Source organism: Ostrea edulis, chromosome 5 (genome assembly GCF_947568905.1).
Source record: "Ostrea edulis chromosome 5, xbOstEdul1.1, whole genome shotgun sequence".
NCBI classification, from domain to species: domain Eukaryota; kingdom Metazoa; phylum Mollusca; class Bivalvia; order Ostreida; family Ostreidae; genus Ostrea; species Ostrea edulis.
Genome location: NC_079168.1, coordinates 50979835 through 51051027, shown reverse-complemented (window position 1 = coordinate 51051027; position 71193 = coordinate 50979835). Strand labels below are relative to the sequence as shown.

Sequence of the window (71193 nt, the reverse complement as noted above, 5' to 3'; positions counted from 1 at the left end):
GTGCAAATATTTGTAGGAAAAAGTAGGTAATGGTATGTTAAATTCTGATTGTGATTTGTTTACAGTTGATGTTTATAGATTTCCCAGGTGTCCCGGGTTTTTTTTATCCCCCGTTTATCCTACATATCTCACTCTCCAATACATGTCGGGATTACGTGAACGATTGACTCTGTAAACCTAAATTAGATGCTTGGATAGTAAGAGAAATGCAAATTGAGCTTCTGCTTTAAACAACCCAATTTCTTATTGCACAAAAACAACTCCGTGAGAAAAACGAAATGGCGTTCTGCATCCTATTTGGTAAAACTATCTCTTCTATTGTATCACTCTGTCAAATGTAACATAAGAGTTAGCAAATTCTCATTATCTGTATATGAATTATAACAACATTCTTTTTACACAACCGCAGGTGCTACGAAACTTGAAAAACCGATAAAAAGCAAATAAAATTACTCTAATGCTGACACTAAAGGAAATATGCGAAAAGTTTACATAGTATAGCAATCATTTGAGCATATTTACACTCGTCCACAGCACGTTCAAAGAACACATTTGGTGTTAAGTTGAAATCGCTCCGATCCACTGGAAAAAAAAGACCAGCGTTCTAAATATATAGTTCCGGTTTACCAAAGAGATCTGTGTGGCGTCTTCCAGGATCTTTGATGCCTCTTTTTTTTACCACAAGGTGACTAGCGCCTAATGATCTCTGTAATACAGTGTAAAAGGCTTAATTGTGTTGGTGGGAGTTTAGAAGTACGCTTTAATATGTACTTGTATCTAATCGAGCGAAATAAATCCATGCACATAAGCCAAATCTTAAAGGGGTTCCCTGTATGACGCCATTCAGACGTTAGTAAGTTTGGTCGTAATTGATCTTTATAAATTAGTGTTTAAATAATAATGAAGTGAAAGAAGGGTCTTAATTTTGTCCGCTTCTTGAATAAGGTCTATCCGCTTATCATGCCAAAATGACCATGGACCTATCAAATCAATGTGGCCAGAGTTTGTAACGTTCTAATGTGGTAATTGTTCACGTCTTCTGTCTTTTGTAGTGGAATTTTTCAGCAATCGAGGACAAAGATTCAAAGTTTAAAATTTGACACGTCTTCTTTTCATGTTGAAGATGACACCAATTTTGCCGTCTGGGATGGTATTAACCTCGCTATCAACTCAAAATGATGACCTGAGACCCAGTAGTTACGAAAGAAGCCACTCTTGCTAATTTTTGTTCATAACGTTACTAAGAATGTTTTTGTAACGTATAGGATACAATGACAAATCATGAAACATTACCTGTCTATTTTGATCGCAGTGTTCAAAACACATGTTCAGGAAAAATTGATTAATGATATTAATTATAGTGGGTGTGATTTACGTCATAAATGATTTGTGTCCAAACTTTCTTTGATGAAAGATGAGGGATGCCACTAGGTTTCTCCCCGGTTGACCACATTTCAATGCAATTACTAATACAGAAAATAAAAAGGGGGAAAATGTCTCCCCATCGAGGTCTTTACTTTGCTGTATGATGAATATAGATGTGAGTATCGTAGCAACATGGAATTTGCTATTGCTTTTCAAATTTAAAGCAATAACTATATTTCTTTGGAATAAATACATGCACTTCAAAGGCGATGTACTTTAATCTACTTTCTGTCCTGCACATCTTTTAAAAATGGATTTGTAATTTTATATTTCATAAACTTGATATAAGTAAAAAGACTTCCACATACGGTATATATAATTTTTTATATAACCTTATGTACTAGATCTGGAACAATGTCTACTCTCAGAGACAGCTTTCAAATTAATCGGAAAGAAATTACATTTTCTCCAATATGATATGATAATTTGTACCTCACAAAAAATACCCGGGTTCTATATACATGTAGAAAGTATAGAAAGGATGAACGAAGCTGCTGCCAACTTTGCCTGTTTATGGAATGGAGTTTCGTGACGTCATAAATAACAGGTGTCTGATCTCCGCCTTTTACATTCTTGTCAACGAAGCTAGTGACCATGAACCAGAGCTACACCATGGAATGTAAACCGCCATGATTAAAGATGTCGTCCCAATACCGTATTATTATTTCGTCTCTTTGACATCTGTTATTTCACGCCTTTTCTCTGATTTTCTAATCTAAATGAACACACAAATACTAATTTCTATCAAAAGAAGGCAAAGCCCTAATTTGTCTACCACTCTTCTCGGGTTGCCTTTTCGAGCATTAACCGTGTATATTGCGGTCTTTGATGAGGGGTTTAGGGTAGTCAAAACCATTTAGCTCATCTAAACAATTCGGTTCGTCAAAACGTCGGGTTTGTCATCCTAAATACCGACACAGGTGTGAGGATTATGCACGAAATCTTAAATCCGGCATTTTCAAAATAAATAATGCAGTAGTAATTACATACTACAAATTTTGACCTTTTTCAGAACAAGGTACGAAATTTCCCTATCAAAATCGGTCCAAAATACACTTATTCAAACGTTTATGCATTCATAAAACAGTTATAAGTATCACGAAAGGAATTATAAGGACCGTGGTTGCTAGAAACATGCAATGATCCAGTGAATTTTTGTAAAGAAAATATTCATATTGATTTTTGGGAGGTTTATTTTATGACTTACAAATGCATGATAACCATGTCATATTTATATTTTGCAATGTCTGCAGAATAAAAAGATATATTAATGCCTACTTCTTTTTTTTTTTTTTTTTTTTTTTATCTTTTAAGGAATCTGAAACTTTTAAGTTGTCATAGTAACAGGACGAAATAATCAACTGTTTGACATAAAAGTCTATCATTGAAAAGGTCATCATATTCACTTAAAGAATTAGTAATATTCATTTTCTTTTGATCATTCATTTATATTTAAATCATTCTTACAGACCTCGGAATACCGAATTAAATTCATGCTTAATTGTATTACAATTAATTACAAAACATTTGTACAAATTTGGAATCTAATAAATGTTACTGTGTTATGAGGACTAAATATAAAAAATGTAATTGAAGCTCACCCCATAGATAGATATTGACTGTCTCATAAAACAAATTCTGATATAGTCGCATAGATATGAATGTATTCAAGGTTCAATTTTGTTATATAAGAATATGGAGTCTGACGAAAATAAGAATGGAGTACATCATGTTCAAGGTATGTTTCAGAAAATCTGGATAAAAAATTAATTAGGTTCAACCATATATAGTCATATCGATTCGCAAAGATGTAAGTAGCCATCTATTTTGTAAATTGCAAGCACGCATACAACACGTAATGAATGAAAGGGTGTATGGTTTTTTTTTTCTATACTATATAGCTATTAAATTCTCTACACCAACACTGGGTCCTATTTTGGAAGATGACGTTAACAAAACACTTGAGACTGATATGTTGTGCAGTGCTGAGTGCAGCAATTTAACTTTGCTCTTAGTTGTGTTTGCAAGCGTCAGATCATATTAAACTTAGTAAATCAAGAGAATATTCGGTTATAAAATATATACACCAATAACCCTAACTATTTAGGGAGTAAACCAAGATAATATTTGGTAAAAATAAAATATACACCAATTACCCTTACTATTTAGGGAGTCAGCCAAGATAATACTCGGTAAAAATAAAATATACACCAATTACCCTTACTATTTAGGGAACGTGAAGTTCGACAAAAGAATGTGTGTGCTTTTCTCACTACCATGATCCAGAAAATTACCCAACACTGACTCAAAACAGAAAACCTACACTGGTATGACATATTTCATTGTATACCATTCATTCGCTGCTGTATTCTCAGTTTTATCACACCTCTGCATTTTATAACAAAACTTCAATGTTTTTGGTCATGCTTCAAATTCAAAAAATCTAAAGAAGAATTAAAATTTTTCGGAAGGCTCGTTGATATGATGAGTACGTGAATGTTATCTTAACATCTCAAAGAACAAGTTAGCGTTTCTACTTCCTATTCAGAAAGTCGGAGTTGTGAAACGTAACCTCTTACAGATGTCTGCCAAATACAGACATAGACAACCTGCTGTAAATAACATCCTCTTTTGGAGATCTTTCAAGATAGCATGTACATGGGAATCCAAAACTTTGTTATATGTGTACCTACTTTATCTATAGCAACGCGAAATGTACTAACGACGCAACGTGTAATAAATGTAATAACGACGCAACATGTAAATAAATATAATAACGACGCAACATGTAATAATTTAATAACGACACAACATATAATAAATGTACTAACGACGCAACGTGTAATAAATGTAATAACGACGCAACATGTAATAAATGTAATAACGACGCAACATGTAAATAAATATAATAACGACGCAACATGTAATAATTTAATAACGACACAACATATAATAAATGTAATAACGACGCAACATATAATAAATGTAATAACGACGCAACGTGTAATAAATGTAATAACGATGTAACGTGTAATAACGACGCAACGTGTAATAAATGTAATAACGACGCAACATATAATAAATGTACTAACGACGCAACGTGTAATAAATGTAATAACGACGCAACGTGTAATAAATGTAATAACTACGTAACGTGTAATAAATGTAATAACGACGTAACGTGTAATAAATGTAATAACGACGTAACGTGTAATAAATGTAATAACGACGCAACGTGTAATAAATGTAATAACTACGTAACGTGTAATAAATGTAATAACGACGTAACGTGTAATAAATGTAATAACGACGCAACGTGTAATAAATGTAATAACGATGTAACGTGTAATAAATGTAATAACGACGCAACATGTAATAAATTTTGTGTTGTTATTACATTTCTCGTTTCTCCAATGCTTTACATTGTTATCTACTGATGCACTGCAGCAGTAAAAATCTACCATCATTATGCTATTGCGCTGCGACGTGGTTGTTCAGGGCATAGACAAAAACGGTCCGATAGACATCTATAAAAGTAGTATAAATGTTTTTATATAGCCATTTATATGTCTTAAATCACGTTTCATTGAAATATAAAGAGTCGGTTTGTATGCTCATATATTATATCTGTATTATTATACCTGTAAATAAATAAGTTAGCATAAAGTCATCACACATCTAAATAAAGTGTATATGTTGCACCATTTAACGTGCCATGTTGTATCATCTATATGTTTTACTCAGCACACAAATCCGTATTTATAATGCATGTCTGTCATACTGCGTTGTGTAACGAGTGTTAACACTTTGAAATGATTGTTCATAGACAATAAAAGACGTGAACAAGATCCCAACCTCTAAATTTTGATGTTGATTTGGAAATTCTGAAAGAAAAGGTTGCTAAAATACACATGTCGTGTACATTTGATTCTTTGATATCTACACAACACAGTTTTAACTGGGGACCATCTCGCTTACTGGCTATACACCTTCTGAAAACCAACATACCGGAAGCCATTAGATTGGTCAATGTCTAAATTCAGATGGAAGAACCAAACCATATGATAAAAAATTTGGAAGAACATGAGAAATGCAAGTGCGTTTACTATAAGGGCAAAATGTGAGAAGTGGAACTCAATCTCATACTGTTTGAGCCATACCAGGCTTTATAGTATTTTACGGTTCTTAATACAATGTTGATGTCGTATACGTAAGCATTTTATCGTTTAGTGGTTGTTTTATCCACTCTTTAACATGTCGTTCCTGAAGTTTTATGGTGATTTAATATTTGATTAATTTGCAATTCATTGTTGTTTTATTGTCGAACGGAAATATAAAATTCTTCAGGAAATATACAAGGAATTTAGTTTTTACCTTATGACAAGTTGAATAAAAAAAAAAGACCCGGAATGGAATACAATAAATTTTATTCTCTAGTGAATGGCATTAGAATAATGAATTTTACAGATGGTCAGTGTGTCCTTGTCAATTTTTCCACCATTTGCCTGAATATAAAACATGAAGTGACATATTCATCGTAGCAAAGCATCAGCTTCTATATTTCATTAAAACAAGACACATGTCATATCTGATCCAAATCTTACAAGAAATGTATAGATTGTATCTTAACTAGCGATACAGTGATTAGTTGAATTGTAAACAGGAGTGTATCCAAGGGAAATCGTCCGAAAAGCTACAAACAAAAGACGAAAACTGAGAACTACATCACTGGGAGTTATACAACTCGACAACGTACATTTCAATGCAGCAATTGTTAGAGTTGATCAGAATTTTGACAAACATTTATGATATTCAGGTCATATTTCAATATCCAAAGAACGAGGCACAAAGATGTTTTCCACAGGTGGCGATGAAAGGAGTTAAATGACAAACAAGGTATTCTTGGGCCGTAATTGAATTTTCCATCGCCCGACATTGTTCCTCGAGATTCGACGAACCTCACGAAGTAGCACAATTCCATCCTTTGGTCCTGCATTCCTAACGCTTGTAAGCGGCTGCCTCGTCACTCTGACTCTTCACTTTGGGGTGCAAGAAAAAAGATAAGCGATGGTCCTTTCCTATCAGCACAACATCACAAACACAATCAGATGACCATCTCTGGATAATCGACCAAAGATTAAGGATACACAGAAATTCATTATCGACTTAAGAGATTAGGAGTATTAATCGACCAAAGATTATAAAGTTGTTATCAAAAGAGATTATGAACATGTGTCAATCAAAAATGCGGTCGTAAAACGTGTGTGATGTTCAGAAAGAGGGACATAGTTATCTTTTAAACCCCCGACAATCAATACTAAAGTACATGACGTGACTCAGAAGTATTGAGTATTAGCACTTTAAACTGTTATTGTTTCAGACATACGACAAATAACAACAATATTTTTGGTGTAAAGGTACGAGGCACTTCTTGTATTAGCAGAATTATTTCCTTGTTGAACATACAAAAGATAGTTTCATTGAAGAAAAGACCACAAACGACTGTTTAAGATAAGGAAATATGAGGTATTTCCAAAAGCAAACGAGTTACCAGAGATAAACTCAGTTGGAATTTTTTTCTTTCTTCATGAAAAGCATTGAGGATAATATGTGTGCCTATTTGAAGTTACAATTCTAAATGAAAAACATTTAACAGGAATTCCGAGTTCCTGTGTGTTTGCTACTTATTGCTTTAAATACCTAAAAGTACTTAATTCATTAATTTCTATAGGAAATTAATCTTTTATTTAAATGAAATTGTTGCCTCTAGGAATTTTGATGTAATTTTCAGCTGCAGCTAGCAGTGACTGACAAACGATCCTTGGCAGAAAGTACAATAAAAACACAAAATAGACAGGTAGTACACGTGTGATTTTTACCTTGTGTTTTATGAATGTAGAAAACAATACGTCTCATACATGTATCTCCCATTTACACAAAATGGAGATCATTGTAATTTTTACAGCAGTATGATCATTAGTTGTTTTATTCCCAATATTGATATATACCTTTGATTATACGAACCGGGAAATCATGTTCATTTCCTAAATCTATTCCAAAGATTATCCAAAGTCATGATTAAGTTAAAAACTGATCCCACCTTATCCATTTCTATCCTACAAGACCATGATTCACTGGCTACCGCCAACCCATCCCAAGAAATAGTCATGTTTCGATCCGCAAAGCATCATCAAATATTTTAGGGTGTAAAATAAGATACCATGTCATTCTTAAGATCTGAAGTGATTGGGCATAAAATAAAGAAGAAACTAGCTTTAGAACATCGAATGGAATATTCATGTTACACAAACTACACGGAAAATCTAACTTTTCAAATATCGTTCTGGAAAATGATATACACCAGCAGATACCTCTGGTGAAAATTCTCTTTCTGAGAATTAACGAATTTAGTATTTTGCCTTTTAGTACGACTGATCAAAATTCTAGATAAAAATTTACAAAAATGGTGCATGTTTCATTTTACTGAGCAAAAAGGAATTTAACCTGGATAACCGCAGTTTTAAAAACGTTCATTGTTCAAGTAAATTTCTGTGTGCGATGATAATTTTGTAACAAGTGTGTATAAGATTATCTGTGGTCTATCTAGTTAGTTTTGCTTGATAAAATAAAATGCTTTAAGATTTAAACATATTTTTGAAATGATACTCCGTTGTGCATATACGGTTTTTCGCCATTGAACACTTGTGAAAAGACGGGGATAAATATAATAGAAGCAATTTAAGGTTTATTGTCAATTTATAAAGCCTGGTTTTATTTCTGTGGCTATTCGCATACTGGAGTCAAATAGGCATGTCGGGTATAAGAGGGGGCTGGGAATTAAACATCTAGAATTCACGAGGAGTTGGTTGGGATTTCTTTGTGCTTCAGAAAGCTTTTAAATATAAATATGCCTGATATTATCAAAATCATTTATCACTACAAAAAGACTTAGAGTCCATTAAACCAACAAGAAAACATATTTGCAAATTGTTGTTTGCAATTCAACGCTTTTGATGATACGGATTAAAAGACATAATTTAAAAATTAACTCGTTCGCAGTTGGACTTTGATCTAATCGGAATGTGCATGAATTGAGGTCCAAACTCATGTATGAATGAAACTTTGATGTTTTGTGGGATTAAAGCGCATTAGAGATGCTAGTCTCGCTTGAACGAGACTTTGATTAACTACTTTTCAGTCAAGTAGCATTTGACCACGGTTTATAAAACATACAGTCGTTTGCGTGTATTTTTTACCCTTCCGGTTTAGCTCATTCTCATAGTAAACATATTTATGTGCTTGTCTGTGTTGTTTCGTATCATGCACTAGGTATTTAATTCGCCTTAGAAAGTCTTCAATTAGCTATAATCTACTCCATGGCTCTCAGAAAGTTCTTGAGCCTCCGTACCGCCCTTTTTCCTTCTTATTCTTCAACTTGTCATTTTAATGGTTTTTAAAAAGACTCTGTAGTTCCTGTAATCGTCACAAATGACGGTACTTCAGCGCACACTTCAGCATTCAGCAGCGCTAACCATTTCTCTCCAGGTATAAATTACCATCTCAACTTTTCCAGTGACATACTTTCAAATATTCCAAATTTTTGAAGTGTTCAATAACCGCGCCAAGTTGGCGATCTAAAGATAAGTGAGGGACACCTGATTTTAAATGTACCAACAGCCAAATGTTTAACAAATGGAAGGTCGGCCCTCTCTTCTCTGCTGTAGGTTGGGATTATGTTTGACCAGTTGGAACGATTTTTTTTTCATATTCCTTAATAACAACTTTCCACATCGCATATTCTTTATACATAACGAGGACCCACTCAGGAGTTCAACGAAGGGATCAACCTTCTGTAACAGCGCCACTCGATTTGGAAGAATAGTATGATTTATATATCTTAAGAAACACGAGTACTAATAAATTTACAGGTAGCCATAAAATATTTTATAGTGGAGGAATGTTCTGCGCCCTCTACCGTGCCCCCCGTGTGACGATCGACAGCTATAATGGCCGCAGGGCAAGCCGCTCAGGTAGAGAAGACAACACCTGCAAAAGACGAAATCTTTCAAGTCATCCCCACTGAGGCTACCGTCCTACTTCCCCATGTTCTGCTTATGTTGTCAAAGGGAAAAGTGTCTTCATGAACAAATTTATGGCATGTTAGATCTCCGAAAAATGAGATTTAACGTCCTAAATCCTTTTACTATACAAATGGCGTTTTTTGTCAATTCTCACTGATGAATATTAAAACGTGATTTACTTTCCCAGCTGTTCATCAGAAGGAAATGAATCGACATTGAACTTGTATGGACTCTCTGTGTTTGTCTGGTAGTCGTTACGACTTCATTTACTGACATTTTTATTGCACTCCGAATTCAAAAACTAATATTGAACGTATTAGAAGGACCGTGTTACATTTTTTGTCAAATAAATGCAAACAGATTCAGACTACGTAAGGGACATCCAATCCCTATCTTCTCAAGTCTAAGATTTATAACCACTCTAAACAAACGAAAGACCCGAGTTCCTTTTTATTTGTCCTGTCCTGATTTTCCTCAATGGAGATATCAATTTAGTAACAAGTGTATAAAAATACCACTTCCATTCTTCAAGCTGCCGCAAAATCCCTGCTCAGAATTACGGTACATATTCACCTGTATATATATACATACATATTGCCTAGATGCTACTTTTGGTGTGGTTTGACATTTAAAGATAGTTCAGTAAAGTACATCTTTAATTTTCTCCTAAATGATTATTACTTCAGTCATAATCATACATTGATTTGAAACATGATAGACTGAAGGAATGTCTGCTTTACAAAATTAATAAGAGATCTGACGTAAAAACCAGTTTACAGCTCTCCTATGGTCGTCTAATTACATGTTCTCATTTGCATGCCAGAAGAAAAACAATTTGTAACCTTTAGTCCGTCTGCTAGTCTCCCAACATAAGCGTTAAATTAAAAGTTAACCAAATGAACCAGTTTTAAGGGAGGATCATAACAGTTCTTGATAAGAAAGAATACTTTTAAAATTTTCACATTAACCTTATGGAGACTAAATTTTTTTTCTCACTTTGTTATCAAATTGTCTCTTCATTGCCGAGTGTCCTTTAAATGCTGTCAAAGAAAAACAGAAAGAAGAAATGGTTGTTTCATCATTTTGTACTTAAACCATGAATTACAATAATACAAAAGAGAACATAAATAATTTGAAATTATAACAATAATTTTTTATTTTATAATGCAATTTATGCAAAATGAAAATAATGATATGATTGTCAATGAATGGGAGATTGGAGATGAGCAAATATGAAGCTGACTTCCGAACAGCCATATTTCGGAACACACACACTTTTTCATCCATTTTCGCAAATAAATAATATCACAACAAATAACAATAACAATTTAAAGAGTTATCATGGCTACCGGCACCCGCATCCTTCTACAACCATGTCTTGATAGACTTTCAGCACAACTGTGCCATGTTCGTCCGTATATAATAAGGAGAGCGAACTGAGTTCTGTGGGTACACAACAGGGCTTCGGGGCCGCCCTGGGGTCTATGGAGTTCACTAAGTCTTGGACTATCGCATGGTTTGTCACATTCATGTGGTCATCATACGGCCAGTGACATGAACCATCACAGTAATACGCATTATAGCCGGGTGGCGCGAATATCCAATCGTTCCACCCAACGGCTTTAAAATCTACATTTAACTCCTTCCTTCGACACTGGTCGTTATACTTTTTCCTCTTTGTTTTATTCTTTCTATTGTTTTTCTTTCTATTTCTCCTTCGCTTTTTATTTTTTCTATTTTTCCTATTTTTTCTAACTTTTTTTGTTTTATCACTGGTGGCTCGCTTAGTCCGTGACCCACGGTTATCGTCCGTGAAAGTCACCAACAGAGGTCTTTTGTGCCTCTCTTCCTCCACACTTTCTACGTCACGTCGTAAACGCACGTGTTTAATGGAGTCTGTGGACGGTTTGTTTTTAAATTGTAATACACGAACTTTTAATCCATGATTTGAATGAGGATTCTTTTTCCATTTTAATACTGCTGGGTGAATGTCAAAAGATTCCCAAGATGCATTTCTTCCTCCCACGTGACGCACATCCAGCAGCCTAGTTATGGCTTCAGAATTTTGGGTTTCCGGTTGAAGAACCTCGTGAATTTCTATTTTATGTCTGAACTGTTTCCTGTTTCCGACTGGATTTTTTGTGTCGTTATTTTGATCAACAAAGAGTCTTAGCTCAGCACCAGTTAATGATTCCTCCATAGGAATGGATGATACGTTGAAGTAGAAATGGGCACAGTTGTGCTCCCCGCATCCTGCCATACTGATGACGTCAGTGGTCAATTCTGTGATAAGAAGAAGAAATTGATCATAATCTTCGTATTAAGGCTCTGATTTCGTATATACAACAGTTGATAAAGGTTAATAAGATATGCACTAGGTCTGATGCCACATTATGAATCTACATGCATTTGTGGTTTCAATTAAAAATATATCTTTCCAGACTAGTGATGTTCGTCTGTATGTTTTTAATTACTTAAAAACAACTACAAAAGCCATATGTCTTTCTATTGATTCCATGTCTATTATTCATAATTCATTTAATCCTCGTAAATTTCACACAAAAGTATGTAAATCAGGTTAAATATATTTAGTAAATTATAATTGATATATTTTTAACTTTTTCGGAATTGAAAAATAGTTCTTTGTCACATTTTAAATAATAAAAGTAGTGTTGGTGTAATATTGGTATCATCTATAAGCAGAATTTTATTTCATTTTCATCTATACATGGAATGGAATGTCATGGTTGATATAGTCAAGTTTATTTAACCAACCGTCTTTTTTATGAAAGTTAAGGAACCGTTTTGTAAGAGTTTCCAAGAAAGGAGGTAAAATTCTTTTATTTTTACCTTTATGAAGAAAACTTCTAACAGTGTTGGCGGAACCCGCGCCTCGTCTTTTGACATTGACGCTATCTCCAAGAGAATCTGGGTCCTCGCTGTGTTTTTCATATAACTCTAACAAATACTGTGGAATAAAAGTATCTTTCTTTGGCTTTGGTCGTTCCTTCAATCCAAACAGATGTAAGAAGGTTTTCTCAAAAGCCTGAATTATTTCTCTTCTTCGATTTTCGTCGTAGTGAGAAGGAAAAGCCGATTCCAGAAGAGAAGGCGACGACGATCCAGCCAGCACGGTGCACGCTAGCAACAGTAGAAAACCAAATTGACAGAAACTCATTGTGAAAATGCCTGTAAAACAAAGGAAAATCATATTGAAAATGTCTGTAAATCAGACAGATGTCTATTCTATAATCTTCTTACCCAGCATGATCCTACTTTTACTTTCTAAAATATATACATTGATTAAACAAAATTTTAAAAACCTGCACAAAGGCACTTTTAATAAACAATGCTTTGCGTCACTATGCCTTTATTTACTTATTTACTTTTTTATCGATGAATGGTTATTCCTATTATTACTCTTGTCTTGTTTCAATACCGAGATCCTATCTGAATTTGAGTTATGTGATGGATTTGGTTTGTATTTATAAAACATCGGTGAATCAGCCAGTGTTGGTGGGTGGACAATTTAGCCACGGTCAATAATCTGGTCTGAATTAGCTGCAGAATTTGTTTTATGACGCGCTAGAGATATCGGATTAACAAAACAATCACTACAAACGCCTATAAGTATCAAGTTTTTACTCTGTAATCGGCAGTTTATCAAGATGGGGAGTGCTTTGTAGAACTTTCGCTTCTATTTAAATTTGAGATGAGTCTGACGTAATTTTTAATTAATTGGTAGCATCCAACACATTCCTGATTCCACTTTATTTATTCTTGGTTTTTATGTTGCTAATTATAAAAAATCTTCCTTATAAAACCTCATATATATTTTGGAAGGTCGGTACCTTCTTCAATAAAAAAGCTAAAAAAATTCGTGATATGCCTGTGAAGAAAATAAGATAAGAAGATGAAAACAAATGTAAAAATGCTTGTTAGGATCCATGTTGGTAAACGAGGACAAGTTGCAAACCATGGTGATCAAACAAACCTGTGTGTTGTTTAAATTAGGCGGGGCGTAGGAAAGAGTTATAAAGCGCTCTCTCCAAGTAATCTTTGTTGGCGATGTGATAAAAGAAAGATCAACTAATCTTAGTGTATAGCCTTTGCTTTATCAAGCAGAACTCAAAAGGAGGCAGGGTACATCCTCATTATTAAGAAAGTATTTCACTGCTTGCGAGAATCCATCCAGAGTTGTATTCCTAATGTACAATTACCCTAAGTAAATTCCAGGGCAACATAGGGGGATTGTTCAATGTGTGGAAAGATCATTATGTTAAACACTGACAAAGAATGCATGTACACACAAAGATATTGTGAATGCTTAGGTACGGAACAGCGAGGAAGCCAGTATCTGAGGGTGGTTAGAAGATAAAGTGACGGAAATCTGAGACTGGTTTGTACTCGGGGTCGATTCTCAGGGGTTACCGCTCCAACACTCGTCACGCGACGTTCAAAGCCGCTCATCAATAAACTGCTACTCTAGGAATGCTCGCGAATATTTGATTTCAGAGATTTGTTTCTTTATTCTAACAATCTATAAAATTCCTCAGTTTTTGTTAAAACCAAAAGTATACACAAAACGTCGGCCTGTAGGTGACTGTCTGCACGTCATGGGCATTAGAACATGTTAGGTGTAAGTCAGTCTCGTGGTTACTTCATTAATACGAAAAAAACAGTTGATGTCACTTAAATTAGTTTTTGCTATTAGATAGTATCGGAGGGACTTTTTGGTCTTTATGTAGCTTAGTGGATTAAACACAGCCATGCCTTTATCTAACCGCTTTCACTGATACAATAGTGAATGCCAACCAACGGTGCTATGCTGGAATCAGTGCTTTTGTGGGGATAGGACGTTCCGTTAGATAATACCCAAAGACCCGCGACCGTTTTTTCTTCTTCCACAAAATGACAAGCGATTTGCTGTAGGCAGTTTTTCAAAAAAATTCATTAATATCATTCTACGTTACACCAGTAGTTTATTCTCCCTACATTAAAAAGAAGATGATTTCAGAAGACAGATGGTTGTCATCTATGTAGCATGATTGATAAGTTCTGCATCATAGTTTTTTTCTCCGGATGTTTGGTTTCATGAAATCCCCTCAATCAAGGCCATATTTTAACATTGTCAACATTCTAGAATGAACTCCGTTTTCCCTTTTAAAAATATAAGGTGCAACTTTCACACCACACTGTACCAGATTCTGCCGCAATTTGTTTGATTTTGGCAGACTGTCTGCTTTTAAGTACAAATTACTCCTTTACTCGACTTCTCCAAGTTAAAACTTGTGTGCAATTTTAATTTAAAAAATTGATCTTATAAAGTCGTGTTTTTTCCGCGATGGATAATGTTTAAATTGTGTTTGAATTGAAAACAGTTATTTAAACCATCTTGTGTCAATAAAACGCCTGATCGAGGTCCCAAAAGTCAACGAAAGATTTTCTTAGCAGTATTGTGTTATTGAAAAATCGAATGTTGATTTAACACTGTTTAAAGCTTTTGTAAACCCAACAGGTGTTTTATATTTGAATTTACAGATTGAAATAATTCCTAGCGCCATTTTTCGTAAATTGTGTGCCTTTTCTGAATAGAATATTTCATTTTAAACATAATAATATTCAAGCTTTGATATACAGATCCTAAGCAGAAACCTATTAAAAATGAGCATAACGAGGTTTTGTAAACCTTCTTATAACACGCACATGGCAAAGCACAAGGGCACTTAGTTATTTCACAAAATGTTGATGGAGATCTTTTGTCATGATCTATCAATGGCGTATCATTGGCCCTGAGGACCCCAAACAGATATAATTTTAATTAGTACGTTTGACAAGGTTATAATATGGTAATTGATGTTTATCATAGGTAAACATGCCGTTTGACAGCACAATATTTGTGCGAGCGCCCGTACCCCAGGGGTATTTTCCAATACCGCTACTTACACGAATATAGAGCTTGGTTCCTGCACGGTCTTCCATTAGTTTGTTAATTCCCCTATTTAATGTCATAGCACATTCTTCTATAAATTCCAAATATACTGAAAGTAAATGATCCTTGTATGCAAGAGATTGTTTTCTCAAACGCTTGTTCAGTCAGTAAATCCCGAGTCTAAATTTGCTCCTCAACGAAAATAGCTCTGATTGCACACACATTCTCAACCGGATAAGGTTTAAATAACCGTATTAATAAATCATGTTTATGGTGGAACAGGTGGTTTATACTGAGAAGAGAGTACGTGTGTATTAATAAGTTCCAACTTCTATAGTACGCTCTCCTCGTCTACCTGCACTCCGAATCCTTTAAACTTTCTGGTGAAAATAACAACACTTTAAATACATGGTCTTGAAAACTTCATTATATGTTCCGGTCAAAGAGATAATCGTTTACTTATTAATGAAAAACTCGTTGCACGTATAATCCCTTAATGTCAATTTCTATAATATGTCTAAGATTGTAGTGTGTGTTCTCATATATATATAAAGCATGAATAATAATGAGGGGGCGGACTGCGCACGCGTTTAAAACGTCTGTCAATTATCGAGTATCGTACATTTTTATTTATTGCTATTTCTTCTACGCGCTTAAACCACAAATACTGGTCATTGTAATACTTTAAGGAAAAGGGAATTGTTTTTCACCAATAGGTAACTTTCATAAGATATTGCATGAAAATCAACAATAAGCACATTACGCATCACAGACATTAAATATAAAAAATAAATAAATAAATAAAAGAATACCAAGCATTTTGATAGTTTGTTATTGATACACTATACACACACACATAATAATTACAATAATAAAATAAATGTAGAAATATAATTAAGTAGACTTATATCTTCAAGTAAAATGCGTTTTAGAGTACATATTAGTAAATTATTTATGAAATTTATTCGTAATTAAAAAGAAAGAAGAACAGACCTTGCGATAATTTGAGGACATCCCATTAAATGATGTGTCATTCAACAAAACAGTTGTTGAAGCAAGCTGGATATGACGACGAATACTTAACTAAAGGACGCGCGCAAATGCTAAATTTCATTAATTAATAGTTTACTCGTATTTGCCATCCAAAATAATGTGATCAATTGGTTTACATAAACAATCAATTTAGCGTGTTATCCAATCAGAACGCCAGCTGGGGAGGCTTTTCAGGTCTACTGTTTGCATAGTACGCGCGTGGCGTTAAAAGGGGTGTATGGTCGTAATTTAAAGTCGGCATTTTAGAAGAATTAATTACCATTAATTACTTCAGTTATATAGAAGATATACTTCTAGCCCAAAGAATATTTACTAACTTACTCAAAACAGTACAACCTGTTGGAAAAGTCTGTTAGATAGATACTTCCATGTCAATATTATTCAGACTAGTTGATAATTTATAATAAGCAGCAACTTTTTTTTAATTGAGGAGACTTATGAAAGTACTGCTTCAGAAATTGAAGTATTTGAAAAACTCAGGAAATAAATATTTTGAATTCCTACCCTTGCTATATTTATGTATCTACGTACGCTTTCATAAAAACGGTGTCAAAGACAAAAGAGTATATTAAAACTGAAATTTTACAAATAACTAGCTAACAAGATACAGACATGAAAGTGATTCCCTCTGTGCAATAAAATTTAATTGTTTCTTTTTAACGTTCTAAAATTAGCTTAAACGTAGCGCCCGGGAATTTTGAGGTTCGGATTTTTTCCCCCTACAACAGAGCCATTGACGTTTTTCAGAATGGAGAAACATTCCTTACACTGTCGGAAATTTTTGCGAGTTAAATAAATGTATGCAGAAAAGAGCGCATGTAAACAAAAATTTCAGTCTCTCTATACTATGAAGTTTAAAAGTTTACCATTATGACTGCTCTCCTCAACAATCCAAATTAATAAAATCAGGCAATGTCCATAGAAAAAAAAAACCAATGGTCAAATGACCGATTCCTGAAATTTTCCACGCATATTGAAAAAGTGTTCAGTGTTCCAGGTGTTAGAAACACGCATCTGAATTTCAGAGAGCGACACAACACAACGGTCACGTTTGATTACACAAAGAGAAATAGAGATAAAATCGAAACAGATGTTCCCCAGAGGTTAAAATCGGTAGTGTACATTTTCAATTAAATTCTATTACACGTCAGGTTTACAATCATCAAGGTACTCTGTTTTATCGACAGGGCAAGACAGACGGTTAAAATTATGGAGAAACGGGTAGAAATGGGAAACAATTCACAATACTTGCTAATCCCAACAGCAAGTGTAAAACTCTGTATAAAATTCAATCTTTAAGTTTATATAGGATATATATATATATATATATATATATATATATATATATAAGAGCAACCAAATAGAGCTCAAGAATGAATTATGAAAGGGATTTGCTTGTTTTGTTTTCATCAGAAACGAGATAAATGGCTTTTATCTAAAAGAAAAAGTTAATATTGCTATAAAAGCTGAATAGTAAAGTACTATCACAGTTCCTATTGCTTGGGGCCGGGAACACACAAGAGAACCTTTTTCACCTTGACATTTTCCGTTGGAATTCATACAGGAGACTAATTCTAATCAGGTATTCCTACCATATAAGATATACGCATTATGAATCCAGTTGTGAAAAATTGTAAATGTAAGAGCAGTTTCCTGGACAGTATTCGCTTTGATCCTCGCCTCAACATTTACCTTTGTTTGTCACCTATAGTGAAATATCGAAGACAACTGGAAAAAACGCATACACTGTATTTTATGAGTCTTTTCAAAAACCTTAATATACATACCATAAAGTAAAGATTTTATTCAGAGAAATTTGCATGAGGACGACAACTGAAACATCAACCCGGAAACAGAATCTGGTGTCTGTGAATGAAACAAGTGATCATTTGACAACGCATCTGATCTTGTATGACACTTTCTGTTATTGTTGTCTTAATTCATCATTTCGTAAAATATTCAGTTACACATGTAATAGAACAGAATTCGGTAACTATCGATCAAAATCCGTCACATAAGTTGCATCACATGAACTCTTTGATTCTTTAATAAGCATGAACACGTGCACGATAATTCAAAATTTGAAGACCTTTTGGGAATTTAATTGCATCTTGAAAAATCGGTCAATAAAACTACTCCAAAAATAACGATTAATTATAATCAATTTAATATGATAATGAAAGGTTTGTGTAAAAGTTTTACTTGTCAACGGCTGTAGTCATGGAAACGTCCATCAGAATGTAAATCTTGCGAAGTTTGCAAAGGATAAAAAGCAGGTTTTTAGGTTCTTGCAGCGAAAGAAAACTAAAGACGAGGATATTCAAAAGTGCATCAACAATTGTTAAAATCATTACATCGACCATTAATTGATGTATCTCGGTAGTAAAACAAATCCTCGTGGGCGATGTTTTCTGGGAATATAAATCGCTTTAATAATTTTATGATCCGCAATGAAATCTACTGGCTTGAAAATATTTTTATCACAATGATTATAAAACCTACACGGAAAGTTAGTACAAAAATGTCAAATCTGGCTAGTAATCAACACAACCAAAATACTTTAAATATCATGGCTTTTTTGACAATCGTAATGGAAAAATATGTATACTATAACGAATTATGTCAAAATAAATGTCAAGACACAATGCTTCCTAAATTCCAAATCGCTTTTATGGATAAAAAGGGGGACAATCAGGGAACTCATTAAGATTTATGGGTTTCTGGTGTATAATACTAATGAAACAGACGACTAAACAGGGGAGGGTGTTACATTTGTTAATACGATTTGAAAAACAGAAAAATTAATCACACATTAAATTAGACCTATAGAGGCACTTATGTTACGTCGATACAAAACTCCTCGGGATGCTGAGGTATATGAACTAAAACAATTTTCAAATGCAATCTTATGTTCAAAAATTATCTACGTGACGAAAAACTGTTGCCCAATAAATTGATGAAGGACTCAGCGATTTTAAGGTGATAATTAGAGATTAGGAAATACTTCCTACTCGCACAAACAATTCTATTTCGATAGGTTTTCCTACCTGACTACGCATTACTTCAGGAACTCACATTGAATGTCAAGTCTCCCACGGACAAATGGGGGATGGGGATAAAGTCAAAATTATCAAGTAACATTATTTCGGTCAAAGACAAAGTTCGAATTATTTCCGTTAATTTGAAAGTAGTAGGGGCGATGACTCCCACTGGTTATTTGTTTTTCGGTAAAGTATTATAGGTCTTTATAAGTTAATGAATTAATCATTGAATACATGTGTTTTGTAAAAACAAACAAACAAGTAGCTATGTTGAAGAAACTTCTTCCCGTAGTTTTAGCATATAAACTATAAATAAGCGTGCTTTGTTAAAAACAAAAAACCCATAGATATGTGCACCTAGTATTAGTATATAAACAATATGAATAAATGTATTTTGTTATAAAGAAAAGATATGATTATGTGTTTTGTCAAAAACAGATGCTTCCTGTGGTTTTAGCATATAGCTATAGCGGACCACACCGGAACTACATTCCTGTGCTACGTTTCCCTTCTTGCAAGAACGATTAGTGGTTAAGAGAAGGAAATTATATCATTACTTAATAAATATAGAAAGCACAGAGTGTTTATCGTTATTGAAAAAATATTGTTCTTATCATGAAGATAAAATAAACGTTGGCTGAATATCAACCCATCAAACAATCGACTGAAGACCATTAACACCGGATACATGTAATTTTTGGCGGTCATTTAGACGTTTGTTATGCATTAACAATTTCCCGTAGATTTACAGACTGGGTATTTCAGATTGCCCGTAGGTCGCAGTGCTAATCAAACCACATAAAAGAGTGGGGTTATATATATATATATATATATATATATATATATATAAAAGGCGAGATACTCGCATGTAGAAGATTCGTCTTTTTGCCCATTCATTCTTCAGAAAGACAACATAACCAATAGGAAACCGTTGGGATAATGAAAGCAATAACATCTTTTAATTAGTGTATGCAACATCCGTGAATCAGATTTCTTCAATTTGATCAAATCAGTGATGAAATAAAACTTTTAAAAAAAAGTATAACATATTAATCTAAATGACAAATGTTGTACATACAAACACGCTTTTTATAAAGTTTTCAAAAGTTCAGCGCCATCATTACTCGCAACAGAACAAATTTTAAGAAACCAAGACTTTTCCGTTGTACTGACCTTTTATATTTAACCTTGAACAAGATATTAATCGTATCCCTGCGAGTGCATTTGAAACAAATCACACATAAAAAACTAGTTTATTGGGAAATTAAGACAATCACTGTTTAAATGTGCACAGACATTTAGTTTGGGTGACTTTGACTTTTCACCAATAACACTGAAAATTAAGTGGAAATATGGTTTTCTAATTAAGATGCTATTCTTGCTAGTTTGACAGAATATGGATGAAAAATCAATATATGCACCCAGGGGTGCATAAGCCGAGTTGCATGGGATACATTGTAAAGTCAGGAATGATGTGGCATATTCATAATTGTGAAGAACTAATTTCAGTTTTAAACTTTTCAAGTTACTGTCCAGAAACCATATTTGTCTGAAGTTTTCAATCTATTTTTGGTCACTGTGACCTTGACCTTTGACCTTTTTTCCCCTTCAAAATCAATAGGGGTCTTCCTTACCTGGTACCCAACAATATATCAAAGTTTCATTTGATTCGGACTTAAACTTTCTGAGTTATCATCCGGAAACCAAATTTTTCTGAAATTTTCATTCTATTTTCGGTCACTGTGACCTTGACCTTTGACAATTTTTCTCCAAAATCAATAGAGGTCTTTTTACCTGGTACCCAACAATATATCAAAGTTTCATTTAATTAGATTGTAAACTTTTCGAGTTATCATCCGGAAACCAATTGTTGACGCCCAACCGCCGGCCGCCCACATCACCAAACCAATAGCCGAGTTCAACTTCGTTGCAACTCGGCTAAAAATTAAGCTCAAATTCATCACCTAAAATTTCCCTTCCATTGTCTCTTATAATCAATACGTATCAATATGCTTTATTCAAAGTATCATTCAATCTATAAAAAGACAGGTAAAGGATGTGACCTAAATCCTGTACATTTGAGGTGGAACCAAAAAGACGATCGGGCAATACACTGTCTTCATCCGCAACTACATTGCGAGGGGATATTCTATAACAAGTTTGAAGACAAGGAAACAGTTGCACAAAAGCTGTATAAAAATAACATTTAACTGCAAGTTAACTAAAAAAAACTTTTGTGCAACTGGGTCATGAATTTAAGGTCAATAGTACTAAAAGATCAAATGAAATAAGCAATGAACATCATTTCTTAAAAGAAGCTTGAACAGATGCACCGACAAGTCACGATTCTCGTCATTTTGCTATGAAACAGACCATCCAAGTATTTGAATATGCTACGGATTTTCAATGCAAATGTTAATCAAACGTACTTTATATGACGTATTTCTGAATGGTTACAATGACTGCACAATCACTACCTAGGTGACATTAAAAGACAAAATTCTACACAGCTATGGACCCTTAGACTTACAACCCAAGGTAAACAACTATGTACAGTCAATAACACCATTATATACTATTTTACTGGTTTTTACTTTGAAATCAGTAATCACATTCGGTTAATCATTCATGATTTGTTAAAGAGGAATATCACATCAGAGAAATCTGCTATAAATAAAAAAGAAAATGGAGGATATGTACAATGTTTTGAAATTGAAGTTTCAAATTTACCTTATTTAGTTTAAATGCAGTTTTAGAAGAAAGTAATCTAAAAAAGAAAAAGAGGAAACCCATTCAAGACTCGAACATACAAGTTGATACGTAAACTTACTGGGCTACTCACCTAAGTCATTAGATTTAAAAGGAATATACATGTATTGCTAATATGTATATTTTCATTCAAATTTCAAATGGAAGTCAGCCATTGTAACGATGTATCATTCCTCCTTAAATAATACCCTGGATATCAACTCTGATAAGTGGAAAAGAAAAACCTAAGTAGTATAAACTTCTCAGTTCAAGATCTTTGCCTTTCCGTTGACCTTAATGGAGAGAGATACATGTGCATATCCTGAGAGTGACCTTGTCCAAAGTTGAAGTCAATGTTCTACTGTTCTATTATAGACAACTCTGACACCCATTCCAAACACACTGTGATCTATTGATAGACCCATTGCTTACATTTTCCATTCAACTACATGCTGCAGATAAACAAAGGCTGTGACAGCCATCGAGGCAGATGAGGAATACGCATATTAAAAAAATCGAGTATAAAATCATTTCACATTTCACCTTAAAGTTCATGAAAGTGAGCAAACAAAAAATATCTCCCAAAATAGGAAACTAGTAATCTGTGAAAACAATAGTAAAATAAATTGGTGCATCGCCTTGTCACTATCATACTAAAACATCATTCCCCCATTATGCATGCATACGCTACAGTTAGTTCGAACTGCTTAACGAATTATCCACGGTTCCCTAATAGACAGGGACCCCTGGGGGTATTATATCATTTGCTCACATCAAATCGTGACACGACCTTTTGAACTAATGCTTTTGTTTTGTTTTACATCCCGTCACTAAATATTATATTGAGACGTAACCAGCTATAGGTGAAGTACCACAAATTTAGACCGCTCAGGGCCTTATCAGTGAGGGTTCTTTAACATGCCAATGTCTGCCGCGACACGAGACCTCCGTTTTTAAGGTCATATCCGAAAGACCCGTGATTCCCACATATAAATACCGAGTATGTGGCGAAGGCAATCACTACCTATGTTTACGTCTTAGGTTTGACTCCGCCATGGTACGAGCGGGGCTCGAACTTACGTCCTTCCGGTTACGAAGCGAACGCTCAACCACAGAGCTACCCCGACCGGTAATAAAACACATTATGTACAAGTCTTTAATAGCAATAACTAGTATAGTTATGTAAAAGTACAATACAAACATCTGCACAATCTTCTTAAGAGCTGATGATCAAGCCACGATGATAGCGTCCTTTAACCTCATTCCCTATATCTACAGGTCAAGGTCACGTTGGAGGAGTGCAGTCAGGTTACAATAACGACTGCCAAAGGACTTCATTTGATCACTTAGTCAAACAGCTGATCAAATGTCAAGATCACAGAGAAGGGATGTATATATAGACTTTAACATTGAACAGTTGTTTTACTCAGAGACGTCATTTGCGCCCGAGGGTTCTTTTATCGTGGTACCACCAACCATGACCTCCGTTTTTGAGGTCACATCCGAAAGATCCGCAATTCTCACTTCTAAATGCCGAAGGTTTTGGCAAAGGAACAGTCACTACCTATGTTAAACGTTCTGTTTGATTGCGGTGCCTGGATAAAAAACAGAACCCAGGACCCCCCGGTTCCCAAGGAAGTGACCTTACCACCAAGCTACCACGACCGGTACGGCTTTATAAAGTGGTATTAAATGATGGATTTGTGAAGTTTAAACTCTTGTATTTTACACTCAATCTATGTATTTTACACTCAATCTATGTATTCTACACTCGATCTATGTATTCAAATATTAAGTTTCCTTTCATTATATTAGCACGTTGCAATTCATCGCTGGTATCACCCCACTAGGTCTCTAACGAACACCTGCGCTAATGTAATCGAGAAATGACGTGCGATGGATCTTTGAAAAATGACAAGCATTAACACATTGAAAAATACCGAAAATGAAGCAGCTTATCCTTATATTGTTGAAATACTACAGTTTATATGAAAAATAATATTTGAAAGGTTGCTCGATGCACAAAACGTTGAGGTTTCACACAAATAAGTTTAAACTAGGTTCATGACTCATTTGCCTGTTTGTTGCTTTGATTTTCTTTTGTTACTAAATGTTTCCAAATTTACCAGCGGATATTCCATCAGCAGGCCATTGACTATGAGGATTCAAAATACTTCATAGGGAACGCCAGACGATACCAAATGGCCATAACGATCACCAAGTCAAACATAATTTGATTTACGATAGGGAAGTCATTGCATACAAAAGAAAACAAGCTTCGTATATTGAAAAACGTGTAATTGAATATTTTATCGAAAACGAACATATTGTCAAACTCGTGCATCGAATTTAGCACGTTATCAAATCATTCATTATCCGCATTGCATGTTTGTGATAAGAAGCCACTGACTGCAAAGTCGTGTACTAGTAAATATCAAAGGAACATTTACGAGACAATTTTCATATATATCTGTTACCTTTTGACTTGTAAAATCTTACTTTAATAATTTCATCAAATAAATTCTGCACTATGACTACAATGGACAATTTTTGAAGGGCCGCAAAATTTAGGCCTATGCTCGGCGTTTACGGCCTTTGAGCAGGGAGGGAGCTTTATCGTGCCACACCTGATGTGACACGGGGCCTCGGTTTTTGCGGCTTCATCCAGAGGAACGCCCCATTTAGTTGCCTCTTACGACAAGCAAGGGGTACTGAGGACCTACTCTAACCCGGATCCCCACGTCAATAAAAATAATGGAAATGTGCACGCGAGAAGCGGCACAGTTCATACCTTCATGTATTTTCAAAAATGAAATGTATTTCTTATATTTACATTCCATATCCATTTCTGTTGGGATTCCCAGCCATTAAAATAGACGTACTATATTTTATCTGTATTTAAACGCGCATTGTTCAAAACTGCAGCGCATTCATGAAGAAGTGGCTACCGTATACATCTATAGAGATATCAAAGGCACCAAAAAAATGTTTACTTGACGTCCCTTCGAGAAATTTTCACTCATATTGAAACGTCACCAGTCGAGGGGAAGGCCGCCGGAATGACTTAGGCCGAGCTGACGAGGATCAGCCAGAACAGTGTGCGTTAGAGGTGTGTTACTGCAGCCCTATGTTCCTCAAGGACTCAAAAGGCATAAGTCAAAGTCAAGTCTATTGATGGGTGCGGTTGTATTGATATTTCCCTAGATTATCACAAAACTTGAGGAACCCAACTATTGATGTTAGGGATACCCTTAATGAACTCTGGGTTGTTGTTTTTTTTTTTTTTTTTTTTTTTTTTTAAAAAGCACAAAACAGTGCAAGTCCGGAAAACACTTAGAGGAAATGGCGTATAGGAATTTAAAAAGGATTTATGACATAATTTATCGATAAGTGATATACTAGTACTGTTTTTGTTTGGTTAATAGTATTAGTCTACTAACAAATTTACGTCACATTTAACGTCCCCCACCTGCCGCAACATTGGTTTCAATGGAAACCCTCTACATTCGACTGATGATAATCGTATTGCAACATTTGTATAACCGAGCGTTACGTAATCATTAAAGATAATTGTTTGTAAATATGAGGAATTTCTGACAAAAATTGAACAGTTATTAACAAAGTGCACAAACTTTGGATCAACCTAGTATTATATTCTAACATCTTTGGGTCTTCAGCTCACGTGAGCTTTCCTGATTGAAGTTTCTACGTCGTCTTTCTGTAAAACTGTCTTGTCACAAAGCATCATAGAGTGTAAGGGAACTGAAGTTTGCACAAATGAAGGTTCACATCCCTTCCAAAGAGAAATCATTTTTTGAAAGAGAGTGATAATAGGGATGGTGTTGAAAAATCATTCTTCTTAAAACCCATGGCACCATGATAATCAATACTTCCATGGAAGCTACGATGCATGTATTTATTCAAAATTGTTTAACCACAGGCTCCCGAGAGGCAGCTAAGGTAGGATAACAATGCGGGTAAAGTTGTACATAGGCATATAAAGGACACTTCTTTAATAAAATTCAAGGACAAGGGTATACAAGTCGTCAATTGCTTGTTTGGTGTTGATTAAACGTTGTTCAAGAATGACCCGTAAATGAAGGGTGGGGCTACAATAGAGGTTTGATATTTTGTCCAGGAATACTAGATTAATATAATTCTAGAAAAATCTTCAGCTCAAAAGGTTCGAAGTTTTGCATTGGTATATTCTTTAAAAGTCTTATTAAAAGCTAAAAGTATCCTATTTAAGCCTCCTTATTTAGTGAAGATTCAAATGTTTACACCAGGTAGGGCCACACTAGTGATTTAAAGTTGTTACATTGGAATATATAGGAAAGTTCCTCTACAGAGGGATCAGGAGTGAAATATGTCAAATTAATATGCATGCATTCATGTGCAGTGTAGAATAAGTTAATTCAAACCATGACCCCAGGCTACAATGGGGTTTAAATTTACGTGGGAGGATGTATTAATGTGAACTATGTGGCCTATGGGCCTCTTATTCTGATAAACAACTGTGCTCATTGTATTCTGATGAAAAAACACCATTCTGTTCATCTTGCATCTGTTTGTACAAAAGGCAGGAAAAAGGTTATTTTTGTCAATTATCTTAGTTCTAGTTCAACGGGAAAAGCAGTATAAGATGAGAGAGACGGGATAAGATATCGAACTCGGCAAGTCATTTGTAAAATTACAATGGATAATGGACATCGATCATAGTATACCTGTATAATTAGAACTAGAATACATATTTTTAACATACCCGGTATCATAAACAGAATAAAAATGTATTTAAGTACGTATGTTTTTGCACTCACAGGCGAATTGAATTTCATACATCGTATAGACGACACAATAAGAGCGCTACAAGACGCTCTGGGTATCTGGGCGAGATTTTCATCTTAATAAACATTTTAGCAATAGTAAATTACACAAGTTCTTACGGGATTGAATTAGAATGAAAGTTTTTAATTACACCTGTCTCAACAAATTGCATTGACTTGACAAGAAACAATACGTATAGTTATTACAGTCTGTTGCGTTCAGGTGTTGGTGATTGATGCATACATGTTTCAGTCCCAAACCTCTCCTTTTTGGCTTATTTATTACTATCCCAGGTGGTTTCTTTAATCCATTACCTTAATACGTTAGGGTTAGAATTATTGAGCAATGGTAAGGTTGGTTTCGATTTTTTTCTTAATGTCCGCCCTCGTGCCTTGGCATGCGTTGTTATATAGATCGTTCTTACATTTTGCATTTTTACATACTGGTCGGGATTGGTCAGTATTCAGAAATGTATATGTTTACATTGCAGCCCTAAAATAGCTTCTTCAGAAACATCTGCTTCCAGTTCTTATCCATACGATCATTCACGCAGCAACTTGGCTTTCTCAATGGAATGTAGTGTCATCCAACTGTCTTATTTATAAACCATTATACAAACGAGAGAAGAAATGTTCATTTTTCATATAGATATATATTTGGCACCACCACACTGCAAGCGCTTATGTGATTATGTAAATCTGTAGATAATGCCCTGTTTAAATTCTGGTCGAGATAAAACAGACTTCTGACCATGATATTCACAAGTACTCCCGGATCGCTTTTTTGGGTCACGCACCTGGCCAAGCCTTGATCGTTTAATATACAGTCAAATATTCACCGACACTTTTGTTTAAGTCTACACTTCACACCTGACATAATTGGCGTGAACTAGGATTTAATGGACACTTAATTAATTACCGGCTGAAACGCCGGGAGAGTGCAGGAAATCCTCAGTAAGCAAAGGAAGGGGATACAACTGCGTAGGTCTACCTTTTGAACAGCTGGCGAAAGGTCATCACCTGCATGTTGAGTGTCACCTTTGAATGAAGATTTAAGATGTAGAACATCTTTATAAATATAAAGCACAGGAGATATAAAAGGATTTACTACTGCTTTTAACACGACTGTATCATTTTTCAGTCACCTACACATTGCTCCACAAGGTTAATCCAGTTCCTCTCTAATTTCTGAAAAATTTTGATTCCTCTATCCCCGAACATACACTGAATGGTTATCATGACAGTTTGAACCCCTTGTGCAACAATATCTGTTGCTCTAGAGAACTTATTAAATCGGATACCAAACAAGACAAGTGATTTATTTTATTTATGTTAAAGTGAAGAAAATGTGACCAATTTTATTCTAATTAGGGTGAACTATTGCGAACGTTTATATAACATCTGCATGTCCCTCACAACAGTACAAAACTATTCTTCTCTATGAAAATCCATGTCCTTAATTTTCTAAAACCTGATATGATAATTTCAATTAAAACGCATGATCCTTGCTGCGTTTGGCTCGTACCATGCATAGTACACTAGTATTAGTATATTAACCTTCTAGAATGACTTTCAGATCAAAAGCACCAACTAGATCTAAATGTACGGAAAATGGGGTAGGCAGCTGTGGCGGAGTAAAATGTTTTTAGAAAATTATCTGTCAACCACATAAGAAAATATAATTATTCTTGCCAGAGAGAGAGCTTACAACAACAAAAAATCACACATTTGATTTTCATTTTGAGATAGATGTTAAACAATCTTTTCTCAGAAATGTTATTTTGACTTGTAAAATATAAAAAGTGTACAGACTGTCACCCTTGTCAAAGATATGCATATCGGAACTGTCTATGGAGCAAATCTACGACAGTGTGTATAGTGCAAAGGATATGAAGTCACCGGATATCTGAACATAATCATAGAACAGCAAAATAAATTCATGAAAAATGTCTTAGTTGAGAAAACTAATATTGTCAAGAAACTATGTGTACACTCCCCGTGTCAGTTTCGTTAAGATCATTCACGATTCGCTGTCAAGAAGTTGTATATTAATTTACTATGTCTACAGCTTGTAATTATTTTATATGATTTAATTTTAAAAAATTAAACAAAACAATTACTTTCTGCCTGGCAAGTAAACAATGAGCTACAGGTCAATCACATGGGACCTGTAAACAACGACTGTCTGTCAAATCGGACTTCAAAGTTTTGCTTCATGAAAAGAAAATGTAAATGACTGGGTTTTTTAAAATTTGTTTTGGATTTGGATATAACTTAATTTTATATATTTGGTTTGTTTGTATGTTGTTTTTCACTGATATAAAGACGTCACACTGATATAAAGACGTCACACTGATATAAAGACGTCACACTGATATAAAGACGTCACACTGATATAAAGACGTCACACTGATATAAAGACGTCACCAGCTATAGGTGAAGTGCCGCGCAAATTTTGATCCATGGATGCAAGCAGTGAGCATTCTTTATCATGCCCACGTGTACTTTAACACGGGACCTTCGTTTCGAAAGACCCGTAACTTCCACTTCCTAATACTGGAAACTTAGCGAAGGAAAGTAACAATCTCCGTTAAACGTCTTAGGTTTGATGCTGCACCAGGTAGGTTTGATGCGGCGCCGAGGATCGAACCCAGACTCGCATGGTTGCGAAGCAAGCGCCCCAACTTATACTAGTCTACGTGCTGCAATATATCATAGAACGATAATAAGGTACAGAAATCAATGTAAAGGTTTTAATTAAAGACGTAATGAATGTCTATTTACTTAACAAGAGTTGTCAGATGACAACATAGCTCGCCGGGAAGCATGACTCTACTTAACCTATCATTCAAAAGGTTAAAGTTTTTGAAAAATAGGTCATAGCCCAAGGATACTAGGTCAAAAGTTTTGATACCATATCAAAGGCCTGGTCATGAGGCATCTAAATATGAAATATCAAATCCCTATCTCCTTGGTTCAAAATATATAGCCAAGGTTAATGTTTTTGAAAATCAGGTCAAAGTCCAAGGTCAACAGTTCTGGTAACAAAAGAAATTTCTTCTAATGAGGCATCTAAATTTGAAACATCGAAGTCCTATCAATCTTGATTTAAAAGATATAACCAGGTTGAAGTTTGTGAACAGTAGGTCAAAATTGAAGGCAAAGGTTATTAGGTCACATGTCTTCTACCAAAACAAAGCTCTCTCCGTGAGGCATCTATATGTAAAATATCAAAGCCCTATTCCTATTGGTTAAAAAAAATATAGCCCAGTTTAAAGGTTTTTAAAAGTAGGTCAAAGTCCAAGGTCAAAATTCTTGGTACCAAAACAAAGGTCTCTTCATGAGGCATCTATATGTGAAATATGAAAACCCTATTACCCTTGGTTCAAAAGATATAGCCCAGGTTAAAGTTTTTGAATAGTAATCTCAGGTGAAGGTCACTAGGTCAAAAGTCTTTGTGCCAAAACAAAGGTCTCTGTATGAGACATCTATATGTAAAATATCTAAAACCTATCCCCCTCTTTGGTTCAAAATCTATAGCCCAGGTTAAGGTATTTAAAAAGTAGGTCAAGTCCAAGGTCTAGGTCAAAAGTCTTGGTACCACAACAAATGTCTCTTCATGAGGAATCAATATGTGAAATATCAAAACCCTATCCCCTTTGATTTAAAAAAAATATAGCCCATGATGTGGTGTATTTTTTTAAAAATAGGTCAAAGTTCACAGTAATGGTCACTATGTCAAAAGTCTTGGTACCAAAACAAAAGTCTCTTCATGGGGCATCTATATGTGAAATATCAAAACCCTATCTTGTTTGGTTAAAAAAATATAGGCCAGGTTTTTTCCTTAAAGTGTGACGCCGAAACCAGGGTCATGCCAATAGTTCTCCGGACAGTCGTCCCGGCGAGCTAAAAATGAAATTAACAGCGAGCCAGTGCGTAGCACTGGCCTGTACTACGAGCTCTAATGAAAGGTGAAGATAACGAAGAGTGATCAATCTCATAACTCCTATAAGGAATACAAAATAGAGCTGGACAGACTCGGACCCCTGGGTATACCAGAGGTGGGATCAGGTGCCTAGGCGAAGTAAGCATCTCCTGCCGATCGGTCACATCCGCCATGAGCCCTATATCTTATCAGGATTTAGGCGCGCGTAAAAGTCCGAGCTGCAACTGCTCATTCGTTTGTCAGAATCTCAGAAGCCGCTTATCAAAAATGGTGGATATCTCGCAAAGGCACATTTCCTTGATCTCTGATTACGAACTAGCGTAAATTATCTCAATTTATCTTAGTCTTGTGGTCCCCAAAACAATGCAGTGCGCCGCATTAACGAAAAGTAATGCCGTGACAGGGCCGTAACTGCCGATGAGGCAGACGAGGCAACTGCCTCGTCTGATTTTTTGGCAAAAAAGAAAATAAAATTATATAAATGTTATATTATAGGATATATGTTTAAAATGAAGACAAGCACCTTTGTCTTTGACACCATATTACGATTCTTTACATAGTACAAATGAAACACAAACATGATAAATTGGGATTTAAAAAGTGTCATTTTCAGTCGTAAAGTCAATCGGCGGCCCCCAATCCCCTGCCTCCCCTGATTTAGAACCCTACTTACGGCCCTGCCGTGACAAGACGATATATGCTTGACGCTACGAGCTACATATACTATACGTTTAGACGTCATAATGCAACTGAAGCTGTGGCGGATCTAAATTAGGAGTTGAAAGGTGAGTTTAGCACACACACACACACACACACACACACACACACACAGGACGATGAAAAATCAACCTTGCCACATACATACTATGGAGAAAAAATTATTATAATTTTACACATGTAGATCTTTGAAAATAATCGAGATCAACTGATCGTGATCCTCTAGCTTGATAACGAAAATAAAGGGAGGATATTTAATTATTGTGTTAAATTAAAATGTGTCACTGCTATATGGGGGTTATTGATTAAATTTTCAGGATAATCACCGCCTTGAATAACTTAATTCCATAGTTAGAGGCTTATACATGGGGGGAGGGGAACGAACCCACAACTCCCGTGTTAGATAGGAAATAATAGCATCTAATTTCACATAAGATAGATGCTTTTATTTTACGAGGAGTACTTAAAAGGACATATCGCATGTTTCTTAACTTTTTAATTAACGTAGTTCCACCCTCCTGTGACGTCATAAGATTTCGCAAAGTCAATGATTTATTAAGATTTATGCATGACAGGAACATAAATTTTGTTGGAGTCTTTTTCAATAGTTATTGTAAAAAAAAATCTCGTTAACCATAAAATATTTCTAAAGTGAATAATCAATTATATGTTTCAAAACATTGAATCCAAGGGCAATAACTCCTGTTTTCATTAAATTATTTTTCAAGTCCATTATTCGATAGATTTCCTTTATTTTTTCACAAAAATTTTGTATATTTTTTAAATAAACAGTTCCATTAAATTTTTATGAATACTATCATATCGTTTTAACAATTTTTTATGAAATGTTGATAATGCTGTTTAAGGAAAATTCTAATTTTCTAACGTTGATAACAGGTAAATATGTGTGCTAATTGATAAAAAATTCATTATTACCGCAACATACTTATTTTGTCATTTTTATTTGTTACTAAGATATATTATTTGAAGAATCAACAATCAAACATAAGATTGAACCTATAACTCTAGAGGAGTGGAATTACCTTAAATGTACATGTATTTTAAATGAAATATTTTGCGTAGTTTTCTAGTTTGAAAACGACGAAATTCAAATCTTGCGATATGTTGGGAGAGGGCTAAAATATGCTATGTCTGCCGCCCAATACCTTTCCCTATTTGTGAATATAATTATTATAAATCGAAATCTTGCGATACGCATATATACTTTCGATATTTTACGCGCCATTATGTGTGACGTCATATGCGACCTCAAGCGAGAGGGTTTGAAAACAGCTGTTAGCCATTTTATAAACGGATTAGATTTTGTCGACAAACAAGCCAATTATCACGTTAACGGCTGGTAGATAACATTGCGTTAGGGTGTTTTGTGTCGCTTGCGGGTGTACTAGCTGTCAGAAGAAGGGATGTGAACTGAGGTTTTTTCTTCTTCATTTTTTTAAGGAAGGTGTGAGGAAAAAGACTTGAGTAATTTTTTGTCGACGCAAGGAATTTGCCATAAAAAAAACCACCAGTCACCTGTCCATGCACTTCTCCAAAAAAGAGGTTGAACAGAGACCTGCTAAACTGCGAGACAATGGTTATGTAGAAGCTAAGCACATCTACAGCATATGCATTATGTTCTGGTCTTCAAATTCAATACACTCTCGCTTCTTGTTAATAAAAACTGACCTTGTAACAGCATATGCTGTGCCCCCAGTTCCTACCAACTGGTAGATTTACAAAAAACCATTAAGATAGAAAATAATTGAACTTGCATTTATAAATAATAGTATTGATAGAACATTGTAATTCCTAACTTTAAATTCAATAACAATTTCATTTTTTAAAAAAAAATGAACTATCAAATACAGTATAATGCCGTACTCCCACTTGCTAACGACGTGTATATCACAATTTACAAAAGAAAGAAAATAATACTGCTAGCGATAAGATAAAGTATTGTGATTTCTACTTTAAATTTGATTTTTTTTCTATCTCTCTAGAAATACACCCGTGACAGTAGTCATTGATGCAACAGGTATAATCATTTTTCTAATCCAAAAAATAAATATTAATTGCAGTTTATTAATAAAACAGCGCCAATTACAGATGTTTAGAGGAAAAACCTTACCAAGTAGTGTTTAGACAGCGATCCATGTAAACATTTACTTGCATATTGCAACTGCCGATTTACGCTAGCTTTTCTCGCTACATTCTTAGGTATTTATATCGCTATTTGTATGCACTGGTGGCTAAAATATACACGGTTTGAATATTAAGACTCGGGGAAATCAATATCGAAATAAATGTCCATGGTGAATAAAAGTTTTTAAAATCATCTAACACTACTTTCACAATCAGCTGATCGAAGAGGGTCGCATGTGACGTCACTGTAACACGTCACTACCTATAACTAATTAACACGAGTTGGCTGAGAGTTAAATCCGTATTATGACTAATCATCGCAATATTTCGGCGAACGAACATTTAGAATTAATTATTATATGCATAAGAAAGACAAATTGCATATAATTTTGTGTACTTTTGAAACTTTAAAAACAAAATTGGGGTCCTTAAGTATAAATGTTAATCGCCTCGGGATCAGTCTCCTTTCTGATGCTGCCAGTCGAATAAATAATTTGAGAAGTGTCTTTTTGTGAATAGCCACTGTATTATGCCATATGTCGAAATTCCCACCCACCCATCCCATATCATGCGTGTAAACATTTTAAGATTAGGTCAGTGGCTGTTGTTTTTGTGTTAATCGTCCCTTCTACTCATTAAGTCAGCTGATTCCATATGTATTGTTGTGTTGTCAGTGAATTTGAAACTCTAACTTGTGATGTAACTCATGGAATAATTAGCTAAATAATGGATTAATCTAACAAACTCTATATGAGTAACCATCCGCGTTTAACCCAGGGTGGTCAATTTTGAACTTGTTAATGTTGCATTTTGTTAGTTAATTGGTGTTGCATTTGTGTTGGTTTTCCCAGATGTGTTACGATTGGTATCCCACAAATTCTTGTTGTTTACCACGGTCAGTACTCGCCAAATAAAGTATAAACTTGTTTCGCTTGTTTTATCCCCTCTGTATATTGATTGATTGATTATATATTGTTTAACGTCCCTCTCGAGAATATTTCACTCATATGGAGACGTCACCACTGCCGGTGAAGGGCTGCAAAATTTAGGCGTGTGCTCGGCGCTTATGGCTATTGAGCAGGGAGGGATCTTTTTCGTGCCACACCTGCTGTGACACGGGACCTCAGTTTTTGCGGTCTCATCCGAAGGACCGCCCCATTTAGTCGCCTCTTACGACAAGCAAGGGGTTACTGAGGACCTATTCTAACCCGGATCCCCACGGGATAAATATATATGTTAGCTTATAGTTTCAACTGGGCCCCTGCATGGGGTGCAACTCACTACTCTTGGGAAAATTTCTGGTTCCTTTCATGAATAAGTAGCTGCACTTGCTCTAACGGTAGTTCCATCAAAATATTAATAATCCTAGCTGAATTTTCTTGGGTGTATGTGACCTTTTCTTTTCTAGACCTGCATGCAAAAAACCTCAAACCTAGACTTTTGTATTTTCCATTTCTGATGATTGTGCATTTCCTGTGAATGATAAATTGTGACAGTATTATCTTGTTCTACATTAAAACTGTCTTTGATGCCATTGGAAGACGGAAAACATATTGAAGAAGTTTAATGGATGCTACCGTTTTATTTTAAACATAGGCTTTACAAAAGAGGAACACCTTAACACCTGTACAACGAGAAGCACGTGTTCGGGGAAGGGCTTTATCTATTTACCGGCAAAACTCGCAAGCTTTTACCTTTTTACATAACCAGACTGTTACTGACTACTTTGTAATTACAATTCTATTATGATAAAGTATATTTGGGTTGCTATGATATGTATATTAAGCGCTAATTATACGCTGATTCGTAATCCTTGCTGTCCGACGCTTGCATTCCAAAATTGATAGATGGCGCAAATATCTTCAGAGCACACCTGTTTTTCTTCATTATTTACTTATATACCTTAACCTGCTTTTAAAATACCATGAGAACTTTCATAAATAAAAGCAAGATCTAATATCTTGTTATTTTTCACACATCGATCATGATAGAGTTTTCCATGATGAGTTGGAAGAGCGATGCTATCAGCAACTGACAGACATCGCCTTTTGTTCAAGCCTGGTTTGCTTTTGTTATTTGACATTTCTTTATTTGATATTAGCATCTTAATAACTGTCTGGGCCAATATAAACTGTGTGTCTTACCGGCGGCCGAACTAATTTGAATGCACAAGAAATTAATTAAAACTGTCCTTCCATTTCACGACCAATATTTTAGAAGTCAATTTTAACATTATTGTTTGATGATGCCGTTATATGTTAGGGTCAAGAATAGGAAGGTGGAGTTCTAAACTTATGAATGAAATATGGAAAATTCCAATCAACATCCTTATTACGCACGTTGTACAGGTGCGCGGTGGTAGGGAACATATCAGAAATGTTGCAATGCTAGGCGTGTTTTTGATCACCAAGACAGCTGCGGTGATGCGATGTGTAGCAGATTAACGTAGATTACCAACGCAAGATTATTGTACATCAACATTCATCTGTTTTATGTTCCCCGCGCAACTGAAACATTCGTGGTTTCTTTGTCGCTTTTAAAACAATTTCATTCATCACAGCTTGAACCAATGTTAGAGAGTAAATATATTTTTTACAACAAAAGTATTAATTTAGAGCTACACTGTATAGATTCCATGAAATGTTTGTGTTTCATCTCCTGGCTGTTGTATATGTCACGTGCAGGTAAAGCAATAACCACAATGCTCGCAAGTTCAAGTGCAGGTGTAGCAATAATCAGAATACTTTCAAAGTTCACGTGCAGCCACAGCAATAACCACTATACTGGAAATTTTCACCATTAAACATGTTTACAACCATTTCTATATATATGACAAACAAATGTATCCGACCCCAACCCTTGCCTTGTCAGTTGTTTCAGATGAAATACAACAATGACAAAACCCCAGATAATTTAAGACTATGCTGCACTCAAACAACACAACAAAGATACATAAAAACGTTTACCAATCCGCCAATGAGAAAACAAAAAAACGTATAAAATAACTCTGTGGTTTACAGTTTCCAATGGAAATTCTGGAACTAGCTCCGTCAAGCTGTAAACATTCTGATTTGGGCATAAATCACGCGTCATTACACTGCTAATTGATTAGGCCTGTCTTACAAACAAATGACACGTACTTAGGGTCATCAATTAATACTTTACTTATACGTCCTGTTTTGACTGAATCAAATGACATCCCATGCCGCTGAATTATAGTAATGGACAGATATAGTGGTAGCGGGGGTGTAAGGGGCAGTACTTAACAGGACATAACTGTCAAATAAAACCTTACGCCACCAAAGGTGAATATAGTTCACATATTATATGTAACAATGATTTGGTGCAATGATACCGGTAAATCAGACAAAATTATGTTGTCCAAGAGAGAGAAAAATAGAGGTAAAAATGATGGTGGTATTCTGAGAATTGCACATGGAAAAGAAATGCTGGAAACAACACGTTGTTGATGAATTTGAGCACATGAATTAAGCCTACTATGTACAAACTTTTGGTGCCACAAAAAAGCAGATACTGTAAATGGAATTTGATATTCCTATCAACAAAAAGTATTTGAAGTATGATGCAGTTTAGCAATGATATTAACAAGTTTATAGTCTCCAGAAACAGAAATTCTTTCACTATTCTCGGTGGACATAGAACTTTGCTTTCTCGAGGGTCAATAAATTTGTTATCGTCCTCATAACCTTTAAATGGATACTTTATGAAACACAGGTGGAATTTATTTTAATTTCTCCTTGAAGAGTAACACAGAGAGTATATTATAGAGTTTAAAGTTACGAGGTCACATGTCTTTTAAAAATATAGAAAAAAAATCTTCATAGGTATAATAAATGTATTTATTTTATATATTTGTTACATAATACAGGATTTCTGTACCCCTGATATGAACACAGTGTCAATCATTACATACCAAGAATAATGACCCTTTATCTCGCCCGTTATTATATAGAACACCTCAAACTTCCGCCAGAGTTCGTCTGCTCACAAACCAAACTCTTCCGGTTAGGCATTATGGGATAGGGATTTCTTAGGAACTACAAAACTACGCAGCCGCGTACACTGTGTGACGTCACTGTAGGATGGAGCATAAACATAACGTCAAACGTCAAGGACGTAAACATCAAGTTCATTACTTTACGCTATAATTTGAACAGTCTCCCTACTTTTTAGTGGTCTTTAGATCATTTTATGTTTAAAATAAAATCCATACTTTTATATTAATGCTCTTAATGTCAATATTTTTAAGCTTTAACTACGAACTACTTCTTAAGTGTTATTTGCCCGCGTGAGAATCGCGGACTCACAATATACAAATCTGTTTCTGTACTGTGTCAGCCGGTAGAGGTCTATACGCAGATCACGCCTAAACTTTTGCCAGAGTTTGTTTGCTGAGATAGCGATTTCTTAGGCTGCGTATACTTTTTGGCGTCACTGTAGAATGACGAAAAAAACATAACGTCAAACGTAAACAGTTCAAAACAAAAACATAAATATGAAGCTCATTACTTTACACTATAATTTGAACAGAGTCTCCCTACTTTTTAATGATATTTTGATCATTTTATGTTTATTTTCAAGCTTTAACTACGAACTACTTCTTTAGTGAACTTGCCCGCGTGATAATGACGTCGGTGGCCTAGTGGTTAGACCGTCAGACTCTCGACCGAAAGGTCGTGTGTTCGAGTCCTAGCCGCGGCAGGGCCGACGTTGTGTCCTTGTGAAAGGCACTTTTCATGAATTTCCTCACTCCACCCAAGTGTAAAAGGGGTACCTGGCTATAGACAGTGAAAGATATTGTTAGAATGTTAGTGCTCTAGCGCTTGTAATGGCAGCTTGCACTGTATGCTTCCTAGGAGGCTGAGAAAGTTATAGATTAATATAAGGTCTGCCGGGGTAATAATGCATTGTAAAGCGCTTTGAGCAGCATACGCTGGAAAAAGCGCTATATAAAACCAATCATTATTATTATTATTATAATCGAGGACTCACAATATACAAATATGTATATTGTACTGCGTCGCATAGGAGAGGTCTATACGTAGGTGACGTAATGATGCCTCGACGGGGAGTTTGTCTATACGTAGGTGACGTAATGAGGCCTCGACGGGGAGTATGTATCAGGCCTCGACGGGGAGTTTGCAGAGCACCTCTGAACTTTTCATTCGTAGTACCTCGGAATTTTTCCCACTTAAAGGCTTATTCACCAGTGCCATCATTAATGGAAATGTAACCATCAATTTTGGTAAAGAGTAAGAGTTTAATCGATTTCTTTATATTTATTCAAATTGCTATTTTCACTAGGTATCTTGAATTATTCAAAACAATAATAATTGTTTTAACTTTTATCCGTTAATGAACCATTAGAATGTATTGAATTGGTTTGTAGTATCATGATGAGAAACAAAAATTCATCTTGCTATTAAAAAACATTATTATATTTGAATGTGGACGCTATTTTCAGGTATATATGATAAAACCAACAATGCATGTCAAAATTCGTATCACACCCAAATCAACTCTCGACTGATATTAATCCGAGGGTCTATGGCCCTTGGGATGATATTGGAGTATCGGGTTGATATGCGATGCAGAATTTGCAATGTATCATTCTTTATTTATATGACATTTATTATTGAAAATACATGACAATATGGACTGGGACACTTTACGTCAGTATACTTCAAGAAGCGCATTATTTCCACTTTCATTTCTCCCAGAATTACCAGCCGTTAAAATAGACTTACTATATTCTGTATTCATGCGCGTATTGTGTACAACTACCGTGCGTTCATGTGGAAATGCATATTACAATTTAGCCCCCCCCCCCTAAAAAAAACACCATGAGAAATGTAAATATATAAACCTATCTGTAAAAAGTTGTAAGTAAGTTTTCTTTTCAAATCAAAAGAATGAAAATTTTCTAGCTACTTAATTGACAAGGACATTTATAGTCAATACTAGTAGGTACATGTATTCGCGCAGTGTTATTGAAGCCCAACCACTTTGCACCGTCTGGGATTTTAAAAATTGGACGTTCTGCGTATATACTGTTCACAATCTATCGTTGTACAAAATTCAATATGATATAATAAAGAATATCTGTCTAATACATTTTTAATGAATTCTTATGGTGCTGAACTGTTGAATACTGAGGAAAAAGGATTGCATGGGACTTCAAAGCAAAAATATGACAGGGAATATGCAAATGTTTTATTTAGCTAGTATCTGTATCGATTATGAACTGCAAATAAATAGGACTGGGACTGAAAACCCCAACATTTCCCAATCAACGCTGATACGATTCCAATTTTAATTCCGCATAGCTGATACGATTCCAATTAAATTCTAATTCCGCATAGCAGGCATTGTTATAATTGATCAGTTATGCAATGAATTTATGATATATTGTCGTTTAGTAGGCCAGTTCTCGTCTCCTGTGCCGCGTCGTGCCGAGATTTTCCGAATAATAATATCTCGCGCGGTACCAACACTTCACAGCGCAATAATACGTATATGTATGCGAAAACAACAAAAATGGAAAGCGGTAGTGTGGTTAAGTAATCAGTCTGTAATTTAATATGAGTGATAATGGGAAAGTAGACTATTTGAAAAAAAAAATTAACCAGCCACTACTATGAGGAAGCGAATTCCAAAGAAACGTTCGGGACTGCATTAATTCCGGAGTATAGGTCGTTTCGATAATAAAAAATCAAGTTGTAAATCATATACAACGTTGTTTTGTGCTAGCCACAACATATTTAAATGCGACAGACATTCCCCATACATTTGAGTTCTGGGATGAGAATTTGCTCTTAGATGCAGAACCAGATGGGATCTTTACACCTTTTTAACACATTACTACAGATAGAGTACGGTCATGGCCCATTGCAGATTCTTTCTTTTATCTTTTCTAGCTTAATCATTCCTTAATATGTTTAAAAGATTTGCGAAACAGATAGAAAAATCAAATGGAGGAAGAATTCGTGAGTACATTTATTTCTCAGGCCAAGAATAGGTTCAGGGCAGCGGTACCGGTTTTGTTGAAAGATGGAATGTGCGGACATATTTTTTGAAGAACTCACACTGAATGAACGATTGAATCATTTTGGCGGGTAACCACCTGTATGTAGGGTTTGCCAACAGCACGTGTGGTAATATTTTGACATCTTTTGGCCATCCGGAGCGAATCATGCGATTAAACTGCTAGAAGAAGTCAATTTTATAGCAGCCCATCTGGGATTTAAGTAAACAATTTTGTTTTCTAAACGATCCTGCAGGTGGTTTGTGTGCATTTCTCTTTGCACGCGATATTGAACATTATAAACATTTCACGAGGAATGACGAAACGAATGCACGTTTCCTTCAGATCTTCTGCTCACCCTGAGTATCTGTGATTTGTTACAGGGTCGCTCAAAATAAATGTCATTATCCAGATCACATTTCGCAGGTGTTTTATAGACGTAACAAACAAGAAGCTTTATTGAACGAGCAGTGCCAGGAATTCTTTATAAAGTTGTTACATCTGGCTCTTCAATATCCCAGACATGTAATGCAGAGACTTTGATTTTACAAAAACCTCTCCTTGTGACCTTAAAATTCTTTTTGAAGTATTAATATAATCACATCTTCTTTTTGAATTCGAAAATCAATATATATATATATATATATAATCTTTTTCTGCGATACTCCAAACTGCCATGAATTAATTAGTGAGAAATTATGAATACAAATGCGTGATGTACTGTGCTTATTGGTATACAAGTAGTGTGAATAGTAAAAATTGTTTTATTGTCAAGAACTTAGAATTACGCAAAAAGTAAGGTATGTTTTCAAATTTGCATGTCAATTTCAATGAGTGAGTTCAAAAATAGATAAAAAGGTCAAATAACAAAGAAATAGATTGGCATAACCCATTATGTGACTAATACTAATGACTTTGGACAGGATGCTCTTTGTCTAAAACGCCTTCAAGGCGGACAACCATCTCATGTATTAAAATTCGACTTCAAAAATTCCATATCTGATGTCTGACCCCAGCGTCTGTTAAACGAAGCTTCCATGTTTGTTTCGTTTATATTCTCATTGGGATGGCGTCTTTAGAATAATAAAATTAATGAGTTTGATTAATTTTCTTCATATTTATATTGTCTTGTTTTGGTTAACTAATATAAACATTGAATGATTTCTGGAGGGAAATTCCGAAAATGACTTTCAGTTCAAACTCTCCTGTCACAGCGAAATTTATGTCAAAGGGCTCGAGACGTTTTTGGGAAAAGGGCAATAAGAAATATGAAAGACAAATATTGCCCATATGCATAGTCTTAATGACTTGTAACTAATAGCCCATCCATTGAAATGCTACTGGGGATCAAATAAATCGATTGGCGTCGAAGTTGGTGTAAACATAAAATGCCAAGATGCATATATTACACACTAATATGAACACATTTTTCATTCTAATAATCTGACAATACGAGGTAAATTCTCCCCTATATATCTCATATCAACAACCATATCTTAGATATGCATCTCAGTTTGCTGCAACATTGATCAATCAGTTTTAAATGGGAGGACGAAATGTATAAATATAGTCTTTCCAGATCCATCGGCGACAAAAAGGAAACCATAATATATAGTTCAGAGCGACATAATTACACAATGGAAAAAATAAATTATTGAAATTGTTTGTTACCCTTCAACAAATAAAAGATAAAGTTTGTGTTTCATTTCAATTATAATTTCTTTTACGTTGTAGAATCGTTGTACTTGCCTTTTCTGCATTTTCAACATTTGACATCCGATTAATTTCGGTAACATTTACCAGACATAAACTCTGGATTAAGCGCCCTTTCGCCACGTGTGCATGCTTACCATTTGGTTCAAAGCCAAACAACCATCTGTCAGAAGGCTTATTTCTTGATATGTTTAATGATGAAACCAAGGGGTCTTTTATTTGTTGCTTCAAACATGTTTCTCGTCATTAAAATCGTAATTAAGGATATCGAGTATGTTAATAGGTCTCATAAACCGAAACAGAATCAGCCGGTGTCCGCGCTGGCTAATTCTTGAGGATGTTACTAGTTTACATTCCGCTGACTTGTGAGAAATATCACGTTTACAGGTGCAATCAGGATATCGGCCAGATTTACTTTATTCGTGGTTTTGTTTACATGCACAATGATCTACCAAATTCTGATAAATGAAAGTCAAAGTGATAATGAAATATTCAATTATTTTTTACCAAAAGTTTGGTTTAAATCGCTGCATTCATTGTCAAGGAAAAACAAATGAAATATTCTTCCAAGATAAAGATATAATGGTAACTTAAAGGGAGACTTACTGTGGATCTTTGTGTTGCATGTTCGATCTCTCGAGGTCTGCAGACACGTGTAAACATTTATAACACTTAAAATCAAATGATTTGGCTCCCGGTACTCTAATGAGAGAAATCACTCCAATTCACCATGTCGAACACAGCTTGTGTATCCCTACGATGTCACAACTCGTTAGATCAAGGAAACCTTCCGCAACAAATATAAACACCCAGATTCCAAGTTATATACTGAAACCGTCAGAACTATGACATTCTTCCCATACTGATAGCATAACTCATTATAACCTGATTTCTGTAGAAACCATCTTGCACCATGCCTTGACCCGAGACGACTTTCAGTCCTAGTAATCTATGATGAGATAGATTTTTTTTAACGAACTGGGCTATTGAATGCTGAGCGAATGTATGTATTTCACAAAGTAATTATTTTAATTTCATAATTCTAAATTTATAGATTATTCATGTAGTAGTTAGAAAGGCAACTTCAAAAATTTAGTAGCAGAAAACAATTCACAACCTCAATTTTACGTGTGGTGTTCAAATCTCTATCAGCGGTAACCATGTCACCACATGAACATGCTATCAACATGAACTATATCTCGACATGAACATGCTATCAGCATGAACTATATCTCCACATGAACATGCTATCAACATGAACTATATCTCGACATGAACATGCTATCAGCATGAACTATATCTCCACATGAACATGCTATCAACATGAACTATATCTCCACATGAACATGCTATCAACATGAACTATATCTCCACATGAACATGCTATCAACATGAACTATATCACCACATGAACATGCTATCAACATGAACTATATCTCCACATGAACATGCTATCAACATGAACTATATCTCCACCTGAACATGCTATCAACATGAACTATATCTCCACCTGAACATGCTATCAGCATGAACTATATCTCCACATGAACATGCTATCAACATGAACTATATCTCCACATGAACATGCTATCAACATGAACTATATCTCCACCTGAACATGCTATCAACATGAACTATATCTCCACCTGAACATGCTATCAACATGAACCATATATCCACATGAACATGCTACAGTGTATCAACATGAACCATGTCTCCACATAAGAATTTTTCGACGGTGTAATTACTGATGTTACATTTATCTCAAAGACGTAATGAAAAACATGTGCCTTTTTATTTTAACACAATGACTTTTTGTACTAGATACTTTTTGTACCATTGTATTTTTGTCTCAGCATTTCTCTGAAGCTTAAATCCATATCAATACCCGCCATTGGTGGTAAACACATGGAAAAGAGTGCAATAAAAGAAATTGTTACATATTTGTTGTGGTATAAACAGCTGATCTTCCAGCCGTAAACAAACGTTTTAGGAGGAGAGTTTGACAAGTGACGGGCTTTATCATCCCATTTAATCCCGCTGTGCGCGTGCGCTGATGTTTAAAACAGCTCATTTCAAGAATATATCATTTGTGAAAGTGATTACGAGGTGATTTTCCAACTTACCGTATGATGAATTTCGCATGTTTTTACTATGTTCATTGCTCAGGCTTATCATGCCAGACCTTGCAACGGTTTACCATCCGAGCACGATTCTTTAAATCATTGTGAATTCATGCAGAGTAACGTGTATTTGAAAGTATGAAAATGTCATTAATTCTTTTAAATATCAAACGCTCAGAACCCTACGTCTCCACCAAAGCACTCAAGGTGCTGTAATGGTACTGTGTCTGAACAGTGTTAAATTACATAATTTCACGAATTCTTGCAAACATGCTAGTTAGATTTGTTGAAACATTTACTAGGTATTTATAAAATCGATTGTTCACAAATATTTGCGAATCACAAATCTTGTGATATATTTTTAATTGCGTTATATTTTCAATTGCGTAAATGCTTTGTTTGCGCATTTTTTGTTGTGTCATTACGTCTCAGCGGGAATATTTCACGGTGAATAACTTTATCAAGGAAACGACAGTTGTGGAGTGTCAAATTCAAACCTAGTCTTTGCAATGATAGCTACAGATCTGTAGCTCATACCAAAAAAAACCCCTGGTATGTCCAGCCTTTTTTTTTTATCCATGGACCGTAAGTTTTATTGTACTAATGTCTACTGTGACCGACGCCTTTCATTTCCGATTCCGAATGTGGAGTGGGTAAGTAATCTTGGAGAACTTTCAATTCACATTGAACTGTTACTTCAGATATGTTCTTGATTGGTTTAAACATGATCAGAGTTGTGAAACAAAATTTGGTACGATGAGGGTGAACAAACAATTTTTTTTAACATTGAATTGATATTTCTTTATAAGGTGGCATATTTCTGCCATCATTTGTCAGATGACGACTTGTCAGTTAATTACCAGTATTTCGACTTGTCAGATGATTATGTTTACTTGTTAGAAAAAAATCTTCGTTCATATTTTCTTTTAATTTTGATATGCTAATGCCATTTGCTGACGTCTACTTCCCGTCTTTAAAATATCTGACAAGTCAACATCACGACCTGGCAAGTCGACAAAAAGATCACCATGTCGACTTGTCCGAACATTTTATCGACTCGTCAGATCATTATGTTGTTAACTGGATGGCACATTTTGGGCGTGAAAGCATTTTTACAGTTACTTTTTAAAACTTTTTATTATTTGACAAGTGGACAAATTCATCTGACAAGTCGACATAATTTACTAACAAGTCGACATATTTATATGACAATGATGGCAGAAATATGCCACCATACTTTTATATCTTTTGAAAATTAATACCAAGAGCCAATCAATATCGAACATGAAAAACTGTATCCGACATTAATAGATCAAACCAGCATTATTTTAAAACGCACGATTCATTGATTCACAAAAAATAAAGTAATAAAATATAATGTTTCATTGAGGATATTTATGTAAAGTTACTCTTTTACGTATTTTCCCTTCACAAATCTTCGACGAAAGCAGTTTATTCGTAAACAAAAAGGGAGCGTATCGATAGGTGCGTCGGTTGCCACTCTATACCCGTAAGTCATGGATGCGGATGGGTTTATCAGAACATGGGTGAAATGACGTGATGCCAGAAGCCTCAGAGGCAAATCAGATCTTTGAATATGATCGTGTAATTAGTCTTATCTTGTCCGGTGCGTGTGATATCGAGAGTGACATTTCTTTAAATAGGAGTACACATCCGCAATTAGTATCGAGTTTCAACTGAAATAGACCAAACATTCAAGGATGAAAGAAGGTAATACGCATAAATACTTTTTCAAAATAAAAAAAAATATGGTGTAGGAGAGAACGATTGAATTCGAACAAATCAAAATAGTAGTTTCATATGAACTTTGTAAATTGTAATTTGATATATACTATCGAATATAAAATCCAGCATCAGGGGATCTGTAGTGCTATTCAACAATTTTATGTATTTTTGTGAAAAATATGTTTTTATATAATTGAAATCTAACGATTGTATCAATTTACCGTTATCATGTCAATGTTTGATGTACGATATCGTGGCAATGTCTTCTGTCTCGAAGTCGTGGGTGTCCGCATAAAATTAATGCATATTGCTTAATCAAACCTTCTTTGATGTTTCGTAAATTAAGATTTTATTTAGAGTCTTCACTTTTTTAACAATAATACATTGTACTTCATATTTGCTAGATATCTGACCGCATGTCATATTGCTTAGACATGTGTCAAAAGTTTGGAATATTTATGATATGAATGAGAAAATAAACAAGTTTTTGACGATTCGTTTTGATAAGTACTTATACATGACTGGTATTAAACCATCAACAATGAACTTTGAAATCAGATGAAGCACTGTGGATCATTATTTAAGGTGGTTTGATTTTTGTCTAGGGGGAGGGGGTAAACATGTATAGAGTTGTGTTCATACCAAACAGTTAAATGGCAACTTATTGTCCCTCAGTTTGAAGTTACTGTTCTGTCTGTTTGAGGGTTTTTGTGTCCACACTTTGAACCCTATTTGAAGATAACGTTTTCGAGCTTTACATGTATACTAGGAAGCTATCTGACAAGGCATTAGGTCGATAATGTCAATATTGAATCATCAGCCCATGTCTATCAAATGACTAAAAATCTCCTCTTTACTGGCGACTTTATAGCTATGTCATTAATAATTAATTTACAATTATATATCACAACTTTAGCATTTCTCTAATTTCTTGAATTAGTAAGATGTGTACTTAACCGAGCTAAACATTACTGAGTCCTAACTAGATTCTAGTTCTGGAAAATACAAACCGAGGCAAACATTACTGAGTCCTTACTAGATTCTAGCTCTAGTAAATACAAACCGATGTAAACATTACTGAGTCCTTACTAGATTCTAGTTCTGGTAAATACAAACCGAGGCAAACATTACTGAGTTCTTACTAGATTCTAGTTCTGGTAAATACAAACCGAGGCAAACATTACTGAGTTCTTACTAGATTCTAGCTCTAATAAATACAAACCGAGGCAAACATTACTGAGTCCTTACTAGATTCTAGCTCTAGTAAATATAAACCGAGGCAAACATTACTGAGTTCTTACTAGATTCTAGCTCTGGTAAATACAAACCGAGGCAAACATTACTGAGTTCTTACTAGATTCTAGCTCTGGTAAATACAAACCGAGGCAAACATTACTGAGTCCTTACTAGATTCTAGTTCTGGTAAATACAAACCGATGTAAACATTAATGAGTCCTTACTAGATTCTAGCTCTAGTAAATACAAACCGAGGCAAACATTACTGAGTCCTTACTAGATTCTAGCTCTGGTAAATACAATTGACTAAATCTATACATTATCTGTCAGCGTTGCGAATTAGTTTTCATAAACCAATTCCTCTGTCTTTTTGTGCTAATTCTCAGATTTATATGTAAAAACATGTTAATTAGTTATCTTTATATCTAGACCCGTCACTGGACAGACCTGTCACATGTGTAAGTCTATTTTATTATAAATCCGATTAGCTAAGGAATCCGCTTAAAAATCGTTTAGATAGAACACAATGAAATAAGTTGGACGTTTTGGAGTAATGTTATGCGTTCTCAAATAGCGATCCCTCAATACACCTCATCTTCAAAGGAGCAGTAGCAAAATATTTATGAGTAATAAATCAATAAAACAAAATTAAAAATGAATCTTGTACATGTGTGATTTGAAGCAAATAACTTATTATTTTATTCTATTTTACAGTTTATAGTTAAATCAGTTTTAGCCGGCAAATTGCCAACTATACATCAATTTATACCATTAACTTGTCACTGGAAGAAAGCATAAAGAACAAGGATAACCATCAATGCCAAGTAATTAGCTCTCGACTCATGAATGCAAAATACTCTATGATATTCTGAATTCTGAAGATGACCACAAAAAACCATTAAAATCCGAGATGCTCATCAATTTATACCAAAGTCCTAAAAAATGCAATATACAGTGTTGCAGGTTTGTAGGTACATGGGAACCGTTTTAGAATTTTATTTTAGGTCATGTAAAGGTCTATCGGTACTTTGGAACCGTTCTTGAATGTTGATGTGTACAGGTGTGTTCAGACCAACAACCGGTCTTACAGTTCAGTAGTTATGGTACATTGTGATCGTTAGTAAATGCTGGTAGTTTTTCAACAGGCCCCAGGATCATGAACATCTTAATCAAAATCTTAACACTGCGATCAAATGATTGAGATGAATATTCCAAATAAAACTGTTATTCAATACTGTTTCATAAAATGTCTAGTGTCTGCAAATTAACAGTTTCAGTTCAGAAGTAATGAACATCTTAGAGGTGATTGAAATTTTGACTTCAGTCTGACTTTGTTACACGATTCCGGGGCCAGGAGTGTACGTATCTTGGAACCTTTCTTAGTTTTTTTTTTTTTAGGTATTGAACAGTTGTGTTGGTACCTGGGAACTATTTTCAAATGTTGATGGGCGTTGGCAAAGGCGTGTTGGTATATTGGAATCGTTCATGAAAAAGACCTTGTAACCGCTTCTTAATCTTATAGCTGAGAATCGTTTCTTGAATTTTGGTCGGTCTCACACAGGTGAGTTGATACCCGAGGACAGTTTCTTGAATCTTGGAATGTGCTTTACAGGTGTGTTTGTATTTTGAAACCGTTCTTGGATTTGGTAAGTTTAGTTGTTTTCTTTTCAGACTTGTTAGTACCTTAAATTCAGTGTTTAAGTTTGGTAGGTTTGGTGCAAATGATTTCCATTTTTGATTTGGTTCATAAATGTCTACAACATATGTAATTAAGATAAAATGAAAATAAAATTATATTCCAAAAATGTGTTGAGCATAAACACGCTTGAGAATTGGATTTAAATTTGTTAGATAGCCTCGTAACTGTCAAGCGATAGGGAATTATGCACAGGGCTTCTTGGAACAATTTGGTGATACATGGAAATGATGAGCTGTAAAATATTTTGTATTTAAAAAATCACAATGACACGTTTCTTCTATCTCGTTATTTGAAAGTCGACCCCGATAACAAAATTAACACCATAGTTCAACAGAATAACAAATTATTTCCAGTGGAGTATAGCAATGCACGTACGCATCCCCAGGGGAATTTATGAATCATGATTAAAGCATATGTAGCATAAATAGAAGATATCTATATTGCGCGATTTGATATTTGCTCAAGTAAAAATTGTGTATTTATTCGCTAGACTAAATCACTATTTTAACGAGTTGGATAGAGCAAATATCAAATCACACAATAGGTGCTCTATATCTCTCATTTGCTCTTTCCATCACTTTAGTTTTGAGATGACCCCCAGTACATCGAATCACTACCGAGATGACGTTTTTGTTCGTATTCCTACAAAAGAAAAGTTTTTGCGATAAATATAATTACACACATTTTTATTGATGAAAGATGAAGATAACGAACAGTGATCAATCTCATAACTCCTATAAAGAATACAAAATAAAGAGTTGAGCAAACACGGACCCCTGGACATACCAGAGGTGGGATCAGGTGCCTAGGGGGAATAAGCTTTCCCTGTCAACCGGACACACCCGCCGTGAGCCCTATGTCTTGATCAGGTAAACGGAATAATCCGAAGTCAAAATCAGTGTGCCAAGAACGGCCTATTAATCGGTATGAATCACATTAGACAGTATTTGACCCAGTGATAGGTTGTATTTGCAAAGTAGATCATTATAAGGACCATAGAATTTGCGAAATGCTTACTTTAAACAAGACTGTTGAAACCCCTGTAACATCAACTTAATTGTTTGTCAGTATGAATCGAATTTGTTTTAGAGTACTTTGAAATAATTAAACATAGTATATTTTTAACTTTACTGAGTATTTATTTTGTTGACATGTATACTTAAAAAAAACGTTGTTTTTTTTTAAAAATCACATCAACAACAATGAAAATGGACTAATATTAATATTAATTTAATTTAGATAAATCAACAAAACAGTAACGGTGATTTTAGTGAACTATTTGTTCTTGGAATTACAATGTTTTTAATTCACTGTTTTCTTGGCATTGAAGGGGGAAATGGGGCTTCCTGTGAAGCACTTTGATGAGTAAATATGTTCATATTCGTTACGTCTAGAATGGCTCTAGAGACACGATGTGGCTTGTTGAATACTTCCTATTGCAGCTTGTTGGGTTGCTGGACTGCTTGTAACTGGTTCCTTGTTGACATCTCTATTTGTTTTCGAATCGTAATCTCGGAGTAGTTATTTAGCTGACCTGATCTTATATTCTTATGAGGCAGAATTTATTCGAGAACTTCTACATGAGAAGAAAAATTCTCTTGCTGTGGCCTTCAACTCGACATTTAGATAAATCAACGTTTTATCTATTATTAACAATCGTTTTCATTCATATGTCGATGCGGTATATCCCTGTGACCTCGAAATAGAGTCTTCTACATCTGCTTCCTACTTAGCTATTTCATTGAACGTAGATGTTAACAGCAAACTAACAGCTCAACTGTATGGCAAACAGGATGACTTCAGCTTCTCCATCGTCAACTTCCCATATTTATGTAGCACTATTCCATTATCTGCATATGGTGTCTATGTCTCGTAACTGATTCGATACGCAAGAGCTTGTTCTGCGTATAGTCAGTTTTTAAATCAAGGCAGTCTACTGACAAGTAAGTCGATGTCATAGGGGCTTCGACAGTCTTGTTTAAAGTCGGCATTTCGCAATTTTTATGGTCGTTATAATAATATAATATACCAATACAACCTGTCATTGGATCGAATGCTGTCTAACATGTTTCATACTACATTGAGGCCGTTCTTTACACACTGATTTTGACTACGGATTACTTTGTTTACCCGATCGAGATGCAAGGTTCACGACGGTTGTGACTGGTCGACAAGGGATGCTTACCCCTCTTAGGCACCTGATCCCACCTCTAGTATGTCCAGGGGTCCGTGTTTGCCCTACTATTAATTTTGCATTATTTATAGAAGTTATGAGATTGATCAATGTTCGTTATTTTCACCTTTCCTTAATAGTGTGTATAAATCAATGAACTGTGACTTGCATTGTATCAATGGGCGCAATGCTATACTCTAGCGATTTTCGTACACAATATTTTCTGGTACATTTATTAATTAGTTTACCGCTTTCCAGATTCTGATAATTCCCCCCCCCCCCCCCCCCCCGGTAGACCTAGAGCTGATATCGAGCTTTTGTTCGATAAACCAATAAACAAATTAATTAGTATGCTATTTTTACTTTAATTCGATAAATATTGTTTAATTTTTTTTTTCTTCAAAAATAATTTTTACGACTTTCTTATTGATGTATCCTATTGATAAACAGGAAAACAAACTAGGGAATATTAAAGCCGGGATGATCTCAAAAGTAGTTCGGTCCGAAAGTGTTCTATACAACGGGATTTGATATAGCTATGATATATCAAACTAGCGCTATAAACCACACATATGAGATATAGTGAGATAGCATAATTGTTCGTGAATGCATCACAAATTATAATCTTCTCTTGTAGTATGAAGAAGGTTACATCAACGTTTTATCCGTATAAAATAATGTATACTAACCTTAGTAGCACGTTTGTATGTATTCACTCATGGAGACGCAGTAGAGCGTTCGCTTCGGAACCGGAAGGTCGTGGGTTCGAGCCCCGCTCGTACCATGGTCGCGTCGAACCTATTAAGTTAACTTAAGTAGTGATTGCTCCATCGCCGAACGCTCGGCATTTAGAAGTGAGAATAAAGGGTCTTTTGATATGACCTTAAAAACCAGAGGTCCCGTGTCGCGGCAGGAGTTGGTATGTAAAAAAAAAAACAAAAACGAAAAAACCTAACTGCAACGACCCTAACTGCTAAGCATAGGTCTACATTTGTGGTACTACAGCTGGTGACGTCTAGCGTCACTAGCTGTAGATGAAGTGCCACAAATTTTGACCTATGACGCTCGAGGCCGTAGCAGTAAGCCTTTTCAATTTCATCTCTTCTTTTTTCTTTAAAAGTTTGCGGGCATATATCACACGATATATGCCCGGAAACATTCCGGCCCGCAAACATTACGTCACAATCAAATTACAACGCCGTTAATTTTCAAATTTTTCATCTTTTACTCAGTTAAACCAATAAAGAAATTGTTAAAATATAGAATAATTGTTAGTTTCTAATGAAAACTGAAAGCATAAAATAAAAAGGTTATAGACTTTGTATGGGAAAATATGACGACCTCGTTTTTTGTCGCGGTCTACGCGCCAAAAAACTCGGTCGTTATATTTTCCCATACAAAGTCTATAACCTATAATTATTATGTCATCGCATACCGTGATAATTTAGAGGTCATATCCAGAAGACCCGTGACCCTGACTTCTATTGTCGGGTGCTTTGCGAAGGAACAGGCATTACCTATTTGTTCAACGTCTTGACGCGGCACTGGGGTCGAGAATGGAACCTACCAGTTGCGAAGCGAGCGCTTTAACCACTAGACTGCTGCTACCGAACACGTGGAATTTTGTACTATCAAAGGAACAAATTCACAGCAGTCGTAAACCTACGCGAAAATTACATAGTCATGATTAATTGAAAATACACACACAATACAAGGGAATAAAACCATTAATTTCAGTGGATATTTTTAAATTACCTTTTAGCACTCTCATTTCGTGTTGGTCCTGTACTAAAGCTGCACGACTAATAATCAGATTTGAAGAGCAGTGAGGACAGGGGGCGAATAAAAAATTTGTCACCATAGTTCGATAAATATCCCACATGAATAGGTATATTGTTATTTCATATGCATAACTTTATGGGACACGCGTGCGTGCAATCACAATACGACAGTAAAATGTTGGTTTTAAAGAAGAAAAATGAACGAATATAAAAGGATGTGTGTGTGGGTGGGTGTAATCTACTTACCCGCATATACATGTACTAAACAAGTTTTTGGTTGTTTATTTCTAGAATGCAAAGGATGCATTAAGATATACCACAAACTCAATTAAAATCGGGGGTTGGCATACGTCAGGGTCAGTTGCATTTACTTCGTTTTTGACCAATCAGACACCAAGAAACATTTTGCTAATATCAAAAGCCAAATTCGTGTGGGGAATTAACGAAGATTGTCAAGCAAAAGGATGAATATGACTACAGTCAACAAAGCGCTGAAGGAACGGGAGCACGCAGGCGTCATAAATTCACAGTCGCCATTGGATGATTAATCAGACGACCAAATAAAGACTCATAATCAAATATACTAACGTCTGTCACTCTGTCTCGTTTTCAGACACCGGAAGGATTAATTCTGTCTGAATCTAGTAGCTTTTGGTATCATTTGCCGTCTTAGCGCTCTGGAAGAAGGATTGTGCCCGGTCCTGGTTACTTCTATGGTGGCTTTATTTGACATTCTTTGTCATCCGAGCTTATTTGATGAATTATGGATTATTTACAGAAGTGCAAAAGTATATCATTTTCACCCCAAAATTCAGTGATATGTTTCAGAACAATCGAAACAATACAATGTGTATTAACGTTTCTGGCCGCCAAGGGCGAACGTGAGATGGATTGCTCCGGAGACGGCCATTGACATGTAAGCAATATTGAGAAAAACTTCTCAAATCAGATGGCAGTCAAAGGCTTCATATGTATATAAACTCTGCTTAGTAATGTTTTTGTTTAATATTATTGTTATATAACTTAATAAATACGTTTTATGTCAAGTTGAAAGATCGGTGCATTCATCGAGGCATACATGTATTGAAACAGCATAGGTTTATTACTGAATAATTTTTTAGCACATCAGTGACAGAACATTATATACATGTAAGAAATGTTAAAAAGATGCATGATTCATGCTTTTCTATAATTTCCGTTGGGAAATTGCATTACTGAATCAAGTTCAAACCTGGCAGAGTGAACTTTTTGTACTCTCGGCACGATTTTATATGATCTCTGCATAACCGTAAAATTTTCTGAAAGTAACTCTAGATCTGACTAATTAATTCTTATACAATCTCTGATAATAGTAGTAATTTTGAAACAGTCTTTCTTCTTTTTTTACAGTCTTGCAAATTCTCGTCCTCAAACTTCAGTGAATTACACTTTGTACAGGTTCTTCGATATCGGTTTATTCTAAATTCCGTTTTGACTTTGATCCCATTTTTGACGACACACAGTTTCGGTCTATCACAGTTTCGGTCTATCATTTATGAATAATATCGGTATGCTATAACTAACACTAATTGGAGATAAGCGATCTTTTGTAATTAAAAAAAAGCCTGTCTTGTTAGAAAATATACAATTTCATTTTCACAAATTTCTGTTTGGAACTTTCAAGGTTTGTGGATTAATATAATTATTTAGTTAATTTGTTTATAATCAATACGATATGTTAATTGCTACAGAATTAAAAACCTATTGTAATTCTATCGGGCTTACTTTGTACACTAAGGAATATGATCCGTATTCTTTCGATATATCACAAACCACACCGTAAGTATATAGTATTTCACTATGCACAATTTTACTGAACTTGACGACCCTCACAAGGTGATTTAAAATGTAACATGTGATATAAACAATGCCCCCTCAAACAACAACTATTAAAACAAACGACGTCCTAGCGAGTATGTCATAGATCCCTTGTTTTAATCTCAGTGATTCAAAAACAAAAATGAACATCTTTGTTGGAAAATTGAAATTAATCATTGCAATTGAGTTAAATTGACAGTTAGGAACTTGATTGATTTTGATCCATAAACGAAACATAACCACTTTACACGTGTTAAATTCGGTCAGGACGATTACGTCTTTTAACCTACAATTATTAATCTGGTTAGAGACATGTATTGCATGAATTCAAATGTCTGTCCATTATCTATTAAATATACATCACAAGCTAAGGATGTTTATTTCCACCTAATAATAGGAAATATCTGCGGCCTCTTTAAGTTGCCATAAAATGTCTGTTGCTTAAATATTTGATTAATTGCACTGTGGATCGAAAATTGCTAGACGAGTATATAATATGAGTTAGTTTCTATATGTATGATTGAAAATTGTGAAAACTATAAAAGCATAAAGAGACAGAAGTAAGAAAAGTCATTAAGTCCTCCAAACAGACGAATTGTGAAAATAAAGTGATGAATTGGTACATGAATATTTATCACATGAACGCATGTCTTTGATAATATTAATTACTTCCGGTGCTATCCACTGCCTGTTGTCATCTTGATTTCACTCAGCGAGGGATTAATGGTATCTCCCATCTTCTCAATGACGGCGTCGATTTGCAGTTTATAGAAGATAAATTTGCACCCAAACGGGCTTGGTTTAATATTAATTTAATTGAACCATGGTTTCAACTAGTTATATCATACGAAACAATGGCTTGGGTGATCACTATTGATAGACTGCCAAAACCTTTGTGGAAGATGCATAAAGATTACCTAGCGACTCATCCGCGAAGCAAGTCTTTAAAGGTAACACGTATGTGAAAGGGAAAAGACAACATTGGCAAAAGAAAAGCGATAACATTTCCTTTTACCTGATCAAGATATGGGGCTCACGGCGGGTGTGACCGGTCGACAAGGAATCCTTACTCCTCCTAGGTATCTGACCCACCTCTGGTATATCCAGGGGTTCGTATTTGCCCAACTTTCTATTTTGTATTGCTTATAGGAGTTATGAGATTGATCACTGTTCGTTATCTGTATAGCCTTTCATCTACATACTATCGCTGAACATCCTGTGAGCCGAATACGAGACTTTCGAGATACGGATCCACTCTTGACTTTTATCGTGCGTTGAACATAACTGGCCTAGTTTGATTATCAACTATAGTAACTAGAGTTGAACCATAGTACGATCAAACTGCATATGGCCGAAACCGGAAAAGGTGTTACTGCGCATGTCTGGTCTACCAAACAGCAGCCTATATTTACAGAATAATTAAACTTTAGTAACCAGACATACGCACTGAAGGTCCGGAAGCAAGTTAAGCATGCACAATTAAGCTTCGGAAGTTAACTAGATATCTACTATGATTGATGATCGAACTAGGCCAGAATTGTAGGGCATGCGTTACTTTCGGGTTACAATAACAACTAAGTAATCAAGCAGGGAAGACTTGCAATCAAGTTCCTTCATCAAAATAATATATTTCCAAGAATGGAATCACTATAACCATTTATAGGAAAACGAATTTGATTAAACTATGTGAGCTGGCGAGGGAAAGAAATCTCAAGGACGTAGAAATGAAAGACGATTATGCCGACATGGATAAGAAACAGAGAACTTTACACACAGGTACTAAGCACAAAAAGTGACTTGGATCGTCAACGTTCTTCTTTTTTTAGGACTGCGCATAGCTCTTTACGGACCGTCTGCTAGCAAAACACCATTTTGTATCGATGTCCTACAATTGATTACTATATAATATAGTGTATAAACGTCAATTCTAATCGGTCGTTCCGACACATCCCAAAAGTTCCATATGGGCACCACCATTTTTGTTCAACTATCTGTATCCTTGGCTGTTTCCGTTTTCATTCGTACGAAGCCACAAGAGGAGTTCCGAGTAATTGATTCATTAGTTGTTTCAACTGTTATTCAAGTTTTAAATTTGATTGCCAAATAATTGAAGACTCTGACGTATAATTTGTAATCTTAACACTAAATTTGTTTGAAATGAAATGCATAATTATTATTGTAACAATTTATGGCAAATCATTATGTAGAAAACAGTAGATACGACTACATGTACATAAATGAACGATATTTGTTTACTTTTTTACCTATCTAAAGTTGTTAAAAGTTTTTTCCGCGTCAAATCCAAGTACATGTAGTAAACATAGGTAGTGATTGCTCCTTCGCCAAACGCTCGGCATTTAGATGTGAAAATCATGGTTCTTTTGGATGTGAATTTTAACATATCGCGTCAGGGGTTGGCACGTTAAAAAACCCTCACTACTACGGCCCTGAGCGCTAAGCAAACGTTTTCCGTGATCAGCATATTTTTATGTCAAAGATTTCAATCTCTGGTGAAAGAAAAATTTAATCAACAATGTATATACATGTATACTATTGATTGAAACAGTGTTACATACACCCGAGAGTTTTCCCAAACAAATGCTGTCTGAATAGATCTCAGCTAACGAAAGGATTTCGCCTAAATTATTCTCCACACATGGCGCACGACTCCAAATATGCTTACTTATATCATATATATTGAAATTTAGGATGTGATCTACATTGCTGGTATTTTCTATATACAGTCAAAATAGTGCAATAAATATTTACATGTATCATGTTTTGGAAAAAATCTTTGTGCAGATCACAATGTTTACGATATTCTAGTATAACCTATCAAAGTTGATGTAACTTTGTTCGTCACCGCCTTTTAGAATAGTATATATCATTTTACTATTTTGAGCTCAGAGTTAGGTTTAAAACTTCCCTGTTCAATATTTTTCATGTATCCAATCAACTGTAGTTGTCGGGGTTCCTTTCAAAGTTAAGTAAAAACAGAATATCCAACGTTAAAAAAAAATCATAATTCGCCAGAAGGGAATGTCAAGTGCTAAGAATAGAAGTTCAACCTTCATCAAAGCTCTTCTTTCATTCATCTAAATGCCACACCTTTTTATGAATTAATAGTAAAAATATCACCAGTTCCATGTCGATAATCAAAGTGCACCAAATGAGTAAATTTGCTTTATTACAAGAATTGAATTTTGAGTGGAGAATTTCAATTCAAAAGTTTCCACCATTTTTCGTGTTTGTTATAGTTCATGTAACCAAAATAGGCTAATACTGCGGGCTAATAAATCATTAATTGGAAAATGATATTTACGTTTCATTAACCAGAATATGAAGCCAGAAGTACCGATTCCCCGCTCTTGTGATGTCAGAGAGAAATTTGTTTTTTATGTTCACTTCCTTGAATTATAAATTCAGTAAATGCACTATACATTTGCAAAACATCAAGAATGGAAGCGGACCTGCTAGTGTACGAGCTGAATTTAAAGAACAATGGTGGATGTCTTCTATGGTTAACGCATTCCTGTGGGGGTTTTCGTCGCTCTTAAAAATACAAACCAATCATTCCATTTAATTAGGTTGTCATAATTATTTATTGACTTATTTTCGTAAAACAAAACGGAATTACTTCATTTATGGATAATATCAAAGTTCAACTTGTGCTCAAGTTTTGTTTTTAATGCTGTACATTATTTTTATTTATTATTTTCACTATTAGTGTCACCTCAATGTAAAAGAACGAGTATTGTTGAGGCGAAATCAAAACCCTCGACCCTGAGGATGTTAGGAATCCGACCAAAACCTCCACAAATTTTGTTATCTTTGAAGTCTTCTCTACTTCCGAACCTTTAGCAGGCAAACGGACCGTGGCGATAAAATGAACAAGAAGACTTCTCTACCAAAGTTATGAAGTTCGTAACCTCAGGGTCAATGGTTCAGACCCTAAGGTGGGGATCATTGGGTTTTATAGCATTACTTTATTATTATTCTTTACTCTTAAACATTTATCAAACTAGTTACATACCAGTGGTTGTAATGAGATTGGACATTCTACCAAAATTGTGAAATTCATAATCCCCGAGTCCTGGGACACCCTCATTTCGGACACTGACAACAAGCACCACTTCAAGGTTTAGTTCCTTGTTTGTATGATACACTATAGGTGGCCGTTGTAGGCTTCTTTTATCTACATGCATGCAATAAGAAATATAATTTGTCTGGCCAAAATCGAAATTTTATTCCCAACACCTTTTCGACCGAACCGGAAAAAATGGCACTATTCAGAATTTTTAATTGCCATTTCTTTCATATTTAAAAAAAATATATTTTACTTCATTTTTTTTTTTTCGAGAATTGTTCACTTAAAGGACATGTCTTCAATAAAGGGCATATAATATACCAGCTGTGTTCGTACTCCGTGTATTCAAACGTAAACTTTATTTTACAACGATTAAGAAGTTCTACCACTTATATTAATGTTTCTCGTCGGCTCGAATTTTGGCGTGAAGGGGTCATTGATGTGGGAAACCGGAGTACCCGAAGGAAACCTACGTGTCGGAATGGGCAACCACATACAACCACTGCCGATTCTGGGGATCAAATTCGGGTCGCAGCGGAGTTATGTTGGTTAGCTCACTGAATGGACACTGCATTTTCGATCAAAAATTTTGCTATCTACCTACCCATTGGTCAACATGGAGAAAACACAATGTTTTGATGAGAATCCTTTTGAAAAGCTTGGAAATTTCAGTGAAGCGTTTGGACTAGAGATACAAGATGTCACCATGCCAAATTAAGTAATGTCGTGCAAAGAAAATTGACATACAGTCCCATCTTGTTGACTAGCAAGTTCAAGAAAAATGTTGTAAATGAGAAATACATAAAATGACAGTAAATCGTAAAATAATTGTCGTACCAGTAAAAATCTCAAAATACCATATGATCATATTTCATTTTCATCACCGCAATTAATGTTGAAGAATTCACTTCCACGAGATTAACCGCTGCCAGTCTACCTTCGACACAGAGGACACAAACTATTGAATATCGTTCGAGGCCAAGTTTGCGAATCCTTTAAGTCAAGGTTGTTCTATGACAAGTTCAAGGTGTCTCTGTCGGTGCTTTAATATGACATGTGAAGTGAAAATTGCTTTATTATAGTTGATGTTTACAATAAACCCGGCAGCGATGCAAAAATCTCTCCATTTACGATATCAAAGTGTTATAAATTACCCACTCCACTTTGTTACGATTTTAATCCGTTCGGAAGTTTTGTCCATCGAACGGATTAAAATCGGAAAATCGTAGAAAAATTTATCGCACGGCTTCCGTGGCATATGTAAACTAGGTTTTCCGATTTTTTTTGGCCATCGTAAGAATAGCGGGCCACGACTTTCATATTTACATTTTTACGGCCATCGCCCGGGCTCTCGGAGAAAGTTCGGGACTAATCCGTACGGTGGCTGTATTGAGATCCAACATTCTTCGTGTGATCCCATGAGTTTTCCATGGAAATCGTACAAAGCTCGCACCGTTTCCGTTTAGAGGCTGTACGATTTTTTGCCCCAATTTCCTCTAAAAAAATCGTGCGATTGCTGTCCAATCAGCGTATGTCTCCTGTAGAATTACCATACGGTGATAGTGCAATACATTCTACGACATGTATACGAGCTAACGATGTTTGATAACTTTTAATTAAACAAATTCTTAGAGAATACGGAATCTGTGATTCTGAAAGAATATCCGCCGCCTCCCGTCCCACTGAGGCCACACAGAAAGGTGGATACGGTCAGGTAGGAGCATCACAGACCAAATATAACCTAGGCTTCGACGTAAAAAAGATATATTTCCATGTTTCGTATTAACCATGACACGAGGCACACGTTTTTGTCTTCAAATTGAAATGATTCACCAAATAAACATGGATTACAGACGCCTTTTGCATTGGATAACATGCATCTAATCAGATTCGGTCTTTCTTGTGGACTTTGGTATTGTCAAATGGCTGGTTTTGTTAACAGTCGATGTTGTTGCAAAATAAAATCCCCAGATATAGCATACTTAGAGAACTTTACTGAAACAGTAAGTAAGTAGTATAGTTTTGATGTGAAATTCCGTACACTAGATGCATCTAATCAGATTCGGTCTTTCTTGTGGACTTTGGTATTGTCAAATGGCTGGTTTTGTTAGCTGCTGTCATAGGGGAAAACCCATCCGGTGACTTGGACCGGAAAGTGTTTGAGTAAAAATAACCAGGTGAAAACACGCAAATAATGACGCATATCTCTGCTTTTTTAAGACTGTGGCTTGAAATTCGGCATGTATGATGTTAAGACATTACTTTATGCACGGCGACCTATAGATTACGTATTTTGAAATATTTTTTTTTATTTTTAGGCGTTTGTCAGGTCAAAGTTCTATCCCTTTCGTTATTTATGGTTAAGAGGAGTTTCGGGTCAAAACAGACTTAACACCTGTGACTCCTTTGCAGCAGTGGGTGAGCTAATGCATGCACGCCTGCCTAACGGCATATTCTATCTATCTATCTATCTATCTATCTATCTATCTAAAGCACTAAAATCCAATAGCACTCAACATCCAAAGTGTCGGATCTAATGCCAGTAGTAGATACGAGGTCAAATAAAAAAGGATATATAAAAAACACTAAAAATAAACAACGACATGAACAACTGTGAATTGTCAAATTTTCGGGACGACCTGTCCCTTCCTCAGGACGATAGAATATTTACATAGAAAAGAAAACTAAATAGGAAAGGAAACTAACACTACAACTAAACTACAAAAGTTTAAAACAAACAAAACGTCCACATATTAAAATTATGGAGTGTAATACGTGGCATTGGAAAAGTCTGTTCTAATCGAGCGTTAAGACTGAACTGAACTAATCAGTCCTTCGCTGGATCAAGTCAAAAACAAAGAACGAGTTAACCAATTAGTATCCTTAAGTGGTATGTTAACTCGCTCTAATGACAGCTTATAATGAATATTTTGGATCGTTCTTGGCACACTGATTTTGACTACGGATAACTCCGTTTACCTGAACAAGATATAGGCCTCACAGCCGGTGTGACCGGACGACAGGGGATGCTTACTCCTCCTAGGTACCTAATCCCATCTCTGGTGTGTCCAGGGCTCCGTGTTTGCCCAACTATCTATTTTGTATTGCTTATGGGAGTTATGAGATTGATCACTGTTCGTTATCTTCACCTTTCCTATAAACAATAGAAAATAGATAGTTGAGTAAACACGGATCCCTGGACACACCAGAGGTGGGATCAGTGCCAAGGAGGAGTAAGCATCCCCTGTCGACCGGACACACCCGCCATGAGCCCTATATCTTGATCAGGTAAAGTGAGTTATCCATAGTCAAAATCAGTGTGCCAAGAACGGTCTAACAATCGGTATGAAATACGTCAGACAGCATTTGACCCAATGATAGGTTGTATTGGCAAACTAAATCGTTATAAAAACCATAGACTTCAAACGAGACTGTTGAAACCTTGTACCATCAACTTGTTTGTCAGTAGCTTGCCTTGATTTAAAAACTGACCATACGTAGAACAAGCTCTTGCGTATCGAAACAGTTGAGAAATATAAACACCATATGCAGGTGAAAATACAATATTGCTACATAAATATGGGAAGTATATATATATATATATATATATATATATATATATATATATATCGGTTTCGATGTTAACATTGAAATCCAATTACATTGCTCAGCACATTCGACTCGATAAAGAGTAAACTGGAATACAATTTTAACTAACTGCAGCGTTACGGAAACTTACACCGTCACGAATTTGAGCTAAACGAGTCCGCAATCTTTGACAGGCTTGACGCTAGATTTGATGGTATGATCAAACATAAATACATTCTTTGATTGTCTTTTTTAAAATTGTGTTTACTTATTGTAAAATATTCGATATACTGAAAGAAATCCTCATCATGTACATCTTAGAGGTTGTCATCAGTTGCTAGCTGTAACTGTCAAAATTTCACACTTCATCAATGAACAACACACCCTTCATGACAAGAAGTGGAAAGGAACAGATTGCCCGAACTCCACCCTCATAACCACAAACGTGATCAATAGGGGAGCCCACCTTTCATGATCTAGAAATCGACAAAACCAGCTGCAAAAATTTGAAGTCTACATCGACGCAGTGCAACAACGTAATAAATCTCAAGCTCGCCTTGCCTGGGATTAATTAGTCCTATTTCTGGAAACATTTTATATTTATAATTATCTTATCTAAATATTTTTAAGAATTTAATTGAGCCACTCTACCGTATGATTGACATTCCATTAATACTTTTCATCATATATTATGTATTCAAGTTGTTTGATATCATTGTCCTTTATGTATTAATATACATGTATCATGAAATATTATCGAAAGAGGTCAGAATTTAAATTTAAATATATTATTCCAGATTTGGGTTTCAAAGACATCTTAAGCAACAGAAATAAAGAACTGACGCGCAACAGCCAAAACAGAGATACGACATTTGGACTAGCGTCTATGAATATTCTAATACTTGTGCATGGTTTTCAGGGGATACCTAAATGTAAGAGTGGTTTCTATATTTACTCGCGAATAGCTTTAGTAAACATCCTTTGCGATAAAGTTCTATTCGCGAGTAATACTGGCGAGAAAGCTTTACAGAAGAATCTAATATGGAACATCTTCAAAATTCTTAAAAACAAAATGGCAACAATTTGTCAAATAAATGAAAAGGTGACGAAAACGAACAGTGATCAAACTCATAACTCCAATAAGGAATACAAGATTAAAAGTAGGGGAAACACGGACGCCTGGACATACCAGAGGTGGGATCAGGTGCCTATGAGGAGTAAGCATCCCCTATCAACCGGTCACACCCGCTGCGAGCCCTATATCCTGATCAGGTAAACGGAGTAATCCGTAGTCAAAACAACGGTCTAACTGGTATAAAACACGTCAGACAGCATTTGACCCAATGCCAGGTTATAGTGGCAAACTAAATCGTTATAACGACCATAAAATTTGCGAACTGCTGACTTTAAACGAGACTGATAAAACCCCTGTAACATCAACTTGTTTTTCAGTAGTCTGCCTCGATTTAAAAACTTATCATACGCAGAACAATCTCTTGCGTATCGAATTAGCAGAGACGTAAACATCGTACACAGATTATAACGGAATATTGTTACATAAATATGGGAAGCTGACGATAGAGAAACTGAAGCAAAGTGAAAACACCTTGTGTAATGTAGATTCAAGAATGTACAAATGATGGCACGCGAGGTCAGCATGGAACCACTATTAGATAAAAGGTTTTACATATGAACATGTAGGTAAATATCTTGGAAGATATTTTGATCTAGAACAACAATTTAATAGCGCCATCGTGTAATGTAGAGTCAAATGATGTTCGAGGGGTCAACATGATGTCACATTAGATTATAGAAATATATAGGGGAAACTTATGAACATTTCTTGATAGATGCATCGCTACAGTTTGTCAAATCAATGTGAAAGCATCCTCATATAACAAATTCAAGCTTGTGGAAATCATGAGTCTCTGGGCTAGAGAGGGGCCATAATAAGTGTTAAAAGTTTTACTCACTAAAATTTATTGAACAAGAGGCTCACAGGCCTTATCGGTCACCTGAATACTAGTGAAAAAGTATCACTACTTCCATGGGCTAGCTATGAAATCTAGAAAAAAAATCCTGTTCTGAATATCTAAGCTAAATTCTAATGTTCAGCAACAGTATAAAACAAGATGTGTTCTTAAAACTTCACTCCCCTCAAAAGTGCATACACTGATAAAAGGCTTTGAATAATAAGTGTATTAACATTAAAACATCAAAATATATGACTAATTTGGACTCATCCTTAAGTCATAACCCTGGGTTATGAAATTCTCCATATTTTGTTCATCCTTTTCTGCTATTTCTAAGTATGCACTTAGATTTTATACAGTATCAGCAAACTTTCACATAAATACTATATATACTAAGTTTGGCCCCACCCTGGGGTCAAAGCCCTTACTCTGGAGAAAATCAAATTTACAATTTTGGTAAAAGACTACTTGCTCTATCCATTTGGTTTCAATTTAGTATCAAAAGCACTAAAGAAAATGTTATTTAAGTGTTTTACACATAAACACTATATAACAAGTCTGGCCCCGCCTTGGGGTCAGAACCCCTACCCCGGGGATCATGAAATTTACAATTTTGGTAGAGGCCTTCCTGCTCTACATCACTATGCATTTAGTTTTTCTTACATGTGTGTGGTCATTGAGAAGATTTTTGAAAAATTGTCATTTTGGGGCAGTTTTTGCCCTGCCCCATAGGCCCCAGGGTTGCAGGAATCCTGGAATTTACGATTTATGTTCCTTTTGTTCCAAATATGTTTCATACCAAATTTTAAAAGAATTGGAATGATAGTTATCAAGAACTTAAAAATGTCTATTGTTCACACACTTCATAACTGACCATTTTGGCCCCACCCTGATACAAAAACCCCTACCCCTGGGATCATCAAATTAACAATTTTGGTAAAGGACTACCTGTTCTTTCTAACTATTTATTTACTTTCAATTTAGTATCAATAGCACTAAAGAAGATGTTATTTAAGTACGTGTTTTCCACATAAACACTATATAACAAGTTTGGCCCCACCCTGGGGTCAGAACCCCTACCCCAGGGATCATGAAATTTACAATTTTGGTAGAGGTCTTCCTGCTCTACATTACTATGCACTTAGTTTTTCTTATATGTGTGTGGTTCTTGAGAAGAAGATGTTTGAAAATTTGTCATTTTAGGGCAGTTTTTTGCCCCGCCTCTAGGGCCCCAGGGGTGCTGGAGTCCTGAAATTTACAATTTATGTTCCCCTTGTTCTAAATATGTTTCATACCAAATTTGAAGAGAATTGGAATGATAGTTATCAAGAAGTTAAAAATGTCTATTGTTCACACATTTAATAACTGACCATTTTGGCATCACCCTGATCCAAAACCCCTACCCCTGGAATAATCAAATTTACAATTTTGGTAAAGGACTATCTGTTCTTTCTAAATATCTATTTACTTTCAATTTAGTATCAATAGCATTAAAGATGTAATTTAAGTGTTTTCCACATAAACACTATATAACAAGTTTGGCCCCACCCTGGGGTCAGAACCCCTACCCGGGGATCCTGAAATTTACAATTTTGATAGAAACCTTCCTGCTCTACATTACAATGCATTTAGTTTTTCTTAAATGTGTAGGGTTCTTGAGAAGAAGATTTTTGAAAATTGGTCATTTTAGGGCAGTTTTTGCCCCGCCCCTAGGGCCCCAGGGGTGCTGGAGTCCTGAAATTTATAATTTATGTTCCCCTTGTTCTAAATATGTTTCATACCAAATTTGAAGAGAATTGGAATGATAGTTATCAAGAAGAAGTTAAAAATGTCTATTGTTCACACATTTAATAACTGACCATTTTGGCATCACCCTGATCCAAAACCCCTACCCCTGGAAAAATCAAATTTACAATTTTGGTAAAGGACTACCTGTTCTTTCTAAATATCTATTTACTTTCAATTTAGTATCAATAGCATTAAAGAAGATGTAATTTAAGTGTTTTCCACATAAACACTATATAACAAGTTTGGCCCCACCCTGGGGTCAGAACCCCTACCCGGGGATCATGAAATTTACAATTTTAATAGAAACCTTCCTGCTCTACATCACAATGCATTTAGTTTTTCTTAAATGTGTAGGGTTCTTGAGAAGAAGATTTTTGAAAATTGGTCAATTTTGGCCAGTTTTTGCCCCGCCCCTAGGGCCCCAGGGGTGCTGGAGTCCTGAAATTTACAATTTATGTCCCCCTTGTCCCAATGATGCTTCATACCAAATTTGAAGAGAATTGGACTGGTAGTTATTAAGAAGAAGTTAAAAATGTTCAATTATTAACGCACGACGGACGACGACGGACGAAAACCAAAATGCAATAGGTCACCTGAGTTTACTCAGGTGACCTAAAAAAGTATTTACTTCTATAATAGTGTGACCTACTTTTGATAAAAATCTTACCTATCTCCTGAATTATATAAGGTAGGACTTTCATATTTTGTATACAGGTTCTTTTTGGCAGGACCTTATTATTTTATGAAGCTTGACCTTGGTGACCTAGACCTGGAAGTTTAACCTACTTTTAATAAAACCCTTACCTTTCAATATCTCCTGAACTATTTAAGATAGAGCTTTCATATTCTGTATATAGATTTCGTATGGCAAGGACTTCATGATCAATGACTTCGTGACCTTGGTTTTATCTTAGTCTTATCCAGAACAACAAGATCATGTTAGTCATATTGGTGTTGAGGCATCTCTGTGTTATGTGGATTCATTTTCAGTTATGTTGTGATCCTTTGGGGCTAGGTTGGGGCAACAATATGGGGTCAAAATTTTTCATGGACATAAAGATTGATAAAAATCTCTTTCAAAAATCACAAAAGCTGAACAATGGCAGGGACAAGGTGACTCAGGTGAAAGATGTGGCCCATGGACGTCTTGTTTTGAAGATTCAGGCAGTTTTCCCTATCAATTACAAGACAAAATTGATATGCAGAAAAGTTCAAATTTTATATTGTTAATAAGTTGTAAAATATGAAAAGTGATATAAGTATTCAGAAGAAAACTATTTTTCCATCCTTTACTGTCCTGTGAAGATGAAAGATGTATACCACTTCTTACAAGATAATTAAGTTATTACGAAATAATTATACAGGGCCGTAAATTAACCTTCAATTTGGAGGAGGCAGGAAATTAGGCGGGGGTCTGGGGGCCGCCAAGGCCCCCAGACGCTGAGCACATTTTGTGCACACTGAACACGTTTCGTGCAAAATCCTTGATTCTAGGGCCTTCTAAGATGTTACTTGACTAACTCATTCTAAAAGAAAGATTTGGAATGCTTTTTAAGGGAGGTATCATGTTCTTAGTTATTGGAAACAACATAAATTCTAATGAACTTTAAATTTTAATTTTTTTTTGGCTCAAAAGTTGGAGGAGGCAGCTGCCTCCTCCGCCTCCATGTAATTTACGGCCCTGATTATATCGAAATTACGAGAAAATATCTCGTAACTACGAAAAAATATGCATATAATGCCGAGTTGCACAACTTATGAATAGTCTTGGAAGCGTTTTATTTGGTAAACGGGAAATGTGCGATGTGAAACATTTTATAGAAATATTCTTTTAATGCTCAATTGTAAAAATAAAAATACTTAGCAAGTTACTATTTCCTTCTATGTTGTTTGGTCTGCAAATCAAAACGGTTTTATTTAGGGTTTGTGTGACGGTACATATTGTCGTCCGGTGTCGCATAATTATTGGAATCGCACAAGAATTCCAAATCTTTATTCGCATTAAACAAATCAGCATCTTACCACAGCTAAATATTCTCTACAAAGATACCTATTTTAACCCCCTCCCCTTTCCCATCTATCGCGGCGGCCGGCGACATATATTAATTCCAATAGACTATTGTCTTCGACGGTAGTATGTACCGTGATGCAAAAATATGCCTTGTCTCGGCGCATATTGACAATATGTGGCGACGGAAGACAATGGGTACCGTTAGAGTAAGTATCGTTGCTGACGACAACATGTACCGTCACAGTGGGCACTCTACACCGGAATTACAAGGGTCTTCAACTTTTCTACACAGCCACACTTAGCATTATAATAGTTTAATTTTATCGTGAAACTTGTAAAAGTTAATTAACTGATGGTGCAGAAGCTTACAATAATAAATCATCGTTTTCGTTCCTTTGCATTTTAAATACATGTATAAACTTTCACTCAGTAAGTTAACTTTCTAACTGTTCTAATGACCAATATTAATGTATTTTCTCGTAATTACGAGATCTTTACTCGTAACTCCGAGATCATTATATTGTAATTTTGATATAATTATCTAGTAATTAAGAGATAATGATCTAGTAATAGTAGGTTGATAGTGGAACGTGAAGGTACTTTTTCGTACATACTCTAATAGGCTTTCGTAGTCATGTGACTGCTCAAAGACAGAACTCAACCCAAATCATTAGCCTTGATTTTTCCAAATTGTTTCTTTTTTCTCGTCGTTATGTTGTCATTGCCCTGCTTTCCTCGTGCACTACCAATGTTTTCATGTACTCTACCTGTCATTTTTAATTGTTCACTTTGACTGAATTTATCGCTCTTCATAATAGTTTTTGTAATTTATATAAAATCTTGTCTTTCTGTTTTGGTTTACGGCAAACGTTTTGATGTTCTTTAAATTGGTATAACTATATAATGACAAGAAGACAAGTCGGTTTGCCTCAAAGTTCAAAAGAAGTTCGCGAAAGTCATAAAATTGAAATGTGAACGTGCGCTGCGTACCGCCATGTACAATTATTGATGCTCTGAATTATATAATTACACTATTGTCTTGGTGGTCCATTTGCTTATCCCTGGGACGACTGATATCTCGTACTTTTGCTCTAATCACCTTCCGTTTCTTTACTATTAAGTGTGACCCAGTATCGTCTGCGACTCGAGGCATCGTTTGTCGTGATCTGCTAACGTAAGTTGTCATCGATAGTGATGTTTCAAGGATAAACAAATTAGACGTTAAAAAAATGTTATTTTTTGTGTCAGCAACTCACATATTTCATGTTAAGTGCATCTGTGGATGTTAAAATTATAGAAAAGTGCACATTAATCGAATTCCCTCACACCAAACAACTCCATTTGCCTATTTCCACTGGTCATGTTTTGGCGCAAAGGGAAAGGTCGCTGACTTCGCAGATTGCTAAAGCATGTAGTTTTTAACAACCCGTTGAAATCATCTCTTGGCCGGAGGGATAGACCACATTACAGATTTTAGACCAATGATTGTGAGAACCGTTAGTTTGAATTAGCAATTAAGCATTTTTAGGTCACCTGGGTTTACTCAGTTGGTCAGCGTCCGGCATCGTCTGTTGTGCGTTAAAAATTGAACATTTTTAACTTCTTCTTGATAATTATCATTCCCATTCTATTCAAATTTGATATGAAGCATCTTTTTGGGAGGGGGGGGGGCATATATTGTAAACATGATCCCGGGGTAGAGGTTCTGACTCCAGGGCGGGGGCCAAACTTGGTATACATGTATAATGTTTATGTGTAAACATTTTTAAAATGACATCTTCTTTAGTGCTTTTGATACTAAATTGAAACTAAATGGATATTTAGAAAGAGCGGCTAGTCCTTTACCAAAATTGTAAATTTCATGATCCCAGGGGTAAGGGTTTTGGTATCAGGGTGGGACCAAATTGTAAGTGATTAATTGTGTTAAGAATTGAACATTTTTAACTTCTTCATAACTAACATTCAAAATATTTTCAAATTTGGTATAAAGCATCTTTGTAACAAGGGGTATATAAATTATAATTTTCAGGACTCCTGCACCCTTGGGACGTTAGGGGCGGGGTAAAAACTGCCAAAACTTTACCAATTTTCGAAAACAATTCTTGTCTACAACCCCATATCTTTAAGAAAAACTAATGCATAGCTGCATATCGATGTAGAGCAGGAAGGCCTCTACCAAAAGTGTAAATTTCACGATCCCCGGGGTAGAGGTTCTGACTCCATGGCGGGGCCAAATCGGAATATGAAAGGTGAAGGTAATGAACAGTGATCAATCTAATAACCCCTATAAGCAATACAAAATAGAGATTTGGGCAAACATGGACCCCTGGATATGCCAGAGGTAGGATCAGGTGCCTAGGAGGAGTAAGCATTCCCTGTCGACCGGTCACACCCACAGTGAGCCCCATATCTTGAACGGAGTTATCTGTCGTCAAAATAAGCGTGCCAAGAACGGCCTAACA

At 35.4% G+C, this 71193-nt stretch overlaps 1 protein-coding gene across 2 annotated transcripts; it reads right to left on the bottom strand.

Annotated features, from left to right (window-relative positions):
• Nucleotides 1-10573: 10573 nt before the first annotated feature.
• On the bottom strand, nt 10574-43384 carry LOC125651838 (bone morphogenetic protein 2-like). Of its 2 annotated transcripts, none has more exons than XM_048880640.2 (3): nt 43276-43384; nt 12357-12695; nt 10574-11789 (listed from the first exon to the last, which is right to left on the bottom strand). In XM_048880640.2, the coding sequence occupies exons 2-3, from the start codon at nt 12682-12684 to the stop codon at nt 10852-10854; spliced, it is 1266 nt and encodes a 421-aa protein (XP_048736597.1). In that variant the 5' UTR covers nt 12685-12695; nt 43276-43384; the 3' UTR covers nt 10574-10851. The 2 variants fall into 2 exon arrangements, with proteins under 2 accessions (XP_048736597.1, XP_048736598.1); XM_048880641.2 differs by lacking the exon at nt 43276-43384 and adding an exon at nt 12893-12907.
• Between the last annotated feature and the right edge of the window lie 27809 nt (nt 43385-71193).

What these genes read in the sequence shown, in the direction of transcription:
- LOC125651838 (XM_048880640.2), bottom strand. Translation starts at nt 12,684, where the DNA reads ATGAGTTTCTGTCAATTTGGTTTTCTACTGTTGCTAGCGTGCACCGTG. An exon ending in TAGAAGTTTTCTTCATAAAG is followed by an intron (nt 11,790 to 12,356) that starts GTAAAAATAAAA and finishes TTCTTATCACAG; the next exon opens with AATTGACCACTGACGTCATC.